This window comes from Capra hircus, chromosome 16 (genome assembly GCF_001704415.2).
Source record: "Capra hircus breed San Clemente chromosome 16, ASM170441v1, whole genome shotgun sequence".
Taxonomy (NCBI): domain Eukaryota; kingdom Metazoa; phylum Chordata; class Mammalia; order Artiodactyla; family Bovidae; genus Capra; species Capra hircus.
In genome coordinates, this window is record NC_030823.1 from 43076690 (window position 1) to 43137637 (window position 60948).

At 46.9% G+C, this 60948-nt stretch overlaps 1 protein-coding gene across 2 annotated transcripts; it reads left to right on the top strand.

Annotated features, from left to right (window-relative positions):
• ENO1 (enolase 1) lies at positions 33412-47325 on the top strand. 2 transcript variants are annotated; one of them, XM_018060394.1, is made up of 12 exons: positions 33412-33565; positions 35767-35860; positions 38542-38637; positions 39840-39898; positions 41488-41557; positions 42017-42150; positions 42536-42758; positions 43930-44127; positions 44713-44914; positions 45302-45410; positions 45639-45697; positions 46902-47325. In XM_018060394.1, the coding sequence occupies exons 2-12, from the start codon at positions 35776-35778 to the stop codon at positions 46969-46971; spliced, it is 1305 nt and encodes a 434-aa protein (XP_017915883.1). In that variant the 5' UTR covers positions 33412-33565; positions 35767-35775; the 3' UTR covers positions 46972-47325. The 2 variants fall into 2 exon arrangements, with proteins under 2 accessions (XP_017915883.1, XP_017915884.1); XM_018060395.1 differs by lacking the exon at positions 39840-39898 and adding an exon at positions 39477-39535 and having other exon boundaries at positions 33427-33565.

The window sequence follows — 60948 nt, forward strand, 5'->3', positions numbered from 1 at the left end:
GCCCCAGGTGGAAGGAGCCCCAATGAACAGAAGCACCGTTGTCACAGACTTTCCCACACATCCCCCCGATCCTGCCAAATGGCATGGGTGATGACCACAGCACAGAAGAGGGGATAGCAAGCTTCCTCATCCTCACGTCTCAGGCTCCCCGGCCCTGCGCTCAGGATTCTACCTCTCTAGGTACTGTATTTCTGGGTTGCACAAAGTAAAGTCATCTCACTCCACAACTGGCCAACAGTGCTTTCCGGAAAGCTAGAGACTTTTTAAAAGTCAAAGTATAGTTGGTTTACAATGTTGGGTTCATTTCTGCTGTACAACAAAGAGATTGGGTTATACGTATACATACACTCTTTTTCATATTCCTTTCCATTATGGAGTATCAAGGCATATTGAATATAGTTCCCCGGGTTATATAGTAGGACTTTGTTGTTTATTCACTGTGTGTATACTAGTTTGTACCTGCTAAACCCAAACTCCCACTGCAGCCCCCCCCCCCACCTATTCCCCCTCCCCCTTGGCAACCACAAGTCTGTTCTCCATAAAGACATATTTATTGATATCATTAATTCATTGACTTTTCAGGGACCTTTATTCTTTCTAGGCCATGCTTGGATTTAGGGAATGGAAAGTATCTTCACTGACATTCAGCTGGGAACCAGCTGCAGACCCCTCTGTCTGCATTAAGGTGACTTCACTCTTTCCCTGTCTTTGCCTTTGTGCTCTCCAGAGTCTTCTGTCGAGGAAAATGGTTTAATCATTACAAGGAATTGCTGAAACACCCATCAACTCTTCAGTGGAAAGTGCCAATGGACAGTTTGCCTCCTAAGATTCTTTGAATCCCTTGAAATCTTGGCTTATTTTAAAATCCTCGTCTTACTGCTCCCCCAATCCTGGAAAGTTGTGTCGTGATTCTTACCCAGTCCCAATCAAGTGTCCTCATTGAATGATTTGCCTGAAGCCACACTTCCAACTCGATAAATTCTGACCTTAACATGCCCTTTCAGAAGCCCTGGGGAAACTTTGCAAAGTGAGATTATTCCTTACCTGGTAAGCAATAAACTTAACTTGCTCTTCCCAGCAGACTGTGTTGGTGATATTTGGGGAGCCAGTTTTCAACAGTTGCTTTTTGTGACAACCATCTGAGTTAGAAGCTGGAGAAGGAAATGGCACCCCACTCCAGTATTCTTGCCTAGAGAATCCCATGGACGGAGGAGCCTGGTGGACTATAGTCCATGGTGTTGCAAAGAGTTGGACACGACTGAGAGACTTCACTTCACTTCTGAGTTAGAGGGGACTCCCAGGTGGTGCTAGTGGTAAAGAACCCACCTGCCAATGCAGGAGACATAAGAGATGCAGGTTTGATTCCTAGGTTAGATCCCCTGGAGGTGGGCCTGGTATTTATTTGGGGGCTTTTCTGGTGGCTCAGCTGGTAAACAATCAGCCTGCAATGTGGGAGACCTGGGTTTGATCCCTGTGTTGGGAAGATCCCCTGGAGAAGGGAATGGCTACCCACTCCAGCATTCTGGCCTGGACAATTCCATGAACTAGTCCATGGGGTCACAAAGAGTCGGACCACATGGACTGACTTTCACTTTCACTTTCTGAGTTAGACGGGACAAGTGTTTCTCTCCCCATTTAACAGATAGGGAAGCTGAGGTACTGAAAATCAGAAAGTGTGTCCCAAGTAGGGGCAGCTCCAGAGCCCCAGTCTCAGGAGTTCATCTCCTGACAACAAGCATCAGCTAGTTCTCAGAAGAACAGTCATCACCAAGCCAAGAATGGTTCAAAGGTGCCCGAACCCAGATGACCATGGGCTTCGGTTAGGAAAGGCTAGGGCAGAACTCTGTAGAAACCAGACATACAGTAAAGATGGGTAGAAAACTCATTCAGGGGGTTCCCCCAGCGTACAGGTGACCAGAACTAGGTGATAAGACTGAGAATAGGAGGGACTGCCACCGTGAGAAATCGAAGGACAAACACTTGGACCCAAGTACAAGAATGTTCAATGTTCATCCAAGCTCTGTTACTAACATCAAAAGGAGGCACCCCAGAATCCCCGGGGAGTCCAGTGGTTGAGGCTCTGTATTTTCACTGCCTAGGGTGCTGGTTCAAACCATGGTTGGGGAAGTAAGATCCCTTAAGCCTCTTGATGTGTTGTTCAATTGCTATGTCGTGTCCAACTCTTTGTGACACTTAGCGACTGCAGCATGCCAGGCTTCCCTGTTCTTCACTAACTCTTGGAGTTTGCTAAAACTCATGTCCATTGAGTCGGTGATGCCATCCAACCATCTTATTCTCTTCTCCTGCCCTCAATCTTTGCATCAGGTGCCCAAAGTATTGAAGCTTCAGCTTCAGCATCAGTCCTTCTTATGAATACTCAGAGTTGACTTCCTTTAGGATTGACTGGTTTGACTCCTTGCAGTATAAGGGACTCACGAGAGTCTTCTCCAGCATCACAGTTTGAAAGCATTAATTCTTCAGTGCTCAGCCTTCTTCATGGTCCAACTCTTACATCCGTACATGACTACTGGAAAATCTATAGCTTTGACTATATACACCTTTATCAGCAAAGTGATTTCTCTATTTTTTTAATACACTGTCTAGGTTTCTCATAGCTTTTCTTCCAAGGAGCAAGCATCTTTTAATTTCATGGCTGCAGTCACCATCCACAGTAAGTCACTCAGTGTGGCCAAAATAAAATAAAATGAGGAGACATCCAAATGATTCATCATCAGTAGACCGGAAACACAACGTTGGATTATTTCTACAATAGGGCCCTATTGTGTTGTAAAAATGAATGGGTTAGAACCATGCTCAATAATCTCAGGAGGCCAGAGGTGGGGGGCTGGAAGTGGGTGACAGAGTGAGAGGAAAACAGAGTGTGATTCCATTTCTGTGAAGTTCAAAGACATGTAAATGATACAATCTATTATGTAGGGATACAAGCAAGTGAGATAAAGCTTTTAAGAAGGGCAAAGCGTGTTAATCACTCAGTCATGTTTGACTCTTTGCAACCCCATGGACTGTAGCCTGCCAGGCTCCTCCTCTGTCCATGGAATTCTCCAGGCAAGAAGGGCAAGGGAACCACACACACAGCTCAGAACCATGGGGTTCTCCCCAGGAGGGTGAGGCATGGATGGAATCAGAGAACCAGGAGTCTTTAAAGAGAGCCCCTCATTCTTTTTCTCCAGCAAGTGGTCATCTCGGTGTTCAGTGGATCTCAGTCACCCATAACTGAACTTATTTATTTATTTTTTATTTTATATTGGAGTACAGTTGATTACAGAGAAGGCAATGACACCCCACTCCAGTACTCTTGCCTGGAAAATCCCATGGATGGAGGAGCTTGGAAGGCTGCAGTCCATGGGGTCGCTGAGGGTTGGACACGACTGAGCGACTTCACTTTCACTTTTCACTTTGATGCATCGGAGAAGGAAATGGCAACCCACTCCAGTGTTCTCGCCTGGAGAATCCCAGGGACAGGGTAGCTTGGTGGGCTGCTGTCTATGGGGTCGCACAGAGTCGGACACAACTGAAGTGACTTAGCAGCAGCATAGTTGATTAACAATGTTGTGTTAGTTTCAGGTGTACAGCGGAGTGATTCAGTTATGTATATACATGTGTTTATTCTTTTTCAAATCATTTTCTCATTTAGATTATTACAGAGTGTTGAGCAGAGTTTCCTGTGCTATATAGGAGGTCTTTTTTGGTTATCTATAAATATTTAAATACAGCAGTGAACGCATGTCAATCCCATTCTCCCAATCTATCTTTCTCCACCACCACTCCACCCCCGCCCCAACCCCCCACCCCGCCCCACCCCCACCCCCCCCCCCCCCCGCCCACACACACACTTCTCTCCTGGTAACCGTAAGTTCATTCTGTAAGTCTGTGAGTCTGTTTCTATATTATAAATAAGTTCATTTCTATCATCTTTTTAAGATTCTGCGTATAACTAATAGTGTATATTTGTCGCTGTCTGTCTGACTTACTTTATTCAGTATGGTAATCTCCAGGTCCATCCATGTTGCTGCAAATAGCATTATTTCACTCTTTTTAATGGCTGAATAGTATTTCATTGTTTATATGCACCACATTTTCTCTATCCATTTGTCTGTTGATGGACATGGAGGTTGTTTCCTTGTCTTGTCTATTGTAAACAAACCTGCAGTGAACATTGGGATGCATGTCTTTTCAAACCATGTTTGTCTCCAGATATATGCTCAAGAATAGGATTGCTGGGTCATACGATAGCTCTATTTTTAAGGACCTCCAGACAATTCTCCATAGTGGCTGCACCAATTTACATTCCCACAAACAGTTTAGGGAGAGTTCCTTTCTCTCCACACCCTCTCCAGCATTTATTGTTTGTAGCATTATTGACGTTTAAAACATCGTTTTGTGCCTAACCCCAAATTTACTCAAAATGAAGAAAAACAAGAGATGTGAGCTGTGCCTCTGTATCTGCCAACACCTTCCTCCTGCTCTTTCTTTTCAGGCCCCACCTCTGTCTACTTATCTGGGACATGATCAGACACAGTGGTTTTCAGGTATGGGCCTCCTGTGCCCTGGATCAACTCCCAATGGACTCTTTTAATTTTTAATCATTTCTTATCCAATAATTTCATTTTAAGTATATTTTCTCTAGGGGCTTCTCAGGCAGCACAGTGGTAAAGAATCTCCCTGCCAGTGCGGGAGATGCAGGAGCCTTGAGTTCAATGCCTGGATCAGGAAGATTCCCTTGGAGAAGGAAATGGCAACCCACTCCAGTATTTTTGCCTGGAAAATCTCATGGACAGAGGAACCTGGCAGGCTATAGTCCATGGGATCGTAAAGATTTGGACACAACTTTGCAACTATACCACAACATATTTTCTGTATTTGGTGTTAGTCTTTTTTATACCCACAGTGTTTGAAAACTGAATTAAAAAATCACTAAAATCTTCCTCAGGAAGTCTGCTGCTGCCCAGTTCAGAGCCCTCAAAACACTTGGAGGGTCAGCAGGTCACAGAGGAGCTGAGGACAGTGTGAAACCCCAGGAGTACTCCCGGTCCCTGTTGGCTGCACAATAGCTGCTCCCTGCAGGAGAAAAGCCCCCACCCTCCTCAGGGCCTTTGTTGGGGAAGGAATTCTGGGCTGAAGGCATCTAAGTGGAAATACGTGACCCAAACTTCCAACAAAAAGAAATTATTGCTTCCCTTGTGGCTCAGTTGGTAAAGAATCTATCTGCAATGCAGGAGACCTGGGTTTGATCCCTGGGTTGGGAAGATCCCCTGGAGAAGGGAAAGGCTATCCACTCCAGTATTCTGGCCTGGAGAATTCCATGGACTCTATAGTCCATGGGGTCGCAAAGAGTCAGACATGACTGAGCCAATTTCACTTTTCATGATTCCTTATTCAGTTCAGCTCAGTCACTCAGTCGTGTCCTACTCTTTGCAACCCCATGAATTGCAGCATGCCAGGCCTCCCTGCCCATCACCAACTCCCGGAGTTCACCCAAACCCACGTCCATCGAGTCGGTGATGCCATCCAGCCATCTCATCCTCTGTTGTCCCCTTTTCCCCCTGCCCCCAGTCCCTCCTAGCATCAGAATCTTTTCCAATGAGTCAACTCTTCGCATGAGGTGGCCAAAGTACTGGAGTTTCAGCTTTAGCATCATTCGTTCCAAAGAACACCCAGGACTGATCTCCTTTAGAATGGACCAGTTGGATCTCCTTACAATCCATGGATTCCTTATTAGAGCTTTATTAATATTTTAAGGACTTGCCTGGTGGTACAGTGGATAAGAATCCACCTGCCAGTGCAGGGGACACTGGTTCGATCCCTGCTCTAGGAAGATTCCATATGCTACAGAAAACTAAAGACCATGCACCACAGCTACTGAGCCCACGTGCCACAACTACTGAAGCCCATGAGCCTAGAGTCCATGCTCCGCAACGAGAGACGCCGCTGCAATGAGAAGTCCATGCACTGCAACGAGAGAGGGACCTCTCACAGCAACAAACACCTAGTGCAACCAAAAATCAATAAATAAGTTATAAAAAATATTTTAATATTATGCATCATTCCACAAAAACAGACAATGATGTTTTGTTTGGCTTTACTATCAAAATAACATCAGTAAAGTTATAATGGTCATCTGAGTTAAATTCACCCATTCCAGTCCATCTTAGTTCACTGATTCCTAGAATGTCGATGCTCACTCTTGTTTGACCTGTTTGACCACTTCCAATTTGCCTTGATTCATGGACCTGACATTCCAGGTTCCTATGCAATATTGCTCTTTACAGCATCAAATCTTGCTTATCACCAGTCCCATTCAAAACTGGGTGTTGTTTTTGCTTTGGCTCCATCCCTTCATTCTTTCTGGAGTTATTTCTCCACTGATCACCAGTAGCATATTGGGCACCTAATGACTTGGGGAGTTCATCTTTCAGTGTCCTATCTTTTTTGCCTTTTCATACTGTTCATGGGGTTCTCAAGGCAAGAATACTGAAGTGGTTTGCCATTCCCTTCTCCAGTGGACCACATTCTGTCAGACCTCTCTACCATGACCTGTCCGACTTGGGTGGCCCCATATGGCATGGCTTAGTCTCACTGAGTTAGACAAGGCTGTGGTCCATGTGATCAGATTGGCTAGTTGTCCATGACTTTAGTTTCTGTCTGTCTTCCCCCTGATCCCCTCTCTCAGTACCTACTGTCTTACCTGGGTTTCTCTTACCTTGGATGCCAGGTCTCTCTTCACAGCTGCTCAAGCAAAGCACAGCCACTGCTCCTTACCTTGAATGCTGGGGAGTTCCTTTTGGTCACCGCCCCGACCTCCGGCCCAGGGTAGCTCCTCTCTGCTGCACTCATGCATCATGGCAGCATCATCGCAAACACTAGTAAAGTAATGCTTAAAATTCTCCAAGCCAGGCTTCAGCAATATGTGAACCATGAACACTGGTTTTAGAAAAGGCAGAGGAACCAGAGATCAAATGGCCAACATCTTCTGGATTATTGAAAAAGCAAGAGAGTTCCAGAAAAACATCTATTTCTGCTCTACTGACTATGCAAAGCCTTTGACTGTGTGGATCACAATAAACTGTGGAAAATTCTGAAAGAGATGGGAATACTAGACCACCTGACCTGCCTCTTGAGAAATCTGTATGCAGGTCAGGAAGCAACAGTTAGAACTGGACATGGAACAACAGACTGGTTCCAAATAGGAAAAGGAGTACATCAAGGCTGTCTATTGTCACCCTGCTTATTTAACTTTTATGCAGAGTACATCATGAGAAACGCTGGGCTGGAGGAAGCACAAGCTGGAATCAAGATTGCCAGGAGAAATATCAATAACCTCAGATATACAGATGACACCACTCCTATGGCAGAAAGCGAAGAAGATCTAAAGAGCCTCTTGATGAAAGTGAAAGAGGAGAGTGAAAAAGTTGACTTAAAGATCAACATTCAGAAAACTAAGATCATGGCATCTGGTCCCATCACTTCATGGGAAATAGATGGGGAGACAATGGAAATGATGGTTGACTTTATTTTTCTGGGTTCCAAAATCACTGCAGATGGTGATTGCAGTGATGAAATTTAAAGACGCTTACTCTTTGGACGGAAAGTTATGACCAACCTAGACAGCATATTAAAAACCAGAGACGTTACTTTGCCAACAAAGGTCCATCTAGTCAAGGCTATGGTTTTTCCAGTGGTCATATATGGATGTGAGTTGAACTATAAAGAAAACTGAGTGCTGAAGAATTGATGCTTTTGAACTGTGGTGTTGGAGAAGACTCTTGAGAGTCCCTTGGACTGCAAGGAGATCCAAAAAGTCCATTCTAACGGGTGTTCATTGGAAGGACTGATGTTGAGGCTGAAACTCCAATACTTTGGCCACCTGATGCAAAGAGCTGACTCATTGGAAAAGACCATGATGCTGGGAAAGATTGAGGGCAGGAGGAGAAGGGAATGACAGAGGATGAGATGGTTGGATGGCATCATCGACTCGATGGACATGGGTTTGGGTGGACTCCGGGAGTTGGTGATAGACAGGGAGGCCTGGTGTGCTGCGGCTCATGGGGTTGCAAAGAGTCAGACATGACTGAGCGACTGAACTGAACTGAACTGAACTGAGACTTAGGTGATATTTTGCCCAAAATACTCATTTGTTTTTGAGATTATAGGTTAGGAATACTAAATGATATGAAAAGATCTTCAGAGTATGTTTTTAAGTGTAAAAAAAATGAAAGTAAGCTACTTAATGTAAACTCATCTAACATTGTTCAAAACAGGTTAATGCCTGTCAAAGGCCAGTATCAAGTCCCTCCCACACACCCAGGGACTGAAAATGATTGAAGACAAGAAATCTATTCTCAGAAGAACCACATCCTATAGAGCCACAGCCAGCCTGGGTACAACTGGGGACCAAAATAGACATGAACCCACCCCCTCTTCCCTTCCCCTTGCCCTTTAACACTCAGTAAAAAACTGAACCCCTCACCCTTCAGGGCCAATACCACTCTATGCATCTGGCCCCTTTCCTCCTTTGGAAAGAGAATAAAAAGCTCTTTTTTTCCATCCTTGTTAATACCTCTGCAAATTCTTTCACAATCTAAGATTTTTGGTGAGCTGTATGTAAAATCGTCACTATCCAAATTCCTTTCACCTCAACCTCCAGCTCAGTCTTCATCATCCAGCAAGGCTCCGCCCAATTGTAAGTTATTCCTTTGATGGGGTTTTCTTGGGAAAATAGTAGTAGAATCGAGGTGGCAAAAAGCCCAACGTTGGATCTATCACCACCTAGGTTGGAATTTGGCCTCGGGGGATGACTCCTGTTCATCTTCCTCTTGTCCTTGATTCATCTTCTCAGAATCAGGGCTACTCGACTCCAGGATGAACCCTTGTAGGAGATGCTCCTTCTGAACTCCAGGACTCCAATAATGGCCTCTGTCCTCAAAATTTTCTCTTTACTCTTCTTCCTAAGTTGTCATTATGGACAACTATCAAGCTGCTTTGGTGAAAGACTCCTCCTTGGGATGTTTCCTCAAACATTGGAAAGATCTCAAATTAGATGACCTCAGACCCAAACAAATGGTCTTCTTCTACAACTTGGCTTGGCCTCGATATAAATTGGGTGACCAAGAGGTCTGGAGCAAGGATGGCTCTCTCAACTATGATGCTATTCTCCAGCTGATCTTTGCTGTCCCTGCCTTGGCAAATGGTCTGAAATTCCTTATGTCCAGGCCTTCTTTCAGCTCCTCCAAGACCCCAAAGTGCGGTCCTCTTGATGCATGCTATTATTAATGCCTATCTCACTTCCCCCCAAATGGCAACCTGCTCCAGAGGTCTTGCCTGGGAAATCCCATGGATGGAGGAGCCAGGCAAACTACAGTCCACGGGGTCACAAAGAGCTGGACACGACTGAGCAACTCTACTTCAGTCACTTGTCCCTTTCTCAGATCCTGAGCATCTCCCTACTTCCACTCCTGCCCTCCTCAAGTCCCCGCTTAGCCACATCCTCCTCCTCCCCTTCACCCCACTGAATCTCCTTCTTCAGGCCAGGACTCCCCTCCTGGACCCCCAGCACCCCTTCCTTCCCTACCACAAGCCTCTCCTCTGCTGGCCCCTAGTTCTCCTTCTCACCTTCATCACACTCTGTCTGGATGTTCCCTTCAGCCTTCTCTGGAGCCAGCAGCCCCCCAGTGGCCCTTACATGAAGTGGCTGGTTCTGAGGGAATCATTTGCATTTCTGCTCAAATGCAAAAAAGGAAATTTTCTGTGTCTGAGCCCTCCCTCACTGACCTCAAACTAGGCCATTTTTCAGAAGACCCTACCAAATTTACTAAAGAATTTGAATATCTTACTTTAAGACCTTTCTTGACTTGACTTACATATCATTTTCTCCACTTGCACAAATACTGCAGAAAGACCTAGAATCTGGATTAAAGCTCAGGAATTTGGGGACTAACTTAACGGGCACCAACCCAGCGTTTATGCACCCAAACCCACAGTGCTCCCTAACAATGGCCCCAGCTGGAACTATCAGGCAGGATCCCAAGAAAGACATTGATAGGACCATATGCTTACTTGCTTCATTGAAGGCATGAAAAGGGCCACCAGCAAGGCTGTAAACAATGACAAAATTAAAGAAATTACTCAGGCCCAGAAGAAAACCCAGATCTCTTCCTGTCATACCTTTCAGAGGATTTATGCCTTTTCACCAATTTAGATTTAACCTCTGAAGAGGCAAGACAATCTTGGCAATGCATTTAATCTCCCAGTCAGCCCCTGATATCTGTCACAAACTCCAGAAATCAGAGACGGGCCCTCAGACTCCCCAGCCCGAACTCACCAACCTGGTCTTTAAGGGCTTTGATAACCAAGATGAGGATGGATGAGAGGAAAAGAGGGAGCAAGGCCCACAATGGTCTCAAGAGCAAATTGCCTCCACAATCAGAGGTGCCCTTTGAAGGGCATGGCAACCCACTCCAGTATTCTTGCCTGGAGAATCCCATGGACAGAAGAGGCTGGTGGGCTACAGTTCATGGGGTCACAGAGTCAGACACAACTGAGTGGCTGACTTTCAGAATCACACATACCCGAGTCCCCTCAACCAACAAGGAAAACACCAACTGGGCCCCAGTGCTGGCTCCTGCTTTAGCTGCAAACAAGTAGGCCTTGGAGTCAAGATTTTCCAGGAAAATGTACCTCGAGGACTGTGCCCCCTTTGTGAACTAACGGGGCACTGGAAGCAGGATTGCCCACTCCTTGATAAGAGGGAACAGAATTCCCTTCCAGAGCGAAGGAACCCTCCCGAAAGGATTCCTTCCATCCCCAGAAACCTTCAAGGACTTCTACAGGCTCCAGACTGACGGCCCTGACCTGGGACCTGGCTCCATGACATAAGATCGACGCGGCCGAGCCTCAGGTAACTCTATCCATAACAGGTAAGAAAATCAATTTCTTAATCGGTACTGGAGAAGAGACGTTAAGAGAACCTTCTCCTCGAATTTTTGGGCCCCTTGGTTCCCTCACCAATCACCACCATTGGCGTAGAAGGCAAACCTCATCCCATACTCCAAACCTCTGACTTACCATGCTCATTGGGAAATCAGATCTCTCATTCTTTCCTTGTCCTTCCCAATTGTCCCACCCCTCTCCTAGGCAGGGACCTTATTACCAAACCTGGGACTCAACTAATTCTCCAGCCACAAGCCTCCCTCCTCGGCATCTTAGGAGACTTTCCTGCTGATGCTCAGCTCTCCAATCTCCCACCAGAAATACAGATTCCCTCAGTGCTGTGGGACACTGATACCCTGGGAGGGTCTCTCACCTAATTCCGGTCACTATCACCATGAGGGACCCCTCTCTCACTTTCCCCACCACTCCCAATATCCTATAAAATTGGAAGTTCTTTATTTTTCTTTCCTTTTTTTTTGGCTGTGCTGGGTCTTCTTTTTTTTTTTTTGATATTTATTTATTGTTTCTTTTTGGTTGTGCTGGGTTTTCATTGCTGCATGCGGGCTTTTTCTAATTGCGGGGAGTGGGGGCTACTCTCTACTTGTAGTGCATGGGCATCTTATCGTGGTGGCTTCTCTTGTTGCAGAGCATGGGCTCTAGGGCACGTGGGCTTCAGTGGTTGTGACACATAGGCTTAGTTGCCCCTTGGCATGTGGGATCTTAGTTCCTGGACCAGGGATTTAAGTCGCGTCCTGTGCATTGGAAGGCAGATTCTTAACCACTGAACCACCAGGAAATTATCCCCCGATGGGAAGTTCATAAGGTACTCAAACCCCTCACTGCCATTAAAGCTTCTCTAAACCCCTCTTCTCTATTCCACTAACTTAGAATCAGCCCTAAAAGATCACCACGCTCTGTCTTATTTGCAAACAAGTAAACCCCCAAGGACCTCATCTAACCAACCCACCAATTAAGGGGACAGCTGCCAGGACTGGAGTGGCAGTTAGATTTCACCCATATGCCCATTCATTAAAAATGAAATACCTGTTAACACTCACAGACACTTTTTCTAGGTGGATTGACCTTCCCCACCACACCTGAAAGTGTTCTGAAGTAACTCGGGTTCTTCTTCAAGAAAATCCCTAGAGTCATTCTTCCCACCTCTGTTCAGAATGACAGTGGCCCAGTTTTCACCTCTCAAACTACCCAAGAAGTGTCTCAAGTTTAGATATTAAATACACATTACATTACATGCAGCCTGGCATCCTCAATCTTAAAAAAAAAGAAAAAGAAAAGGCTCATTCCTCCACGCTTGCCTTGAAGCTTAATCAGAGCTGACTAGAACTCCTCCCCTAGGCCCTTTTCTGACTCCAGATTATTCTGAGGCCCCCTTATACCTCCATCCCTTTTTACTCATGTAAGTATGTCCAACTCCCTTTTCTGCCACAAAGCCGCTTCCTCTGGACTCTTACCTTCCAGCCTTAAAACTAACTTGCAGTCTTTACAAATCCATGCTAATAAATACCTACCCCAACCTCAGGACTTGCCACTATCTACCTACAACCTGGGGACTGGATCCTGTTAAAGGACCTCCCCAGACACACCACACCCCTCCTACGCCCTTATTAGGGTCCATTTCAGGTACTGCCCACAACTCTGAGAGCAGACAAGCTCTCAGGACACCCATCCTGGATCCATCTGCCAAGACTCAAGCCTACTGATCCCGAGTGGGGCCCTCGACACAGGCCCTCTATTGCTGTCAGCAGTTATCTGACACAAGACTACAGACTTCCCAGAACCCAGGCCGCCAAAACTGTGAGCACAGCTCACAATTAATATGCTTGAATGGGCTCTCATACGCCTTACTTTCTTATTCCTCCTTCTGTACTTTATAATTTTTTGCCTGAACTCTCCCCTTCTTCATGGGGAGAGTACCATTCAACCCAAAACAACCCACATGGCCCCCCCACCAGGTAGGAACAGCTATATACCCCCATTCAGCAGGAAGAAGTTATAGAAAATATGACTGCCGCCACAATTCCTGATAAATGGGCCAACTGGGTTCCACATAAACTTAAGAGTACGTTAATATTCAGAGAGGGGAAATGGAAACCCATCTGACATTATTCAAAATAGAGTAATGTCTGTCAAAGGCCAGTATCAAGTCTCTTCCAGACATCCAAGGACTGGAAAATGACTGAAGACAACAAGTCTGTTCTCAGAAGAACCACATCCTCTAGAGGAACGGCCGCCTGGATACAACTGGGGCCCAAAATAGATGTGAACCCACCCCTTTGTTCCTGCTCCTTGCCCTTTAAAACTCAATAAAAGACTCAACCCCTCATCCTTCAGGGTCATGCAATGTCTCTGGCTCCTTTCTTCCCTTGGAAAGACACTAAAAAAACTCTCTTTTTCTCCCTTGTTAATATTTTTGTGAATTCTTTCACAACCTGCATCAGCTCACCTAACATTTTACAGTATATTCAAAGAGATGTCCATCTGTAGGAGGAGGGAACCCCTATATAAATATATAAGTGAGGGTCATATTCTTTGATGAATATGGCCTAAGAATTTCACTTCTAGGTTTACACCCAAGAGAAATGAAAAGATGTCCACACAAAAGCAAGAATGTGAATGATCATACAAGCATTAATCATAATACCCAAAAAGAATAAATAACCCAAATGTCTACCAACTGTTAAATGGATAAATAACAAATGTGGCATATCCACAGAGTAGATTATTATTTTACAATGAAAAAGAAATTAAGTATTGACATATACTAAAACATGGATGAACTCTGAAAAGATAATAACAAGTAAAAGAAGTAAGGCATAAAATGTCATATATTATATGATGTCATGTGTACGAAACATCCAGAATGAGCAAATTTTGTCAGAGACAGAAAATAGAAAATAGGTTGCTTAGGGCTGGGGAGAATGGGAATTATCTGCTACTGGGTTGGTTTCTTTTATTGAGGTTGCAGTTCAGTTGCCCAGTTTTGTCCAACTCTTTGTGACCCCATGAACTACAGCACGCCAGGCATCCCTGTCCGTCACCAACTCCCGGAGTCCAATCTATGTCCATTGAGTGGGTGATGCCATCCACCCATCTCATCCTCTGTCGTCTCTTTCTCCTCCTGCCCTCAATCTTTCCCAGCATCAGAGTCTTTTCCAGTGAGTCAGCTCTTTGCATCAGGTGGCCAAAGTATTGGAGTTTCAGCCTCAACATCAGTCCTTCCAATGAACACCCAGGACTGATCTCTTTTAGGATGGACTGGTTGGATCTCCTTGGAGTCCAAGGGACTCTCAAGAGTTTTCTTCAACACCACAGTTCAAAAGCATCAATTCTTCAGCACTCAGCTTTCTTTATAGTCCAATTCTCATATCCATACATGACCACTGGAAAAACCATAGCCTTGACTAGACGGACCTTTGTTGACAAAGTAATAAATATTCTAAAATTTAGATTATGGTAGTGACTGCAAATACTTTTGTTGTTCAGTCACTAAGTCATGTCTGACTCTTTGTGACCACACGGACTGCAGCATGCTAGGTTCCCCTGTCCTTTGCTGTCTCCCGGACCTTGCCTAAACTCATGTCCATTGAGTTGTTGATGCCATCCAGCCATCTCATACTGTGTCAACCCCCTCTCCTCCTGCCCTCAATCCTTCCCAGTGTCAGGGTCTTTTCCAATGTATCAGCTCAATGCATCAGGTGGCCAATGTATTGAAGCTTCAGCTTCAGCATCGGTCCTTCCAATGAATGTTCAAGGTTGATTTCCTTTAGGACTGACTAGTTTGACCTCCTTGCTCTCCAAGGGTCTTCTTCAGCACCACAAGTCAAAAACATCAGTTCTCTGGCACTCAGCCTTTTTTTACAGTACAACTCTCATATCTGTACGGGACTACTGGAAAAATCAAAGCTTTGACTATATGGGCCTTTGTTGGCAAAGTGATGTCTCTGCTTTTTAGTATGCTGTCTAAGTCTGTCATAGCTTTCCTTCCAAGGAGCAAGCATCTTTTAATTTTGTGTCTGCAGTTACCATCCACAGTGATTTGGGGCTATAAGTGGGTGAATTCTCTATTTTTATTTATTTATTTTTTAATTGGAGGACGACTGTTTTACAATTCTGTGCCCGCCTCTGCTGTACAATACAAATCAGCCGTAATTACACATATATCCCCTCCCTCCTGAGCCTCCCTCTCCTCTCCTACCCTACCCCTCTAGGTCATCACAGAGCACCAGACTGGGCTCCCTGCACTACACAGCAGCCTCCTATCAGCCATCTATTTCACACATGATAGTATATATATATATATCAATACTGCTTTCTGAATTCGACCTACCCTCTCCTTCCCGGGCTGTGTCCACTAGTCCATTCTCTATGTCTGTATGTTTTCTGCAAAGAGGTTCATCAGTACCATTTTTCCAGATCCCATATACATGTGCTAATTTGTCTTTCTCTTTCTGACTTACTTCACTCTGCATAACAGGCTCTAGGTTCATCCACATCTCTAGAACAGACTCAAAATCATTCTTTTTTATGGCTGAGTAATAGTCCGTTGCATGTATGGACCACAATTCATCTGTTGGTGGACATCTAGGTTGCTTCCTTGTCATGGCTATTGTAAATAGCGCTGCAGTGAACACTGGGGTACATGCATCTTGTTCAGTTATGGTTTTCTCAGGGTACATGCCCAGAAGTGGGATTGCTGGGCCATATGGTAGTTTTATCCCTAGTTTTTTAAAGAAACCTCCACACTGTTCTCCATAATGGCTGCATCGATTTGCATTCCCACCCGCAGTAGCGGAGGGTCTCCCTTTTCTCCATACCATCCTCTCCAGCATTTATTGTTTGTAGACTTTTAAAAATACATTTATTTAGTTAGCTGTGGCATGTGGGACCTGGTTTCCTGACCAGGGATTGAACCCAGGCTACCCGCACTGGGAGTGCAGGTCTTAACCACCAGACTACCAGCGAACTCCCTGTCTGTAGATTTTTTTCGATGATGGCCATTCTGGTTGGTGTGAGGTAATACCTCATTATAGTTTTCGTTTGCATTTCTCTAATCATGAGTGATGTTGAGCATCTTTTCATGTGTTTATTGGCCATCTGTATGTCTTCTTTGGAGAAATGGATGAATTCTCTTTTATGCAAATTCTACCTCAATAAAGTTGCTAAGGAAAAAAACCATCTCAAATTGTTAATAGGATGATGTGTGGGTGTAATTTGCTTCTTTCACTTGTCTATATTTTCTGAATTTTTGATTGCTTTTTAAAAGGAAAAGGGCTATAATTAGAGGGTTGTTTCACAGTGACTATGCACATTAATATTCTTGCTTTGTTTCTTTTGTCCTGATTATGGTTCACAAACTTCAGACTGCTTTCAGAAAACAAAAGGATTTTTTCCTTCACGTGATACCAGTCAATAAACATTTATTAAGGTCTTATTGGGTCTTACCATACACTCTGAAAGAAGTGAAAATGTTAGTCATTCATGCCCAACTCTTTGTAACACCATGGACTATAGCCTACCAGGCTCCTCTGTTGATGGAATTCTGCAGGCAAGAATAATGGAATGGATAGCCATTCCCTTTTCCAGGGGATTGTCCCAACCCAGGGATAGAACCCGTGTCTCCTGAGTCTCCTGCATTGCAGGCAGATTCTTCACCTGCTGAACTATCAGGGAAGACTTTTCATCTCACAGACTAGCAAAAAATAAAATACTGGCATTACCAAATGTTGGGAAATATGAACTCTCTTTTGATGACAGTGAAGTCATGGAAATTGATATGGTTGTTGCTGGACAAAATTTTGGCTTTCTCTGCCCATCAAAGCCAAATAAAAAATACCAAGAGTGTGATGAGGAACAAAGGTGTTAGGCTCTTTCTTTCTTTCTCTGGGCTTGTTTCAATGACAGTCATAGGCTGGCGTCAGTAACCCAATAATTAAGTCTGGCAGTTTGGTGGCCCTGCAGAACTTCCTTCTGATGTGTAACTACAAGGGGAAGGGTGTTGTAAGGGTAAACACCAGATACAGGATGTATTTAGCATAGAGTCAAAGGTTAACAGATTCGAAGTGTAGCTCCTGCAGAGTTATGGGGCAGAAAAGCAAACTTATTTACAGACATTCAGAGTTAGGAGCAGTTAAAGCAAAAAAACTAGGAATGTTCAGGCCTTCTCACTGTTCTCTTTATCTCCTTTATTCCCAGGAAAAGAAAAGGAAAAAAGAACTCATCTGTCTTCTTTTTCCTCTTCACTGCAACATGGTCACCTGAGCAATGTCTGTGAAAATGCTATATATTTGGACCAATTGACTCAGCAGTTCAAATTCTTGAAATCTGCTGTACAGAAACACTTGGGCATGCAGGAGGTTTGTTGCAGCCCTACCGTAAGAATGAAAATGTGGGAACAACATCACTGTCCATTGTCAGCACACTAATTAAATCCTGAGTGACATTTAAACTGTGATATTCAGGGCAGCCTTCAGAAGAGCAAGGACAGATGAACTGCAGAGGTATTCCTCTGAAGATAGGAATGATACATGGGGGGTGTGGGGAAGACAGCAAATTGCAGAACGTGTCTACCACTATTCTGTTTTCATTTTTTTTTAAGTAGGCAACCACCTCTGTATGAATATGAATATGTTTCTTGGAACACGCATAGAAAAAAATATCTGAAGGGTCACACACCAGACTTTTAACAGTGGGAAGAAAAATAGGAAGGAAAGGGAAGAAGTATGTTTCTGTTTTGAAATTTTTTATAACCAGCATAGAGTATTTCTGTTATTTTAAAAAGCAAGTGTCTGGGACTTCCCTGCTGATCCACTGGTTGAGAGTCTGCCCGCCAATGCAGGGGACACAGGTTTGAGTCCTGGTCTGGGAAGATTCCACTTGCTATGGGGCAACAAAAAACCCATGGTGCCGCAACTACTGAAGCCCACACACCCTAGAGGCCGTGCTCAGCAACAAGAGAAGCCAAAGCAGTGAGAAGCCCTCACATCACTGCTAGGGAGTAGCCCCTGCTCACAACAACTAGAGAAACCCTCACAGAAACAAAGACCCAGTGCAGCTAAACATAAATACATTTGAAATAATAATTTTTAAAAAAGTAGTAAGACACTCAATTGCTTCTTTTCTGCCCTTAAAAAAAAGGAAACTGGGAGCATCTTTAAAAATATAAACTGCTAGAATTTTGTATTGAGAATTGTCATATGGATCACACAGCATACTACTCATACACATGCTGCCCACCCCCAGCACTTCCTTTCCCCCTGAGAACTGTTCAGTGATCTCTGTAGCTTTTACCATCAACTGATCATCTATGTTTTTACAGGTGTATTTTCTATTTCTGCACCAGAGTATAAGCAACCTGAGGGCCAGAACTTTGCCTTCTGGCAGACAGTTTTGTTTTCTGTTCTAACTCCAATTCCTGGTTTATAGCAGGACCTCAGTAAATATTTGTTGAATGAACCTTGACCTGCAGAGGAAGGGCAAGGTAACTTCAGGGTATGCAGCTTGCATATTTCATCACAAATCAGAAATTAAAGGATTTGTTACCCCAGCAATGACATTGTCAGGAAAGAAAACTTTACTCTCGTGTTCCGTGATTGTGTGTGTGAAAGTTGCTCAGCTGTGTCCACTCTTTGCAACCCCATGGATTGTAGCCTGCCAGGTTCCTCTGTCCATGGAATTCTCCAGGCAAGAATACTGGAGTGGGTTGCCATTTCCTTCTCCAGGGGATCTTCCTGACCCAGGGATTGAAGTCAAGGCTCCTGCATCTCCTGCATTGGCAGGCAGATTCTTTCATGTCTGAGCCACTAGTTCTGTAATTGGTGGTGGTGGTGGTTTAGTCACTAAGTCATGTCTGATTCTTTCGACCCCATGGACAGAGGAGCCTGGCAGGCTACACAGTCCATGGGATTCTCCAGGAAGAATGCTGGAGTGGGTCCTGCAAACTAAAACTGACAAACAACAGATTAGCAAGAAAAAAAGGTTTTTATTCCCATATACAGGGGAATTTGCAAAAAAACGTAACTCAAAGTGATTAGCACTGGGGGCTTATATACCATCTTAATAGGGAAAGAGAAGGGAGGGAAGGGAGAGTAGATGGAATATATGACAGTTTTATGACAATGTCTGTTTATAGGAGTCGATCGTCCCTGGTTAACCCTAAGGAGAGAATTTATGAAAAACTGAGTTATTTGGGGGAGGTTCTGCTTTGGGACAGATAAGAGAGTTCAGAAGAAAAAAAATCCTGTTCTCAAATGCCTTCAGCTCAAAATAATTCTCATGCCGCAGTGGTTTATGGTGGACTCCTTCAACATTTAATTTTGCGTCTACTCAGCCAGCTCAGGGCCCTGAAGGGAGGAACCAAATCTGACTCATCTTAGAATCCCCAGCAGTGAGCTAGTAGGTGGAAGGTTATTTAATAAACATCACTGCATGAGAAGCTTTTCTGAATAACTCATCTGTAAGGCAAGCAAGAAAGGGGTGCTCTCTTCCCTACCTACATCTAAGAACAACCTAAAACTCTGAATATACACGTAAATGTACTTCTTCACTGGGCAAGAATCCCAAATTCAAAAGGGGTATAAAACCCTCCCTCAAAAGGTGAAAAATACCAGTTTGGCTGGTAGTGTCAACTAAAAAACTATGCGCAACACAAAAGTTGAGTTAGGTTTTATTCGGTGGGAATGTTAGGATTCCAGCCTAGAGGCAGTATCTCTGGTGACTCCGAAGAGGCAGGGGAGGTGCCAGTCCATATGCAAATTTGCAACAAGGAGCAGGTAATCTGAATGTTAAAAGATTACTGTTAATTAAGAGAAAACTAAATCTCTCATGTGAAGAGATTAAGCGATCTTTTATGAATGGGAAGATGCAAGCATCTGGGCTTGCTGAAATCATTTCTTTCATATGCATGTAGCTACTGGGGCCAATCCTATTTCCTTTATTGTTCACATATTAATTCCTTATTAACCTTAAGAGATGGCAAATGTAGCCTGTGGCCACCTCTCACAACCCCCTAGCTCTTCAGCTCTTTCCAGGGAGGAAGTAGCTGTTGCCTTCCAAATAGCTGGCTTTGTTTCACCTGGGCTCAGAAATTTGCACTTGGAAAAGCCTTTTCTGGTAGGGCAGAAAATATTTCATTTCACAGTAGAAATTGATGTCTTTTCTTTCCCCTTTTGGCTATATTCCTCCAGCATATTTATTATAGATTCTGACCCAAAGCATTGCTGCAAATCAAATAAGCAGGGGGGTAATTCTTCCTGCTAAGAAGGGGGACCCCTCCCTACCTCCTTCCATAAGATGCTGTGCTAAGCTCCTGACTGTTTTTCAAGGGAGTAAAATGCCAGAATCAAAGACTTTGATGTACACTTAGAGCTATACACACCCTACACCCAACATACATGCAGCACTTGCCTGGCACAGGCAAGGGCTGGGAGCCAGGACAACCCACGTGAGAGACCTCGCCTCCTCCTTCCAAGGACATCTCCTGAGAAGCTGAGAGAAGAGGAAAGAAAATGAATGGGTTCTTTCAGAGGGTGTGGAGAGCTTCGCGGCTCATGTAACAGAATTCCTGAGCTTAAAGTGGAACACTATGATGACCTGAGGTGAGAGAATAGTGACAGTTTACAGAACTCATAGAAAAGTTAATTCATTTGTTCCAGTGATACAGATATGCCAAGACAGAATTAATCAGGGTAACCTCGGGAGCAGATGGAGCCATGGACCTCTTTAGGAATTTAAAGCAGAAGCCTTAGCCACAGGAAATATGTACAGCTACCTCACATTTGTACACAGTTTGGGGCATTCCTTGGACCTCTGACAGCTCGTTCGTGGGACTCTTGCCCAGATTAAGAAACTGTGCTTTGCAGTAAATGGGACATAGTATATTGACTCTTCTGAGGAATAAGAATAAATTAAACTCATAGTACAAGAAGCACTGCCAAGACATAAGCCTCTGTCTGTGGAGCTGGTATCTATGGGTCTGGCAGGAGTAAAACTCTGTCCAGTGTAAACCCAAAGACACCATTAAGATGGAACCAAGAGACGCCCTTGGCATCGCATTAGCAAGACCCGGGACCAGGTCCAGCGGGGTGGACTTTAATTGAAAACAGAAGCATCTTTGTCTTTGCTGAATCATCTTTGTCTTTCCTGGATTCAAAAAGCTGTTTGCAATGAATGGAATAAGAGGCAGGAGACTGGAATGTTAATTCTCAGCCTTGGTTTTCTTGGTGTTTTTTTTTTAACTTTTTTTTAATGGTTTTTATGTTGTTGAGTTTTATATATATATAAAATGCATATATATATATAAAACACATACCTATATATATATATATAGAGAGAGAGAGAGAGAGAGAGAGAGAGATCAGCCTTGGGGTTTATGTTTATCTTTTCTTTTTGTCATGCGAGTGTATGTTGCTCAATTTTTTGTCTCGTCACAACAAAGATTTGGAGAGACGGACATTAAAGCCCCCTCAGCGAGTCACAGCTCTCAGGTCTTGGATAGACTGTGTTACAGCTCTCAGGTCTCGAATGGACCATGCTATAGCTCTTAGACAAATCCGTGTTACAGCTCAGTGTTACAGCTCTGTTTTATTTAGAAGATAGCAGGAAAATCCATCTTTGAGGCGTGAGGGCACGTCGACCTAAAAACATGAGGAGAAGAGCACCCCAGCACACGGGAGAGAATGAGAGCTAGCTTTGGCTCCTCTATTTATATGTTTCTCTCTCCCTGGGCCTGTCCTATGTAAATTAGGCCAGCCAGGAGTGTTGTTTGTTTTACCTGAGGTCCTCACCCCATCCTTGGACCTTCTTTTGTTTCATTTTCACGGGCTTTTCCCTTCCTTGTCTTGTAGCCACCACCATTTTGGACTCCTTTTCCCTGTTCTACCTACCTAACTTTTTTTTTTAAGCTCAAAGTAAGTTTCACAGATGATTTAAAGATATTCTAAAAATCTCAAAAGGAATGAAAGTAAATTAATTTTAATTCACCTTAAGCATATATATATATATATATATATATATATACATATATATTTGCATACTATGGAACAAGTGCAGACCCCAGACTCCCCAAACAGCTCCCAGTGGCAGGAACTGCATGTTGTTTAGGAATAAGATTCTATTTTGCTGTGATTCATGGGGTCGCAAAGAGTCAGACACGACTGAGCAACTGAACTGAACTGAACTGAAATGAAGCACTTGCCTTAGGCAAAAAATTTAAGAGTGCCAAGAACCTCGGAAATTAAGAGAGTTCATATTTTGAAACATCAACACCAAAAATCCACAATGAGCAAAATATCAAAATTTTAAATAAGAACTTGAGGCAAGAGGAAATATGTATAGCCCCCATTACATTTTAATGTATTCTTAATAGCTGATTTTTTTTCCAAATATCAAAATGGTTGAAAAAAATATACAAAAATTGGAAACTAGGTTTATTAAAACTCACATCACTTTAAGTTTACATATTTTACTCATACCAAAAAAATTTATTATACTTTCCTGGCTGTAATGGAAGCAACCTCATCAATAATCTTTTCCAAATCTTGTATTATATGCACACTATTGTTGGGAGAAGCACAGTCTGCAACTCCCCACCGTGGCCAGGCATCATAGTAACCATCTGTGTGAGCTGTTTTATGACAGTAGGTCCTGGTAAGGGACATGGAATGAATAAGCCACCACCAATTGGAACAGTTCAGGAAAGGTCAAAAGGTGATACCATGTGTCCAACCATCTCCCAGAATCCTTCTCGCTGACATCCATCCTGCCTGAGCAATGCATGCGCCACCAGGAAGGACCCTGAGTCAGAGTGATTGGTCAGAGACAACTCAGAAACTAATCCCTTCACCATAAAACCCGAGACTGTGAGCCACGTGGCAGAGCAGTCCTCCTGGGTCCCCTTCCCCTACTGCTTTCCGCCCAGGCATCCTTTCCCAATAAAATCTCTTGCTTTGTCAGCACATGTGTCTCCTCAAACAATTCATTTCAGAGTATTAGATAAGAGCCCACTCTCGGGCCTTGGAAGGAGTCCCCCTTACTGCAACAGTATTATGAAGACCAATCACACCCCCCACAAGGCTTACACTGAACTAAGTTTGAAAGCAGGGTCATCGCATGGATACCCTCACACTGCAACACACAAGGGTACTGCCTCTAAAGAGGCATCGTTTCCAGCACAGCCATCCTTCTTATTCTGACATTTTGATGTTTTTATTACAACTATAGAATCCTAAGATGGAAGCAAAAAGTCTCGAGGAAGAGGTGGCTTTTTGTGATCCCCACACAGGTGCCCTCTGGCCCAAGGGCAGCCCTGCTCCCGTGAGTTTTTGTCCCATTGATGCCTGCTTGCCCCTCTCCCTTGATACTTGGTCCTTATCTTCCCAGTCTTATTTAGTATTTATTGATTTTATCCACAAACTCTCTTCAAGGAATCTCAGACTCTTTTTGGAAGTAGGTGGGGTAGAAATAAATAATTCTATGCTTTGCCCACATTCAGATCATCTGCGAAAACCATCAGCTCAGCTTGCAAATACATCTGGAATCCAAACGCTTCTCAGGCCTCCACTGCTACCAGCCCAGGGACCAGTGGCGCCACCATCATCTCTCCCCTAGACATGCTTCCTGTTTCCAGCCCTGCCCCCATGGAAGGCTGTTTCCTTGGTGGCACCAATAAGCCAAACTCCTAGTATCCACTCTGGTAGGTAGCCCCTCCCACACTGATACTAGGCTTGACCATATGACCTGCTTCAGCCAATGGGATATCAGCAAGAGGTATCTCCATCAGCTCTTCACGCTGAGTCTTGTCCTTTTGATGGATGCTTCTTGGGCTACAGCTACCATCAAAGAAGTAGGGACAGACAAGGGGTGGGCTAAATTTCTCTATGAAGTTTAGATTAGGAATTGCAAGTCTGTTGCAACTACTCAGCTTTGCCACTGTAGCTTGAAAGCAGCCACAGACAATATGTAAAAAAAGGTGCATGGCTGTGTTTCGATAAAACTTTACTTACAAAAACAGATTTGGCCCACGGGCCATAGTTTGTCAACTCCTGAGCTAGACTACTGAATGAGGAGGGGCTGCAGGGAGATACTCTGCAAGGTAGGAGGTTGTACCAGGTTGCATAGTGTCCCCCAAACTTCATGTCTGCATAGAACCTGCGAATGTGACCTTCTTTGGAAATACAATCTTTGCAGATGTAATCAAATTATGATAAGGTCATATTGGGTTAAGGGAGGCTTTAAGTACAATGTGAATTACTTATAAAAAGAGAGAAGAGGAATGGTGCTAATCCTTGGTCCACTCAGTTGTACTGAGGTGGCCAAAGCCTGACCAGTCTGTGAAGCCCTTTCAAAGGCTCTGTGAGAGTGGCAGGCACACATAAACCCCTCTAAAGGGGGCACTTTATTGGTCTGGCAGCCAGCTTGGCTGTCTGCTGCAAATCCTGAGTCAGCCCTTCACTAGGGCAGCTGTCTGGCCCAGCTCTGCTGATCTGTGAATTTACGGCTGCCTGTTCTTGCCACCCTCGTCCAGGGGCAAGCCTTCAGTCTTAGATCAGCCCCTTAGGAGACCCATGCAGCCGGGTCTCAATCCCCCAAGTCTGCATTGCTCTTCTGGCCACAAGAATATCCCAACAGACTCTGACAAATGCTGTCCTGAAATCTACTCGCTCCTCCCCACTTGCCTGGCTACCAGGAAACAAACAAACAAAAAAATGTATCAGTCAGGGAATTCCAAAACAGAAGCTCTGCAGACTTCGCTTCACGGGAACTGTCAAGGGTCGGAGAAAATCAGAGTTTCTATCCTTTTGTTTAGGATGGCAGCAATGCCACCACAAGTGTGGGATTGGGGACATTTTGTAACTGGAACTCAAACTGCGATACAGTGTAACCGCCACTCCCACTCTGCAGGCTGCTCTCTTCTTCCGACTGCAAACCTTTAGAGAGAACACCACAGATATGAGGTCTTCCTGAGTCCTATTTCTCAAAACCTGATGCTGCTGTGGTTTAATTCTGTGCATGGTCGTAGTTTGAAGAAGAAAATAGCAACCCACTCTGTTATTCTTGCCTGGGAAATCCCATGGACAGAGGAGCCTGGCAGGCTATAGTCCATGGGGTCACAAGAGTCGAACACGACTGAGCGAATAAACCACCACCACCACATGCTTATAGTCGTGGGGTGGATGTGCAAATGAAGGGAAGGATTTTTGGACTGAATGTTGTGGCATCTCATTCAGATCCAAGGGCAAGTGGAACTTCATCTTGGGAAAGCAGGATGCTGAGTGGTTGGGGGCGAGGGTTGGGAGCCAGGTTCGTCCACCGCGGCTATTCACTAGTTTTGGGTTTAGTCAGTTCAGCTCACCTCTCTGAACTTTGAAAAGCAGAAATGACCGCATGGTACAGGATAATATGGGCTACAGAGTTACACCTGGCAGATAACAAGGCCTCCCCTAATGTTATCAACCACAGATAGGAGGAGGAAGCATTTTCTCATTATCAGGCCATCCACACAAAGCCTCCACGGAAACCTACTGTCAGTGAATCACAAAGGGTCACTTCCTTTTTTTTAAAATTGGCTGCACCAGGTCTTAGCTGCAGTATGTACAATATAATTCCCCAATCAAGGATCGAACCTGGGCCTCCTGCCTTGGGAGTGTGGAATGTTAGTCACTGGACCACCACGGAATTCCCTCCACTTGCTTCTGGAGGAAAAACCTGGCTCTTGTTTGCTGTCTAGAGCTCACATACTGCACCACTTGACTGTTACCAAGGGAAAGTTTAGGTGCTTGACACACAGTGAGGCCAAACAATACATGTTGGAGTTTGTAACAGAGGGAGGTTAGTGCAGGGCCGCGCAAGGAGACAGGTGGCTCATGCCCCTCAAAAGCTGGAATTCCGGGGTTTCAGAAAACATTTTTAAAAACAAGGTGAGGAAGGGGCGTGGTTAGTTGATACACTCTTCTTGGTGTAGAAATCCTTTGTTCTAGTAGTTGTCCACATAGGTCAGGCCATGATGTTCTTCTAAATGTCCAATAAGACAAATGTTTGTCTCTATTCTGCAACTTTTAATCTCTGTATAAGTGAGAAAGTGTTATATCCTTAAGGTCAGAGCCTTGAGAATGGATTAGCCTGTATATTTCAGACTACAGACAGCATTGTTTTCTATTTTGGCCATGCCACGTGGCTTGCAGAATCTTACATCCCCAACCAGGGAGCAAACCTAGGCCTTGGAAGTGAAAATGCCAACCACCAAGTCCTAACCATTGGACTGCCAGGGAATCCCCTATAGGCAACAAGCTTAAAGCAAAGCATAAGCAATAGAATATAGACGTCAAAGAAACAGATCTAATATGGAGTCAGAGTTATTCTTCCCTATTACACGACTTCTCTTTCTTTCACAGTGACTGGCATTTTGGAGTCTGCCGTCCGAGGGTCCCGTACCCCGGTTGAGATGGGCCTGGGACCTGGGACCCTTGGCAGCAGTGCTGCAATGCTGGTACCTGGACAAAACTCTCCTCCTCAAGCTACAAAATACAAAGAAACTATATGGTACTGAAAATAACTGTGTGCATGGGCAATTGGGGCAAATTTAGGACCACAAGATACAAAAAGACAAAAAACCCAACAGCCATTTCTGAGGAGCCAGGAGCAAAAATTGGGTGTGGGAGCAAAAGCAGGGCACTGCACACGGCTCCTGCACACACCACCACCTAATGGGTGGGCAGAACGACTAAGCCACTACTGTGGTCAGACCCCGGGGCACACCCCTACCCTCATCCCATAGAAGAAACGAGCTTGCCCCTGCGGCTGCTTTTTGCTCCCTCTTGCAGCCAGTGTAACAAAGCCCAATAAAGCCTTGCAAGAATTTCCTGTCTGGCCTCTAGTCCATTTCTATTGCTTGGGGAAGGCCAAGGACTCTGGTTGGTATCACAGCCTCTAGGAGAGCCACCAGCCTGGCTGACAGATCAAGGTTTCTTCGCCCCTGGGCTGCAGCTACTCTGGGCCTCCCTTCAAGAGAAAACCTTAAAAACTGTGAGGAAAAGGGGATGGGAAAGGATAGAGATGAAAAGGGAAAACTGCTGGGGCAGGGGGCCAAATGCAGCTGCTATTTAGAGCTATCAGGGCCTTGCAGGCCTCCATCCTAGCTGTAAGCAATGATTCCCAAACGGATGATAAGAGCCACCTGGGGCAGTGACAGCTCAAAACTGCCTCCAGAGGGTGGTCTTTTCACACCCATTTCAAAGATAAAGGAGCTGAGGAATTGTTTTGACACAAGACAGCAATCCTCCACTGAGATTTTCTCTGGCTGGTGCACAGCTCCTCTTAGTTCCCATTTGCCTCCCCACCTTCATTAGCTGCTCTCAGTCCTCAGACCTGGGGTTTCTTTATTTAACCCCTCTGCTCCTTACTCCCCTCATTTGGGAACCACTGATAAGTGCCTCCCCAAACATCTGCCTTATCCACACCCTACCTCCATAGCTGACTTTGGAAGGCAAAGGAGGGGCTGTGGACAGACAGCAGGGAGCCCTAAGAGGTGCCTTCAAAACCATGATGGGGTAGAATGCTGACTGTAATTTACAGAGTTTACATAGGTTTCCTTAAACAAAAGACTTGGACAGGGGGTTATTGAAAATTGATCAAATTTCTAGAAAAATATTGCAAAGGAAGAGCTGAATTTTATTTTTTCCATCCAGGTCAAAACTCATGTACACTTCTGGTTGTGCACTTAAAACACGTTCACAACCTGAATGTTGAGAGTTATGCTTTCTTTAGTGGGAATTTTTAGGACTTCAAGCCCAGGAGAAGCATTTCAAATGACCCTGAGAGAACTGCTCTGAGGAGGTGAGGAGGGGAGCCAAGTTATATAGAAGTTTTGTAACAAAGGGCAAGTGATCTGAACATCAAAAGGTTATTGCTAATTAAAGAAAACCAGATATCTTAAGTTAAGGAATTTAGTCCTTTACTATGTGTGGGAAGATGGAAGAGTCTGGTCTCACAGAAATGATTTCTTTGATGTGCACCTCAGCTCTCTGGGGCCAGTATCCTGCTTTCACATCCTGGGCTAGCTCAGGGCTCTCCAGGCAGCCTCTGGAGTCTGAAGGCTGCTCAATTGCAGGTGCTCTTTCCTTCCTGAGTTCCCTCAAGGCTCACCATCCGTGGTGGCTGCAACTGTCGGTGACTGTGACATCCTTGTTTGCTGATACGGCCGGAAATATTCCATCTCTCATGAAAACACAAATACTTTGTTGGGTTTTGAAAAATATTTATTTACTTGGCTGCACCAGGTCTCAGCTGCAGCATGGGTGAACTTTAGCTGTGGCATGGCTTGAACGTGGGCCTGCTGCATTTGGAGCGTGGAGTCTTAGCCATTGGACTGAGGCAGGAAGTACATGGGTCACCCCATGGTAAAGCGATTGGAGATTCATTCCCTGAGGGCCAAAACTCCAAGACAAGAATAGCAGGATAATTAAGGGAGAAGGCTGGGCCCACCTCAGACCACATATTTCTCATTCCTGAAGTCAGGAGACCTCCTTGACCACATGTGAGCAGAAAATCTCCTTGGAGGTCAAAAGGGGAGCAACCTCTAAGGATGCTCTGAGAAGAAAGTGTTAGTCGTTTAGTTATGTCCGACTCTTTGCAACCCCATGGTCTGTCCATGGGATTCTTGAGGCAAGAATACTGGAGTGGGTAGTCATGCCCTCCTCCAGGGATCTTCCCAACCCAGGGATTGAATCCAGGTCTCCTGCATTGCAGGCAGATTCTTTACCATCTGAACTACCAGGGAAGCACAAAGGATGCCCTACCCCAAGGCTTTTCTGGTAGAATCTGCCTTAGCTAAGAGGTGCATGCACACACATGGAAGGATCCTGAGATATACCAAATATGGAATGTGAACCAGGCAAGTCAAAGCGGCCAACCAAAGAAAACTGGAGGAGATGCCCCACATAAGTGATTAAACAGCCAGGATGGTGCAGCTCAGTGACTCTCTCTCTAAGTCTGCCCGTGTGTCTGTCTACATGCGCTGTACTCTTTTATTCTCCTAATAGATACTTTACTTGCTTAACTACTGTCTTTGTGGAATTTCTCTTCTGCAAAACTGAAGGGCCAGAGCCCTTGTCACTGATCACTGGCTAGGATTTGGTGCTCACACCATTACGACCTGGCCTAAGTCTCTCCCTGGGAACCCAAGCTCTGCTCCAAGCCATTACAGGCCGAGGCCACTGGAGATCAGGACCACTAGGGAAGTCTCGGAGAAGGCAATGGCACCCCACTCCAGTACTCTTGCCTGGAAAATCCCATGGATGGAGGAGCCGGGTAGGCTGCAGTCCATGGGGTCGCTAAGAGTCAGACACGACTGAGTGGCTTCCCTTTCACTTTTCACTTTCATGCACTGGAGAAGAAAATGGGCAACCCACTCCAATGTTCTTGCCTGGAGAATCCCGGGGAAGGGGGAGCCTGGTGGGCTGCAGTCTATGGGGTCGCACAGAGTCAGACACGACTGAAGCGACTTAGCAGCAGCAGGGAAGTCTCAAAAGAATACTTTGGAAAACAAAGTCCTAAGTATTTGTCCTAGAGAAACTCTTGCACCTGTACGCAAGAGATATTTGAAACCAAGTTTGTAGCAGCAATGTTGTTATTAGCAAGACAGAAAGAATCAGGAAACTCAAATGTATATTGATAGGAAAATGTGGATAGTCACAAAGGAATACTATTCAGCACTGAAACAATCTATCTCCAGCACACAAATGTTAAATGGAGCAAAAAAAATATTGTAGCAAAGGCCACAAACAGTACAATGCCATTTATATAAAGTTCAATACATATTTAAATACTGCAGAGAAAAGCCAGGTGAAAGTAAACACAAAATTTAGGATCGTGGCTACCTCTGGGGCCAGGGAAGAATATACAGGGGACACGAATGGCATTGCCAGTACCCCATTTTTTAAGCTGGTAAGTTAGGTACACAGACATTTATTATTTTTTTACATCAGATATATTTTATGCAGTCTTTGGTATATGTGAAATACTTAGTGTGTAGGATGGGAAAAATGCACTACCGAAAAGTTGAGGATTATGTTTTATTCAGTGGATTTACTGAGGACTAAAGCCCAGGATACAGCCTCTCAGATAGCTCTGAGGGACTATTCCAAAGGGGTATGGGAGATGCCAGGATATATAAGAGTTTTTGAAAAATCAAAAACAACTCAGGTAACCAAACATCAAGATTACTGCTAATTAAAGAAAAATGGGACATCTCAAAGTAATGAATTCAGCACTTTTCTATGTATAAGAAGATACAGGAGTCCAGGCTGAATGAAATTTTTCCTTTGAGATGCACCATAACTCTCTAGGGCAGGTATCCTATTCTTCTCCGTCCTGAATCCCCTCTTGAGTGCTGAGGTGGCTGCAGTGTCTGATGGCTCGATGGCTGTAACATCCTTTGTCATTCAGTCGATCAGTTGTGTCCAACTCTTTATGACCCCATAAACTGCAGCACGCCAGGCTTCCCTGTCCTAGACTATTTCCCAGAGCTTGCTCAAACTCATGTCCATTGAGTTGGTGATATCACCCAACCATCTCATCCTCTGTCGTTCCCTTCTCCTCCTGCCTTCAATCTTTCCCAGCATCAGGGACTTTTCCAGTGAGTCAGCTATTCACATCAGATGACCAAAGTGTTGGAGCTTCAGCTTCAGCATCAACCCTTCCAACGAATATTCAGGGTTGATTTCCTTTAGGATTGATTGGTTTGATCTCCTTGCTGTCCAAGGGACTCTCAAGAGTCTTCTCCAGCACTGCAGTATGAAGGCATCAATTCTTCGGTGCTTAGCCTTCTTTATTTTTCAGCTCTCATATCCGTATATGACTATTGGAAAAAATCATAGCTTTGACTATATGGATATTTGTTGCAAAGTAACATCCTTTGGTTACTGATAAGGCAGGTGACATTCCTTGTCCACAGAGGTAAACACAGAAAGTTTCTAGACTGTTAGGAGGGGCGATCCGCCTAGATACCCTGAGGTCCTTCTACACTACTCTGAACTCTTATCTCCCTAGGCCTTCTTCTCTAACCCTGGAGTTTCCTATCTGGCTAAAGACCTGCGCAGTTTTCAACCAGGGGTGCACAGACCACAGACAGAATCACTATGACCCAGGTGGATCACATGCTGCTGAAGATTCACCTTCCCTCAATCCTGGCATTGCCTCTGCAAATGTCATGCAGTCCCTACCTGGAGGGTAGGTATCTTCTGATAAGAGCCTTGTATACACATTTTTTCTCCTTGCCCACCAGCAAGGAGGAAAGTGGCCTTTGGTCTGCCACTGCACTGAAACTGCTCACCCAGCATACTGTCAGTGATAAATAATAACTAAACGCCTGTAACAAAGTAGATGGCCTGCAATGGACTGAAGGCACCATGAGTCCCACAGCCTGCTAACAAATCCTCAGGAGCCGTGGAGATTGGCAGGGCATTTGGCAGCCTGTGAGTTTTGGAAAGGATAGGAGGACATCTCTACTAATCATTAACATTTGAGCTCCTATTTGAGGTTGAAGTGCTGGCTCAAAAACACTGGGGAGTGGCCTCCAAGAATCTTGCAATAGCAGTGGTCTGAGATCATGTTCTACATTTGATTTCCTGAGAAGAATCACTGGTTGTGGCCAGAGAGCTGTTATAAGAGTCATGTTTTTCTATCTTTATCTCTCTAACCATTTTAACAGAAAATGAGATTGTTCTGGAGCCCTTTCAGGGCCACACCTTAGAATTGCTCTGAAAATAAGAGCTGTAAGTGTCTGATTTCTGTAGAACTCTTAAGGTTTAGGACATGGTGGCTGTTGATTTAGCTGCTGAGTCATGGGGCTGGGATCTTGGTTTTAAGCAGTCTGAAACATCAGTGTATTGTTGAGGAAATCACAAACTCTGCTTGCAAAATTCATATTGCAAATATTTTACAATTTCCTTGTTGCTTTTTTGCTGAATTTAATCCTAAAGTTCTTTCTTCTTAGTCAGTAGGCCTTCAGCTTTATCCAAAGCTTAGGGATTAAGGAAGAAAAGCAGGTTTTGCAGCTGACAAGAAGAAATAATAATTTGAATATACACTGTGATCTCTCTATGCAATGTGTTAAACCTGAAGATGTATGACACTGTTTTAGCTCTCTGAATTACACACCAAGAGGATGGCTAAGAAAGTACAAATAATTCTTACTGGAAAACAAAGCCCTCCCTTGAGTGTGTTTGGGGTGGGGTGGGGATGTACTGAAGAACTGATTTAAAACGGGAATCCGTTCTTTCTTCAGCAGAGGGTAAAACAACTACATCTACTATTGTCTATTTTTTATTTGTCAGACCACTGAGGAATATTGCCTGTTTTGAATTTTGAGAAATCCCCCAGGATCTGTGTGAAATTCCACTGCCAAACCAACGCTCCCCTAGCAGGTCAGATGGTAAAGGATCCGCAAGCAATTCAGGAGATCCCGGTTCCATTCCTGGGTCGGGAAGATCCCCTAGATAAGGAAATGGCAACCCATTCCAGTATCCATGGACAGAGGAGCCTGGTGGGCTACAGTTCATGGTGGTCGCAGAGTCGGACACAATTGAGAGACTAACACACACACACACACAAGCAAACCAGGACAAGTATGGTTCACAGGGATGAGAAAGGGAGGGATGGGGCCTCCTTTTAAGATGCAACATTAACAAGAGGCTAAGAATGAACTAACCCTGGGCACGCACATGGAGGAGTGCTTGGGCCATAGGAAGCGCTCAAAAAGAATGAGCTCCAATTAAGACAAAGTGAACATCCTTTCCGCTATCTTGGCCTGATAACTTATGAGTGACCGACGCACAAAGACAAAGGGACCATGTCACCTTGGCGGGCGGCCGGGAACGCAGGGCGCAGGCGCGAGTGAGCGCACGTGGCTAGGCTCCCGGCTCCGCGGCCCGGGAGCCGGGTAGGGGCACGTGGCCGCCAACGTCTCCCTGGGGTCTCCAGCACCGCGCAGCCAGGCGAGGGGTGGGGCGGCCAGGAAGGACGGGCCGCGAAGGTCGTCACCAAGGTCGTGGGCCGGACGTGCGGCGCCGGAGCGACGCTGCATGCGTGCGGGACTCGGAGTACGTGACGGAACCCCGAGTCCTCATGCCGGCCGCGCCGCCCCGCCCCTCCTCTCCCCCGGGGCCCCAGAGCCACAGATTCCGCTCCGCCGGGACGGGGGGGGGGACCTCAGCCCGACACTGGAGCAGGGGGGATTGGGGCTTGTCCATACCCCCACCCATTTGCTGGGGCAGTGGGGACGCCCCAGCCCGGTCCCGCCCCATCTCCCTGGTATGTCGCCCCATCTCCCTGGTATGTCGCCCCATCTATCCATCCGCAGCGACCGCAGCCCCTCCCTTCCCTCGGACGAGAGACCGAGTGACGGCGCGCTCGGCCAATGGCAAGGCGTCGCAGAGGGGGCGGGAAGTGGGCGGGGTCCCCTCCGGGCTGGGCAGGAAGTCCTGTCCCGCGGCGCGGAGAAGAGCTCGGGGTAGTCGGAGCGCTCGGCCTTTGCGACTTAATCGCTCATCCTCGGTGTCCTCAGCACCCTCTGTCTCTCTCTCGGGCAGCGACCTCCGGCGGCCGGGTGAGAACTCGAGGAAGGGCTGCCGAGCGAGCACCCGGGCGGGCGGCGCGTGGGTCCCCCGGGCTCGCGGGCGCTCCTGCCAGTCAGACTGCGGGTGGGGGGTTCGGCTGGGATGGGGAAGGGGTGGGTCCGCGCTCGCGACTGGCCTCCCTGGCCGGAGTCGCGGCTCGACGCTGGGGCACGGCGCCCGGTTTCTCCGGAGGGGGAAGTGCACCTCAGCCTGAGATTACGGGTTACGGGGCCGCGTAACTGTCCCGGGAGATCAGGGATACAACACGCAGTCACCAAGACAGCAAGTGGCGAGGGTGGAAGGTTTGGGAAGGTCCAACCTGCGTGCTCATTAAAGCCAGGCGCTTAAGAAAATGGACAAAAAGGCCGGGAAAGGAGAGATTCCCGCGAAGCTGCAACTCCCCCCTCCGGGTCCCGCGCCCCTGCCTCCCGCTGGTGGCCCCCGGCCTGGCGCCTGGGTGTCCAGCCCGTCGCTGCTCCGGAATGAGCAGAAACTAATGCGGGTTTCGAAGGCACTTGTCCTAGAACAGACTGCAGCGGAGCCGGGGAGTCATTGGGAGGCCCTCCTGGCGACCTCACCCATGTCGGGCACGAGCCGCTTTCGGCTCCCCGGGCTGGCCACCAACAGTCAAACCCTGATCTGACATAAAAAGGATGTATTTTACGAAATCTTGTTCGCTGCTTCCTCTGCAATGTGGTCTTCCCCTTGAGCGGGGAGGGCAGCCGACTGACCTGCTTCCGGGGCACGTGTAGGCCCCGGCTGCCGGGTCTGCCCGTGCTGCCCCTGGTCCAGGGTTCGGTCTAGACCGATAAAAAGCCGCGCAGGCTCCCAGTCAGACACGCCTTCCTCTCTCTCTGTGCTCATAGCGTTTTAATAACTTCGGAGAAAAGTTTTTCTGTACAATTTAAAGATAAGTTGAATTTTCTTTTTACATCATGAAATAAGTTAATTACTTTGTCTTATATCACTAAAAGGAAACCAAAAATGAAATCTTAAAACTGTGTGATGAGGTAGTGAAATGAAGATGTGTTTAAAAGTGTATCTAAAATCTGTAAAGTAAATCAGTGGTGGCCTGAGGATGAGGGGACGGTGACTGGAAATGGCCTAAGGGAACTTTGGCACTGATAAATGTTACACAGGTATGATTTCCCAAACCCCAGAGTTAACTAGAATTTTAAAACGAAGCAAATTTACCTTTTTGTAAGATAGGAGATTAAAACCTAGATGTCTTTTTATTGGCTAATGAATAAAAACTCCATTGTTAGAAAGACAAAGCCACACACGTGACTTCTTGTCTAATTTTGAAACTTAAAAAGATGCCATTTGCTGCTTCAGAACATTCCAGAGAAGATACTGGATGAGGGCCCAGTTAGATAATGGCTTTTGAACAGTGATTAGATGTCTACCTCTGTCTTAGACGTTGTTCAATTAGTTTATTCCTTGGAGATCCCCTGGGAGGGAAAGCAAGAAAAGGACTTTTTTTTTTTAGCTCTTGATATTTACTCTTTGTAGCTGCAACCCCCACCTTTTTTAAAGGTGTTTTCAAAGGAAACTTCTTCACTTGGCATATCCTAGTTCTCAAAAAATCATTTCTCTAGGTACAATTAAGATTTCATAATTAAGATTTTTAGATGGGGTGACATGCCCATTGAAAGAGACGCTAATTAGATAACGTTATTTTTGTGCCCTGTCTTGCTAAAAACCCAAGCACGGTGAGGTTTGAATGGCTCAGAAATTGGCAAAGCTCACAGCACACCGACCAAGAAGCTCACTCCTCTCTTCCAAACTCATAATTTCTGATTATCCTATATCAACCCATTAAAGATCCTCCTGCTGCCTCAAGTTACCTGATGAATTGTGTTTTCAGCTTTTAATTCACTGTTCTGCTAAAAACCAAATTTTCCTCCTGTAGTTTTTTTTTTTTAATCCCACCAGCACACATGTGGTCAGGCTTTCTTTGCTTGCAGGACCAGCCCTGAACTAGTAGGGCCTTTCAGAGCTGCCCGCCACCTACTTTTTAGGAACAATTCCCACTGCTTTCCAGCAGGCATTTTCTAGTCACCTTTCCTACATTAATTTTTAGTTATATGCAGACTCTTCCTAGTATAGAAATCCGCAGACGTGACCTCATGAATAATGAGCTGAGGCTTCGTTATGGTTCATGGAAAACGTGAACTGTGTTTCCCTGCAGAAATTCACCATGTCCATCCTGAAGGTCCATGCCAGAGAGATCTTTGACTCTCGTGGCAATCCCACCGTCGAGGTTGATCTCTTCACCGCAAAAGGTATGTGCCACCTTTGTTTCTATAGTCTGTTGCGCCACATTCCATTTTTTAAAGCTTCAAATGACAGAGCCTTAGGCAAGAAACAGCTTGTGGTCTTGAAAGCCTTTCTTTCTGATCTGCACGTGCTGGTAGGCTGTGCTCCGAGGTTGGGAGGCAAGAGGCCCTTGTGCTTCTTGGTATTTAGAGCAGGACGCAGGTCAGCTCCCAGGTCACTGAGATAGGGAGGTAAGGTGATACCTTGTCCCTAAAAGGGCCCGTCACTCACAGCTTGTTGTGACCAAATAAGTATGTACGGTGTGATAGGATGGATCTTCCTTGAAAAGGAAAGAGATTAAGGCAATGGCAACCAACTCCAGTACTCTTGTCTGGAAAATCCCATGGAGGGAGAGCCTGGTAGGCTACAGTCCATGGGGTCGCTAAGAATCGGACACAACTGAGCAACTTCACTTTCACTTTTCACTTTATGCATTGGAGAAGGACATGGCAACCCACTCCAATATTCTTACCTGGAGAATCCCAGGGACAGAGGAGCCTATTGGGCTGCCGTCTATGGGGTCGCACAGAGTTGGACATGACTGAAGCGACTTAGCAGCAAGGGTATATGTAGCGCTCTATGTTGGGACATTCCAGAGGCTGGTATTTTTACCTGGCTATAAGTCCACATAGGAAGAATTTTCCCACATTTGAAAAGGATAGAATGGGACCCCCTTAAAATATCCCCTCCTTAATCTTTTTTACTTTAAGAAAATCTGGTGCTTCCCTACCCCCTGTGTTACCTCTAGCAACATCTCAGCCATTTTCTGAATGGCCCAAGTGCGTGAAGTTGGAAAGGGAGCTTCAGGCAGAGAGGCACCGAGTGGTGCCGAGCACAGACCTGCCAGTCAGAGCTGAGTCATGGTCTGAATCACAGGCCTGGCAGAGGAACCTCCAGCCCATCCCTTCCTGTCCTGCCTTCCCCCTTGCCCAGAAAGTGAAGGCCCCTCAAGTCTAGATTCATCCAGCAGAAGTCTACCTGTGGTTACTGTGGGGGTTGCCATGAGAACACCATTGCTTCTGGGCATGTGCCTTGTGGATTCTCCAAAGATTGCAAGAATTTCCTTTCAGTTTATGAGAATGGCTCACTTAGAGAGTGGAACTTTCCACTTGGAAATTAATGGACTTTGAACAATGAAAAAAGACCCAGGATGCTAGAAGATTGTTGAAAAGGAGGCATTTTCTTTGAAATTCTTTAAAATGACTAAAATTAATGTCTTTTAACACTTAAATGAATGGAACTTTCTCTTATGTGTCTTAATCCTTTTCAGAAAGAAAAAAAAGCCAGGAAATCATAAATTTGTTAAGAACCTTTCATCACATCTTTCTTTCTTAGAATTTATTTTTTAGGCCGGTTTTAGGTTCACAGCAAAATCAAGTGGAAAGTAGAGTGTTCTCATCTATCCCCCATCCCCACCATCAACACTCTCAGCTGAGCAGTAGTTAGAGTCAAACCTGCATTGATACGTTAACACCCAAAATCCATAGTTGACCTTCTTCACCTAGACTAACCTTTGTTAGAGTCAAGCCTGTATTGACTTGTTATCAGCCAAAGTCCATAGCTGACCTTAGAGTCACTCTTACTTCCATCGCGTGTTCGCCTCGTCCAGAGCTGATGGATACAGAGAAAGCCAGGGGCTGGATACAAAGAAGAACATGTGGCCTGCTGCTCACATAGTCGTGTGGTGACACAAGCATGTAACCAAGTGTGACTGAGAAACTTGGTTGGTTTTTTCCTCTTGAGTTGCCCTCACATCCCTGCACTCGCCAGTTCTCAGAGGGGAAATCCCTGATAGTTTCAAGAAGGCTGCCTGCACTTCCTGCTCCCCTAACCCTGTCTGCCCCATGTAACCGGATCTCTGCAGTACCTTTCCTGACCCCGTCTGTCCTCCAAGGACAGCTGCTACTTTCTGCTCCATAGTCTAGGCTTAGCCAGGCGGCCGGTTTCTGTATCTGCGGGACTGTGATTGGGTTCTAGTGTCATTTATTAACTCTGCGCCTTTGTTGTCCTTATTCCTTTTCTCTTCCAGCCTGTCCTGTTAGGCAGAGAACCTCCAAATAGCATTCACTGCTGCCTGAGCAGAGGCACATGAGCTGTAGAGATTCCTCTTGAGCCATCGCCTTCCAAACTTGAAAGCTAGCAACGTGATCTCAGTTGTCTAAGGGAAGCTTAGCAACAGTGCTCTCTAGCAGGACTGTCTAAAATAGCTTGGTGTTTCCATGGGTTACTAGCTCCTAGAACATGACAAATCCCGCAAGTGGATTCATGGTGCTTCTGTTGGACTGTGTGGCTGGGTGTGGTCCATGGGCCAGCGGCAGGGCACCACCTGGGAGGTTTCAGAGATGCAGACTCAAATGTCCTGTCATGCCTCAGGAGCTGCATTTTAACCCACAGATGCTGTGTGCGCATGTTAAAACTGGAGAAGCTCTGCTCCGGACCTTTCTCTTTAAACTAGAGAGATACATCAGCTCTTTGGTATAAAGTCATAAAAGCACGGGAGGCAGGAGGAACAGCCATTTGAGTCTCCCCGATGTTGGGAGGAAGTGACCATTTCCGGAGGGCCAATGCCCTCTGTGCCGGGAGGGATCTGGGAGCTATTGCCTAATCATTAGTAAACATTTTCCCCCCTTCCTTTCTCAACATCCAGGTCTCTTCAGAGCTGCTGTGCCCAGTGGTGCCTCAACTGGAATCTATGAGGCCCTGGAGCTCCGAGACAATGATAAGACCCGCTACATGGGGAAAGGTGAGCGCAGACCCAGGGCAGGCAAAAAGTTTCACTCTTCTTTCTCCTGCGATTTGTCTCCAGTCTGTGAAGAACTCCTGGTTGGGCCAGGGAACGAGGGAGAAGAAGACACATTAGCTAGGGCTCAGGAGAAGCCTCTCATCCTCCAGGAGGGCTCTGAGGGCCTTCCCGGCCGGCGGGCCTCTTCCCGGGGTGTGGTCTCAGGGGTTGGAGGCTGCCGACTCGTGATGGATAGAGCAGTCATTGTCTCTCTGGTAGAGCCGGCCTCTGGTGGTCCTGTGCCCATGTTCACCTTTCTGCAGATAGAACCCCAAACCCCAGAGGCCAGGTCGCAGAAAGGCAGATGGGGCTGGACTGCATTCTCCACGGAGTGGTGTCACCCCAGGGATGGGAATTGGTTCTGGAGAGAAGACAGGAGCACAGGCTGTGTCACGGGTCGTGGCCCTCCCAAGGGCCACCCTGTAAGGAGGTGGAGGGTACGAGTGGGCTGCCAACTTTCCAGGGGAGGGAGTGGAGGAAAATAGTCTAGGGACACTGCATTGGAAGGGCAACAGCGAGCGAGGTCAGGTTGAGGGGGACACAGGGCCAGGGTCAGAGCGGCTCCCCTGCAGGCGGCGTCTGTAAAGAGCTCTCCTGAGGGGTCTCGCTGGCAGCCCAGGTAGACGCCTGCCCACGGCAGGAGGACCGCGCCCCACCCCGGTTATGATGAGGACGAATGCATGGTCCCCCCGCCTTCTCCACACCTTCCTGTTTCCTCTTTCTCTCACTCAGCGTCCTTCACAAACCTGTTCTCTTCTGAGTCTTTCTTTTTTCCTTCTCTGTCAATCTCTGCTGGTCAGGTGTCTCCAGACCCGTTAAGTATATTAACGAGTTCCTGGCACCAGCCTTGTGCACACAGGTAATACACGGGGCGTCCTGTAGCCTCTGCGGCTGGCCTGTCCCGTGCATGCTCTTGCCAACTAACCTCCCTTCAGACACTGTTTGGCGGCTCTGTGTGTGGCTCTAACTCCTGGGGGTCCTAGGTAAGAGCACTCAGACTGGGCCAGAAAGCCCTCCGATTCCAGGGGGAGAGAGCCAGGGGTCCCGTTGAAGGTCTCTGGTGGGCTCTGAATATCTGGGTGAATATGGTGAGCGGTTCTCCAGCAGTGCTGCTCAAGCCTCTCTCATCAGCGTCGGTAATTTGATTTGATTATTCCTTCTAGGTGTCTCAAAGGCTGTTGAGCACATCAATAAAACTATTGCGCCTGCCCTGGTTAGCAAGGTAGGACCTGCCTCCTGATGACTAATGTATATTAATGCTATCAGAGCGCCGCCCAGTCCAGGCCGGGGGGCTTCCCTGTTTACAGAAGAGCTTATTCTGAGAGCTAAAGAAGCCGGTGGGCTTCCCTGCATGCGAATTTTGGCCTTTGCTGACCCGCCCTCTGCCTGCGTGGCCATGTCTAACAGAGCATGGAACTGGATCCGAGGGACAGGAGGCTCCAAGAGCCTTGATGTTCCCCAGCAGTGGTCTTGACCTCTTGAGAGTTAAGATCCAGATTTTAAGGGTGGCTCCCAGGGGTGTTGAATGTAGTACCTGTGGCAACTGACTCATTTTTCATGAGCTGTGGAATTACTTACTATATGTTTAAACAGCAGAACTCTTGTTAAATCAAATCCTATTTGGAGCCTCAATATGGCAAACAGATACAAGTAGAGTTGCTGTAGAGGAAGTGAGGCTGAGGATCTCACAGCCCAACCTGCTCAGCTATTTTTTGTCGCTTGTATCCTCTCTCCAGCCCCTCCCTCCCAGATTCCTATGGCCTAGCCTGGCCTCATGTGTCCTCCTTGGCGTGATCCCTCTCCCAGCTCCACTCTGTGTGCCCATAGCAAGTGGCACCTCTGCTGGCTCTATTCCCAGCTTGCCTGCTGTGGCCGGCCCATGTGGCCCGCTGTGATTGGTCCCCAGGCAGTTTCCATCACTGCTGTGCCATTCCAGCCTCCCGGCCCCCTCCACGCACCTCTGTTCTTCATTGTGCCTCGGTGCCCTCAGCTGGCACGGCTGACTTTCTTGGACATTTTCTTTTATTGGTTACTCCTGGTGGGTGTTGTCCTTGAGCCAACTGCTGGGGTGACGTCTAACTTTACCTAAAGTTGCCTTGATACAAAAGTTAAAAGATGCCAAAGTGTTAACAGGGTTTGATGGACTTAAGAGATTTTTGTTTTCTTTTTGTATTTTAGTTTTTTAATAAGAAAGATGATAAATAATTTGCTGTTGTGAAGTTTTTAAAGTAATGTTGACTTTTATTTCATTACTTTGAGCCAGTTTTTAAGATGCCAATTTGGTTACTTTATACTCTCACCAAAAGTATTCATTTTGGTCAGTTATCAGACATTTTGGGGACTTCCCTGGCAGTCCACACTCCCAATGCAGGGGGCCTAGGTTTGATCCCTGGTCAGAGAACTAAGGTCCCACATGCCACACACAACCTGGCCTAAAACATTAAATAAATAAAGTTTTTTTTTTTTTTGGCTTTGTGGACTACCTACAAAACTTGTATCTCCCATCAGATACTCAGACATCCTCACTGAGGACCGCTGAGTGACGGGCAGAAACTGACTTTGATGAGCACAGCTCTTCAAATAAAGAATGAGTTCTGTTGTTCTACGGCCCCCAAAGTCACAGTGCTGGGAGAAGCACCTGATGCTCTTAAAGCCTGTGACGGGCAGTATTGTGTCTCCCTGTTTGCTCCTGACATGGATAAGCACAGAACCGACCTGGGCTTTGCTGGTGGCTCTGTGACAGGAGGGCCCAGGGCGTGCGGGTAGAAGCACCATTCCGTCCAAGCAGCTCACCCTCCTTTCTCCCTGCAGAAGCTGAACGTCGTGGAGCAGGAGAAGATCGACAAGCTGATGATAGAGATGGACGGCACAGAAAATAAGTGTGAGTGGCCCAAGGGGAACCTTTGCAGGACGGCCGTAGCTTCTCCTAAAGACTCTTGAAGTCCCTTGGGGAGAGGTCATGTCGTCCCTAATGATGAGTTATGTGACCAGATAGCTGTGGTCCTTGCCTCATGTTCATAAATTACATCTTTAAATATCAGAAGTACAGCCAGCTGACAGCAGCAGGTGTGGAGGGTTACTCAGAAGAGGCCTGTGCTTTAGATAGTCTAGCAATTTGCAGAACTTTCTAGAGTTCCATAGACCAAAGAACGGGCTTTCTCTTTCGGTGAAGAGCAGATGAGTGTATGTGGGAAGGAGGCTGTTGCATTTCTGGTGTGATAGAGATGAAGAGGTTCAGAATACAATCCAGGGCGCACACAGTGGTGGTCCAGGCAGGAATGCCAGCTAGAGGAAGGCTGGTGGGTAAGACATACCTTCATTTAACTCTGTTCTGTTCCAGCCAAGTTTGGTGCAAACGCCATCCTGGGCGTGTCCCTGGCTGTCTGCAAGGCTGGTGCTGTGGAGAAGGGGGTGCCCCTCTACCGCCACATCGCCGACTTGGCTGGCAATGCCGAGGTCATCCTGCCAGTTCCAGTGAGTAATTGCTTTGAGCCTCCCGTGTGCGGAGGAGGGAGTGTTTGCTTTCTCATGGGGACCCAAGAGCTCCCGCCTCTCCAGTTCATCCATATGTGACCCTCCAGCACAAGGGTACAAGCGGGCTCTGGGGGTCTCGGCTGCAGACAACTCTGCCAGCACCTGCTGACAGCGACCTTGAGCGGTGGCCCAGCTGCCCTGCACCCATCCCCTTAGTTGTCGATGGGAGAGAGACTCTGCACTTGCCTTGTTGGATTGTGTGCACCTGTGGAGGTGACTGCAGTGCAGTGATGGCATGGGCTCCATGCGGGAGCTGGGCATTGGGGGCTGCTGGGGGCAGGGAGACCCTCCGGGCCGGGAGCTATACTCCTCTCTCTCCCCATAGGCTTTCAATGTCATCAACGGTGGCTCTCATGCTGGCAACAAGCTGGCCATGCAGGAGTTTATGATCCTTCCTGTTGGGGCCGAAAACTTCCGGGAGGCCATGCGCATCGGAGCAGAGGTTTACCACAACCTGAAGAACGTCATCAAGGAGAAATACGGGAAGGACGCCACCAATGTGGGAGATGAGGGCGGCTTTGCCCCCAACATCCTGGAGAACAAAGAAGGTAGCAGCTCCAGGGGAGCCCCAACCCTGGGCACCGCAGCACCCCTCCCACCCTCACCCCCGGGCTGCTGCTTTTCCACCTGCCATTCATCAAGTAGCAAATTGAAAAACCCTTTGTGATTTAAGAAACTAGCACTTCCTTTAAAAAAGAGAGAGAAGTTTTCTTATTAATTTGACTTCTAAATGGCTGGATGATTTGCTTATACCATCCTTGCTCCTCAGCGATGGCAAAAGTGTGCGGCCTGCTCCCTGTTTAAGGATACTGGCATGCTGAGGTTTCAGGTCATTCAGCCACAGTAATGCCGTACATGCTTTGTTTCACTTTGAATCCTTAGATTGAGAGTTGAAGAGAGGATACAGAAGTCTTAGGAGAAGAATTCATGGCTGAATTTTTTGTTTTAGAAGAAAAAGTTAGGGTTGCAAGCATATTTCATGGGCTTCAGGGATGGTTAGTGAAAGGAAATGTCCATCCTGACCTTTGGGTCCATCATATACAGTAGCTGACATTCGACTGTTTTAACTTATGAAAACTCAGCCGTCTCATGTGGTTTGAATTTGGGCGCCTTTGCTGTGCAACAGTAGCCAGTGTCTTGGTCCGTATCCCTACAGGCAGTGCTTCTGAGTGAGGCCGACCCTGAGCCTGGACCCGGACAGCAGAGCCTCAGCATGGGGCTCCCTGTCAGTCCACTGGGCTCCCTTTTGGATCGCAGCCTTGTCGTTCAGTCACTTAAATCGTGTCTTGACTCTTTCTGATCCCATGGACTACAGCATGCCAGGGTTCCGAACGTCCTTCACCCTCTCCTGGAGTTTGCTCAGATTCATGTCCATTTAGTCGGTGATGCTGTCTAACCATCTTATTCTCTGTCTTGGCTCTATTTAAAGCCCATTCTTCGGGACAGCTGATCTCAGCTGGTCACTGTAACTGTATCTTGGCCAGCACAGCTGTTCTTTGGTGCTAAATTTGGGAGCATTTGTCAGTGAAAAAGCCTCTGAGAGTCAATTTCCAACTTGGCCATGCACTCGTGGCCTTAAGCAAAGGTTTCTTGCCCCAGAACATAAAAAAGTTCCTGGAATCTTGAGACTGGTGGTTGGGGCCAGAGCACCTTATCCTCCCTATGTTACGGTTCCCACTGGGCAGAGCTGGCCTGGTCTCCAAAGCCATCTCTTTCCAGCCCTGGAGCTGCTGAAGAACGCCATTGGCAAGGCTGGCTACAGCGACAAGGTCGTCATCGGCATGGACGTAGCTGCCTCTGAGTTCTACAGGTCGGGCAAGTATGACCTGGACTTCAAGTCGCCCGATGACCCCAACAGGTACATCACACCCGACGAGCTGGCCGACCTGTACAAGTCCTTCATCAGGGACTACCCAGGTGAGTGTTCCCAGGGCGGCTGCAGGTGTGAGCGGCAGGTAGCGCCCCCGCGTGGTGCGCACGCCTGTGTCACTCCCACAACAGACTCCTGAATGAGCAGATGTGAGGCCAAGACTGCCGGCCACTCCTGCACGCGGGAGAGGGGACCCTGAGGCAGCGAGTGGGTTAGAGCTTGCCGGGGGCGCTCAGCCAACAGCGGCATAGGTGTTCACACCAGGCAGTGCCTCTGAGTGCCTGTGTTTAACACTGAGCACCTTGGTGGAAACGGGACTGGAACGCACACCCCAGTATCGCCCCTCTGGGTCCACAGCCCTGTTCTTACTCAGTGGCACTAAACTGAGAACCCGCTGGGCAGTGGGTTTTCTGCCTCCACGACCATGGGGTTGCAGGATTGCAGTTACCGTGCTTCCTGTCATAGGAGGGCTGGGTAGGGCAGACTCGTTCCAGAACTTTAGGGACGGGCTGTCTGCAGGTGAGAAGGGTGAGGCCAGGTGAGCCTCAGTTCCAGGGAAGGGGGGCTCCAGTGGTGTTGCCAGTCAGCAGCCTGGGAGGCCACCCTGATGAAACACACTCTCCTCTCCTCAGTGGTGTCTATCGAGGACCCCTTCGACCAGGATGACTGGGAAGCTTGGCAGAAGTTCACTGCCAGCGCGGGGATCCAGGTGGTGGGGGACGACCTCACGGTGACCAACCCCAAGCGGATCGCCAAGGCTGTGAGCGAGAAATCCTGCAACTGCCTCCTGCTTAAAGTGAACCAGATTGGCTCCGTGACCGAGTCCCTGCAGGCGTGAGTGCCCTCCCTCTGGGGGCAGCTCTGGTGAAGAGAGGGGCCTGAACCTGGTGGTGGGGAGGGGGCTCCTGATTGGAACTCCAGGTGGCGTTTAAAGTTAGCGATGGCCCCCAGGGGACCGGGACACTCGGCAGTTGTGGCCTGATCCTGACGGCTGGATGGCCGTGCGCTCTCACACGGAGAAAGTCAGGGTACACACACACACACCTCTCTCTCGAGGGGGCTAAACCCACTAGGTTTCCAAACGTGACTACAGGGCAGAGAACATCCTTGTGCCTTTGGGGGAGGTGGAAGGTTATCCTGGCCCCAGCAGTTGAGGGCTCGGGAGGGGCTGCGGTGCCTGAGCCGCGAAGCCGTGCCAGCCTGGGTTTCTCTGGCTCCTAGGTGCAAGCTGGCCCAGTCCAACGGGTGGGGCGTCATGGTGTCACATCGCTCCGGGGAGACTGAGGACACCTTCATTGCTGACCTGGTGGTGGGGCTGTGCACGGGGCAGGTAAGGAGCTCCCTGATCGAAGGACAGGCCTTGCTTCTCTCCTGCACACAGATCTGAGGTGGGGTGGAGAGGATGGAGTCCTGGGTGCCTCTTTTCCCCGCTTCCTAGGTCAGAGAGCCTCCGTAAGGCCTTGCTGTCTCTCTGCCTGGCACCCTCCCCTTGCCCAAAGTGTCCGAGAGGCTTCATTGTCCACTGTAAGCAGCTGTGGCCTTTGTTTTCTCCTTCCAGATCAAGACTGGCGCCCCGTGCCGATCTGAGCGCTTGGCCAAGTACAACCAGATACTCAGGTAAGAGGCTGCCCGCGCTGAGTATGGGCTTGGTCCCCAGGAGGAGCCCCAGGCTGTGCTCGGCGGTACGAGGTGGGGCAGGCGCCCTGGCCCTAGCGGTGTTAGGTTGGGGCCAGTCAGGCACCCGACAGCCCTGCCCTGGAGCGGGCCTGCTCCGCACGACGCTGCCGGGTGGCTCCTGGCGGGAGAGGGAACCACTCCCCTCTAGACAATCGCATCCTAGAATTTGAGGGGGCTACAAGGAGGCCTTAGTGATTCTCTCACTTCACAGCCTTGTTTTGTGAACAGGATAACAGAGCTCAGAGAGAGAAAGAAAAGTTGCCAAAGGGCGAACAGAGGGGTTTCCAGTGTTCAGCTCCTTCGGACACTCGTCTCTCCCCTTCTTATCCTTGGGAAGCTTTGCCTCTAAACACAGGGAGACCTGCCCTTCTGTTCTTTTCTTCCATTCTTGAAGGGAAAAGGAACATCTGTTTCATAAGGCCTCCCACATTACCCCATCTTTAAAACTTTCTCCTGGAAAATGCCAAACATAAAATATGTGAAGAGTAGAATGGACTCCCTCCCCATCACAGGCACGCACCCGCTGTCCGTATTCCTCCGTGTTTTGTCGCCATACCCTTTTCTGACGAATCTTAAAGCAACCCCAGGCGTTTTATGGTTTCACTTGGCCACATTTCAGATAAAGTCTCCCTTTGGTTTAGCGTGGCCGCTCTGCTCTGGCGGTTCCCACAGTTAGTGCTGACCTCTCAGTGTCAACATCAGGTCTGTCTTCTATTCTGTCTCCTCTCTCGTCGCAAAGTGGCTGTTGTTTTTGACATCAGGATCCAAACAAAGTTCACACTGATGAGTGCCCCCACCTTTTTGCCCTGTACCACTTATTAGTTCAAGAAACTGGGTTATCCTTTATTTAAAAAAATTTTTTTTTCTCTTTTTTAAGTATTCTAAGAAGTCACAGTCCTACCAATTCTTTATATTAGGAAGGCAGGGCAGGAAGAACAGGTGCATGAGGTGAGCTCAGATGTTCTATTCCTGGCATCTCCAAGAAGCTCAAGTTTAGGGATTAGTCGGGCAGACTGAGCGAGGGTTGAGTCCCCAAGTTCCTAGCAAGAAGTGTGTCCTTGACCACCTCTCTGGGTGGGAAGATTTGCTGCATTGAAGTTTGATGTCTTTCTTTGTCTCCCTGTCTCTCTTTCTGTTTCCTAAGAATTGAAGAGGAGCTGGGCAGCAAGGCCAAGTTTGCCGGCAGGAGCTTCAGAAACCCGCTCGCCAAGTAAGCTGTGGGCGGGCGAGCCCCTGCAGTCACTCGCTGGCTCCTTAGACCTGCGTCTGATGTCGCTGGGCAGTGTGAGGCCCCCACTGATGCCCACAGGGGCCCCTGGTAGTTAGCTGCCCTCTCCTCGTCCTGTGACGTCCCCACTGCTTCCTTAGACCTCCTGCAGAGCCACGCCTGACCATCTGGAGCCCTGCTGGAAACCCTAGCTCTGTAATCACATACTTGGCCCAAATCATTGTTCTTCTCACCTCGCTTCCACCAAGTATCCAGAGCCATGTGTATCTAGGTTGTCATCTCTGAGGTGTCCGGTGGGTTCGTGTGCAAAATAAAAACACCTGAGTGACCCGTATATATATGCCCTGTGTATATGAAGTAGTGTCTGAGTCTGTTCTCACATCTTGGGTATTCAGGAAGCACCTCTACAAGAACCAGAGGCTTTGTGTCTGATAGAAGGAACAGGAGTTTGTGGAGGACATTGTATAAGTCTTTGGTGAGAGAGGGGTCAACCCATGCCCTACAGCAGAAGCTGGGTCGGAGCCAGGAGGCAGGGCCCAACTTCAGGACCAAACTTGTTCGGGAGAGAAAAATGCAGAGCTCTCACAGGGTACCTCAAGGGCAGCTAAATAAGTTAAAATTTGATTCATTCCTTATTTTCATCTGCCTGATCTCAAGTGTTCAGAGGCTTCATGTTGCTGATACCCACTGCCTTGGGTACTGTCTGGAGTAATGGATGAGCACCAGTAAGAGGTGAAAATACTGTGGCTTCTCTGCCCTCTGCCCCTTGATTTCTGGTGTTCTACTAACGTTTTATTTACTTCCCCTGACTTGATACAAATCCCTTGAATTGTGTTTTAAAACCCGCTGAGAGCCTCTTGCGTTGCAAGGAGAGCCAACCAGTCCATCCTAAAGGAAATCAGTCCTGAATATTCATTGGAAGGACTGATCTTGAAGCTGAAACTCCAATACTTTGGCCACCTGATACAAAGAACTGACTCATTGAAGACCCTGATGCTGGGGAAGATTGAAGGCTGGAGGAGAAGGGGATCATCGGAGTGAACTGGGAGTTGGTGATGGACAGGGAGGCCTGGCGAGCTGCAGTCCATGGGGTGGCAGAGTTGAATGACCGAGTGACTGAACTGAACCCAGCGAGGCCCCCTTGTGGACATTCTTGTTCATTGCTCATCTCTGTAACCCAAGAAGTAGAACTAGAAGACAGTGTTAGTCAATCGTGTCTGACTCTGTGACCCCTGGACTGTAGCCGCACCCGGCTCTTCTGTCCATGGAATTCTCCAGGCAAAAATGCTGGAGTGGGTTGTCGTTTCCTTCTCCAAATAGAAGATACATACACAATATTGAGATTGATCGCAAGGAATTGGCTCCTATGATTGAGGGGCATACTGAGAGTCCATAGTCTGGCCAATCAGAAGGGAGTGTGATTGGGAAAGAACTCCACGGGTTCAGGTGAAACTCCTCTCTAGTGTAATCCCTGCTTTAAGAACTTTCACCTGATTCAGGCCCACCCAGATCATCCAAGAAAACTTGTTCAGCGTCAACAGAGAGTGGTTTGAATTACATCTGCAGAATAGCTTCACAGTAATACCTAGATTAATATTTGAATAGCAAGACTCCTATCTTATCAAAGCCATCACCCCTGTGAACTTGGCAACCACACACAAATGTCTGAAGCCATCCTTCATCTCCAAATAACAAGACCCTACTTCACCTAATGTGGTTCAGCCTTCCTGTGCACAGCCAAAACCGCTAACCTATCCCAGCTTTGTATGACTGGTTCCCATCTGAAAACTGATTCTACAAGGAAGTGATTGAACTGGGCCTGACAGTCTGACTGGACTTTGTTCATCCAAACAGATTGCTAAATTTGGTTGCATGTCAACATTTCCTATGCTTAGTCGCTCAGTTGTGCCTAACTCTGTCTTTAAGGTGAAGCCTGCCAGGCTCCTCTGTCCATGGAATTTCCCAGGCAAGAATACTGAAGTGGGTTGCCATTTCCTCCTCCAGGGGCTCTTCCTGACCCACCAATCGAACCTGAATCGCCTGTGTCTCCTGCATTTCAGGAGCCGTCAGGAAAGCCCACTATTTCCTGATCAGCAATTAAAGGTTAAAGAATAGATAGGAGCCCTTTCAGATCTGTTCCACCCAGAAGGAAGGCTGCTGGGGTCTCACTGGCCCTGGGGATGCTGAGCCCCTGGGGACGGTTGACAGCTTTTCACCCAGCAGAAACAGCACATGGCTGACACTGATGGGCAGGAGTAAGCCAGGAAGAAATACAAACCATCAGCCTTTTCCTGGGCATTCTGACTGAAGCAGGACGAGCAGCGCTGATTCTAAGTTTCCAAGTGTTTTTGAAGTAAACATCTCTGGTAGCTCTTGTTAGTAGTCTCTGGACTTGGGTTATGTGTTTTCTTTTTTAAGGTTAACCTCATAATACAAACATTGGTTTTTCACCTGTGATTGTCTTCCAACTTCGGATTCCTGTGACAAAACTCAACTGAAAATTTGAAGCAGTGTAGTTTGCAAACTTTAGTTGGCCATACCTTAGAGTCTCCCTGGGTTTTCCTGGTAGCTCAGCTGGTAAAGAATCTGCCTGCAATGCAGGAGACCCCAGTTCAATTCCCTGGTGGCTTCCTGGTGGCTTCCCTGGTGCACTCAACTGAGTGTAATGTAGGAGACCCAGGTTCCTCCTGGGTTGGGAAGATCCCCTGGAGAAGGGAAAGGCTACCCACTCCAGTACTCTGGCCTGGAGAATTCCATGGACTATAACCCTAACCCTAACCTCTTCCAACAACATAAGAGAAGACTCTACACATGAACATCACCAGATGGTCAATACCAAAATCAGGTTGATTATATTCTTTGCAGCCAGAGATAGAGAAGCTCTATACAGTCAGCAAAAACAAGACCGGGAGCTGACTGTGGCTCAGATCATGAACTCAACAGATATGAGTTTGAGTAAACTCCGGGAGTTGGTAATGGACAGGGAGGCCTGGCGTGCTGCAGTCCATGGGGTCACAAAAAGTCGGACACAACTGAGTGACTGAACTGAACTGAATTGATACAGCAAAAAGTCAGACACGACTGAGCAACTTTTCACTCACTAGAGTCTCCTCATAAGTTTTTATAGTTTTGGCCATACCCTGCATCATGTGGGAATCTTAGTTTGCAGACCAGGGATCGAGCCCGCACCCCCTGCACCTGAAGGCAGAATCTTAACCACTGGGAGGGAAATACCCGCTCTGCCTCCCAGGCCAAGTAAATCAGAACCTCAGAGTGGAAACCAGAGGCTCAGTGTTAAAAAAATTTTCCCAGCTGACTCCAGTATGCAGCTCTGAGCCTGGTAATACTCTGTGCCTCTGGCCCTGGTAATTTTATTTTAATGAATTCAGCTGAGACTGGAAGATGGCAGCTGAAGGCAGTCAACACAGGTCACAGAACTGCAAGCGGAGCCATTTGCAGGAAGGAAGCCTGGACAGGAGCCTTCTTCTTGACTTAAGAACTCCGTGTCGAGTCAGCTCTCTACATGGTTTGGAACCAGGGACTGGTTTCATGGAAGACAGTTTTTCCATGGACTGGCACTGGGACTGGGGGAATGATGGTTCAGGCGATAATACGAGCGATGGGGAACAGCAGATGAAGCTTCACCAGCTCAACTCTTGCTGTGAAGCCTGGTTCCTAACAGGTTCATGGACCAGTATTGATCTGTCTTGAGGGTTGGAGACCCCTGCCATAAATGGTCACATGGTGGGAGGGGATGAATCGGGAGATTGGGATGGCCATATCCACTACTGATACTGTACATAAAAGAGATAATTAGTTAGAAACAACGGTGTAGCTCAGGGAACTCTTCTCAGCGCTCTGGTGACCTAAATGGGAAGGAAATCCAAGAAAGAGGGAACATATGTATACATATAGCTGATGCCTTTTGCTGTACTGTAGAAATGAACGCAAGTTTATAAAGCAGCTTTCTTGATGGCTCAGCTGGTTAAGAACCCACCTACCAGGGGCGGAGACCTGAGAGACTCATGTTCCATCTCTGGGTCGGAAAGATCCCCTGGAGGAGGGCATGGCAACCCACTCCAGTATTCTTGCCTGGAGAATCCCCACAGAGAGAGGTGCCTGGCAGGCTATAGTCCATGGGGTCGCAGAGTCAGACAAGACTGAAGTGACTTGGCATGCATGCACACATACTCCAATAAAAATTAATTTAAAAAAAGAAATGGTCACATCACCTTAGCCTTCCACCCAGAATAGAATGAATTAGACCATCAAGTGCTGATACACTTACCTAGGAAGAGGCACATGGGGAAAGCCCGGCATGTTCATGTCCACGAACAACAAAGGAAGAGATCCAGGGCATAGGGAAAGGGGAAGGCACCCTTGAGCGCTTAGAAAGCCCCTGTGGCCGTGACCGAAGAAAAAAGGGGCAGAGTTTAGAGCGGAAAGTTCATAGCAACCCTAGAGAAGTATGGGGACCCACTGAGCCAAATTCACTGAGGTATGATTTACCTTCAGTCACAGGTACCTGTTGTTTTACTGTGTTGTCTTTTAAATATTTATTTGCTGCTCTGGGTCTTTGTTATGGCGTGTAGGATCTAGTTCCCTAATCAGGAATGAAACCAGGGCCCCCTGCATTGGGAGTGTGGAGTCTTAGCCACTGGACACCAGGGAAGTCCGCACGTACATGTTTTAAGTGTACAGTCTGATGTGTTTTAAAAAATGCACCTGGTAACCAGCATTACTACCATGACAGACCATTTCCAACACCCCAGGAGTTTCTTGAGCCCCTTCCCAATTAACTCCCACCCCGAAAAGCAAACAACCTAGTGGTTTTTAAATTCAAATTAGTTGTCAAGAATCTAAAACACAGATTTCTTGTAAAAATTCCAATTTCTGGGTTCTAATGGATTGACATTAGACATTAAAACTTGACAACACTGGGCCCACATTCCTAGAAGGCAGCAGTTGGCCATCTTCCTTTTTTTGACTTCACTGTGCAGCATGCGGGATCTTAGTTTCTTGACCAGGGATCAAACCTGTGTCCGCTGCAGTGAAAGGCTGGAGTCTTAATTATCGGACCACCAGGGAAGTCCACGGCCATTGTCTCCTGAAGGCAGCTGCTTTTGAATCTGCCACTCTGCGTCCACGGTCTCTTCTGCAGGCTGACATCTTCCCAATGCCGTTCCTTTCCTGTAAGAATCCTCTGTCCCCAGGAGCCCCGGGGGTTTAGGCCCTCCAGAGCTCCTCTGCTGTTGACAAGCAACCTCCCGGTGCCTTCAGGTAGCAACAACTCCCCAGACACAACCTTGAACACATCAGCCCACAAAGACCCATAAATGGGGCAGGCAGGGTACCACTTTATCCGATTCTGCTCATCAGCTCTAAGGGGGAGGCCAGCCTGGCCAGTGGCATCCCCCTCTTCTTCCTGCCCATCTTGCTGCAAAGTGTGAGGGCTGGTAATCAGGCTGCCATCCATGGGGACCAGGAATGATAGCAGACTTATCTGCATATGTGACCTAAGACAGTAATTAAACCCAGGCGCCCCAGGGGTGAGAAATAGCACATTAATTCAGGAGCAATTAAAAGCTTCCAACATCACTGTCACACAGATGCCACTTCTGAGACTGGCTCCGACTGGTGACAGTCACCTTTCAGCTCCCTTGTTTGGCCACCAGACTGCCACCCTGACTGCACATTCTTGAGGGGAGCAGGCTCCCCAGACTCTCCGTCCTTTTATAGGATCCATGATGCTCTTATGGACAAGTTACTGTGAAAGACAATGCCTCGTCTTTGGTGTGTGTGTGTGGCAAAATATACATAGCAAAATTTAGCATTTTAAAACTGTCAAGTGTACAATTCAGGGGCATTAATTACATCCAAAGCTTGCATTGCTTAAGTCACTTCAGTTGTGTCCAACTCTTTGGGACCCCATGGACCTAGTCTGCCAGGGTATTCTGTCCATGGGATTCTCCAGGCAATAATACTGGAGTGGGTTGTCATTTTCTACTCCGGGGGATTATCCCCAGAGATTGAACCTGGGTCTCCTTCAATGCAGGCAGATTCTTTACCATTTTAGCCTCCAGGGAAGGGACTTATATATTAAGAGTAATCTTTTTTTTTTTAAGATAATGGTCTTTTAAAATAATTTTTTAGATTTTTACTTATTTTTGGCTGAGTTGGGTCTTTGTTGCCACACACGGGCTTTTTCTAGCTGTGGTGACTGGGGGTTACTCTCTAGTTGTGGTGCGTGGGCTTTTCATTGTGGTGGCTCCTCTTGTTAAGGAGCACAGGCTCAGTAGTTGTCACACATGGGCTTAGTTGCCCTGAGCCTTGTAGGATCTTTCCAGACCAGGGATCGAACTAGTGTCCCCTGCATTGGAAGCCGGGTTCTTAATGACTAGAACATCAGGGAAGTCCGTGGTGTAACGTTTTAAAGGTTTATACACGTTGAAGCCTGTGTCAATACTTCCTTCCTTTTTATGGCTGAATAATGTTACATTTTATAGATATACCACATGTATCCATTACTTCATTAATAGACACTTGGGTGGTTTCTACATTTTGGCTTTGTGAGTAATGCTTCCATGGGCATATTCTTTGGTGCACGGGTGGATAACAAGAAGTGGAATTGCTGGGTTGTATGGATATTTTATGTATAACTTTTTGGGGAACTACTAAACCATTTTCCACAGCAGTTGTGCCATTTTACATTCCTACCAGTAATGTATGAAGGTTCCAGTTTCTCCACATTGTTATCAACACTTACTTCCCTTTTTAAAAAATTTTTTTAAAAATTATGGCCATTCTAGTAGGTGAGAAGTGGTATCTAATTGAGGTTTTGATTTGCATTTCCCTAGTGTCTAATGACGGAGAAGGCAATGGCACCCCACTCCAGTACTCTTGCCTGGAAAATCCCATGGATGGAGAAGCCTGGTGGGCTGCAGTCCATGGTGTCACTGAGAGTTGGACACGACTCAGCGACTTCACTTTCACTTTTCACTTTCATACATTGGAGAAGGAAATGGCAACCCACTCCAGTGTTCTTGCCTGGAGAATCCCAGGGATGGGGGAGCCTGGTGGGCTGCTGTCTATGGGGTCACACAGAGTCGGACACGACTGAAGCGACTTAGCAGCAGCAGCAGCAGTGTCTAATGATGTTGAACATCTTTTCACATGCCTTTTGGCCATTTGTTTATCCTCTTTCCAAGTCACTTGGCCATTTTTCAATCAGGTTGCCTTGTTGCTGAGCCCTAGATTTTCTTTATATTTTCTGGATTCTATCAGATATATGATTTGCAAATATTTTCTCCCATCCTGTAGGGTTTTTTTTTTTTCCACTTTCTTGTAGTGTCCTTTGATGTACAAAAGTTTCCAAGTTTGATGAATTACAATTTATTTTTGTCTTTTGTTGCTTGTGTTTTGGTGTCATCTTTAAGAAACCATTGTCAAATTCAAGATTATGAAGATTTGTCCTCACTTTTTCTCCTAAGAGTTTTATGGTCTTCACTCTTATTTAGGTTTCTAATTGATTTTCAGTTAATTTTTATATATGGCATAAGCTAAGCATCCAGTTTCATTTTTGTGCATGTGGATATCCAGTTTTCCCAATGCCATTTGTTGAAGAGACTGTCTTTTCTGCATTGAATAGTCTTGGCACTCTTATTGAAAATCAACTCATTATGCATACAAGTTTACTTCTGGGTGCTCTATTCTGTAGGTCTATATGTCTATCCTTATGCCACTGCCACTGTTTCAATTATTTTAGCTTTAGAAGACATGACCTAGCCTTTTTTGTTTTTGTTTTTGGCTTCCTCATGTGATTATTTGGGATCCTAGTTCCCTGACCAGGGATCAAAACTGAGCTCCATGAGTTGAAGTGCAGTCTTAATCACTGAACCACCAGGGAAGTCCCATGACCCAGCCCTTTACATTCATCATCTTATTAACTCCCCACCAAACACTATGAAGTAGGTACTATAATCATTCTTAGGGGCCTAAAATGTTAGGTGTCTTACCCTAAGTCACAAAGTTGGTGGGTTGCAAGTTGCCTTTTGCAAGGTGACATTGCAAGTGCTCCCAGGTTGACAGAGACACAAAAGGTGTGAATTCTCGTATCTTTACCTTAAAAACAACCTCCGTAGCTAAGTGATGTCTTGCCAGGCCTTTGGCCACTAGGATCCCAAACCAGGATCTTCCAGGAGGAAGAAAGTGATCCTGAGCAGCTTTCATCAAGGTGAGGACAAGGAGGTACTTCCTCCCAAAGGCCACAGACTCCTCCTAGAGATGGCTGCTTACAAATTCCCTTTGCTCAAAGAGCTGAAGCTGCTCTCTTTGCACCCCAGCTAAACTTGACCTTAAAAGAAGGAGACCTAGGACTTCTCCAGTGATCCAGTGGTTATGACTCTCCATTCCCAGTTCAGGGAGTGCAGGTTCAAACCCTGGTCAGGAAACTAAGATCCTGCATGCTATTTAACCAAAACCAGAAAAACAAAAATTAAAAAAATGAAAGAGACCCTGGAGCTGTTTGGGTTTGCCTGTCTCTGGCCATACTGCTGGGCAGGTCTTGCAAGGAAGTTTACCTCTGGCCTGCTCAACAGTCTGAGTATGTCTGCTTGTTTGTGAGTTCCCTGTCTGTCAGGACACTGGGGCTATGACTCTTTGAGAAACACTTCAAGCTGAGAGGGGTTCTGCCGTCTCCCCTTAAATGCACAAGCACACACACACCTCTGCCCCCCATGACCCTCTATCCCCCTACTGTGCTGAATTTTTCTTCAAAACCAAAAACATCACTCAGAATGTTCAGCATCTGCTTTTCATTCTTCCTTCAATAGGATGTAAATTTCACGAGGATTTACTTTGTAGGAACTTGCTCACTGCAGTGTCTGGAGCCAAGAATGGAGCCTGACAGAGCAGGGTCTCAGGCATAAGCAAGTGTGTGGACCAGACACTCGGTCCATGGTAGCCACTTTCCAGGCCATGTGTGATATATGCAGCCACCTCTGCAGGGAGGACTCAAGCTCAGAAGTTTGGGTGCATGCTGAAAATGAAAAGAAAGGTGGACTTTTTTTTTTTTTTGGCCACAATGTACAGCAGATGGGATCACAGTCCCCTGACCAGGGATCAAACCTGCACCCCCTGCAGTGGAAGTGCAGAGTCTTAACCACTGGACCACCAGGGAAGTCCCAATATATATTTTTTTAATTGCAGAGATTAAAAAAAAAATAGTGGTTGATGTCCAAAAGCATGACCTCAGAAGGAATCAGCTAAAGGAGAGGGCAAACCTGGAGAATGGAGTCCATCAGATCTTCAGACGTTTTCAAAAGGCGGGATCATGAAGAAGGTAGCCCTTTGGACCTGAGTGTTCCCGAGTTTCCAGATCGCGGAGGCTTGGGCCTCCCTGAATTATAAGACAAGAAATGTCAGCCTGGGCTGCTGGACCCCTCAGGGAACAATGTTTTCCAGGTTCATCCATGTGTTGGCTTGTAAATATTTCACTTGTTTTTACATTTCATTGTATGGATATGCCACCACTAACTGATCAAAGGTTTCAAAGGTTTACACCTATGTTTCTTTCTAAGAGTTTAATAGTTTTAACACTTGTATTTAGGTCTTTGACCCATCTGAATTAATTTTTGTGTAAGGTATTGTATGTAGATTTTGGGGGCTCCCTGGTGGCTCAGATGGTAAACAATCTGCTTGCACTGTGGAGACCCGGATTCGATCCCTGGGTTGGGAAGATCCCTGGTGATTCTCAATGGATGGACATTTGAGTGTCCAAGAAATGGAAACACACTTTTTGCCTGTTGTAAATAATACTGCTGTGTACATATGTGCACAGGTTTTTGTGTGGACATAATTTTTTTTTATATATTTATTGAAAGTGAAAGTAAAGTTGCTCAGTCATGTCTGACTCTTTGCTACCCCATGGACTGTAGCCTACCAGGCTCCTCCCTCCATGGGATTCTCCAGGCAAGAGTGGACATAATTTTTTAAGCAGAGTTCAGGAATTCTTTTTTTTTTGGCTGTGCTGGGTCTTCATTGCTGCACAAGGGCTTTCTCTAGTTACAGCAAGTGGAGGCTCCTCTCTAGTTGCAGTGCACAGGTTTCTCATTGTGGTGGCTTCTCTTGCTGCAGAGCACGGGCTCTAGGGCACGCAGGCTTCAGTGGCTGTGATACATGGGCTCAGTTCCTTCGAGGCATGTGGAATCATCCTGGACCAGCGGTGGAAACCATCTCCCCTGCAGTGGCAGGTGGATTCTTAACCACTGGACCACCAGGAAAGTCCTGGACATGCTTTCCTTCTCTTGGTTATATACCTAGGAATGAAACTGCTGGTTCATATTTTTACTCTGTGTTTAACTTTTTGAGGAACCACTGAAGTATTTTCAACAGTGGCTGCACCATTTTACATTCCCACCAACAGTGGGAACATAACACTGGAAATTTTCCACATCCTCACCAAAATTTATTTTCTGGTTTTTTGAACAGTGTTATCCTACTGAAGTTCTGATTTCATTTCCTTAATGGTTAATGATGTTGAACATCTTTTCAGTGTGCTAATTAACAGTTTGTATATCTTCTTGGAGAAATGTCTATTCAAATCAGCCCATTTTAAAATATTTTATTTATTTATTTGTTTGTGTGGGATCTTTAGTTAAAGCATGCAAACTCCTAGTTGCAGCATGTGGGGTCTAGTTCCCTGACCAGGGATTGAACCCGAGCCCTCTGCATTGAGACCTTGGAGTCTTAGCCACTGCACCACCAGGGAAGTCCTGGCTCATTTCTAAATTGGTTTACATCTTTTTGTTACTGAGTTGTGAAAATTCTTTATGTATTCTGGATACTGTCAGATCTATGATTTGCAAATATTTTCCCCATTCTGTAGCTTGCTTTTTACTTTCTTGATAGTGTCTTTTGATACACAAAGGTTTTAACTTGGATGAAGTCAAATGTATTTATTTTTTCTTTTCATGCTTGTGCTTTTGGTGTCCTATTTAAGAGACAGTTGTCTAATCCCAGGTCTTGAAGATTTACGCCCATGTTTCCTTCTAAGAGTTTAACAGTTTTGGCTCTTACATTTCTGTCTTGGATCCATTTGAGTTGATTTTTGTGTAAGCTGTGGCATGTGGATATTCACTTGTCCTAACACCTTTGGTTGAAAAGATGTCATTTTCACCTAAGTCATAACAACTGTCAACAGATCACTTCAAAACTGTCAGAAATGTGGTGTTTTTAGAGAATGTTTTCCAGTGTCATGGCCACCCAGCACACTGCCTCACCCTTGGCTGTGCTTCTTGTTATCTTAAAAATATATATATAAACCCTTAGGGTATGGTCAGGGCTGTCAAAACTGCTGCTTTAGCTGAGCTCAAACCTAGCTAGGACTGGGAAAACAAAATTCGCATGTCAGCGTGAAAACTTCAGTCTGTCTGCTGCTGTGGAACTAGGACTCCAGACATGGAATACCTGGGGCCACAGGGGTGGAAAGGACCCCAAGCCCTCACCCAGCTTTCAGCACCCACGGCCCGAGAGCAAGGTGACCCTCCATCCACCATCCTAGGGTGAAAGTCAGGGCTAGGATAGGGTGAGGCAAGAGAGGACTGCGGGGCAAAAATTGTAATGAGATTCTCGATCCTGCTTTCTCATCCGGTCTGCGCCATGGGCAGAAGGTAAGCTAGTAGTTCCAGTAGTCAGGTACCGATGTGAGAGTTGGCTCACAAAGAAGGCTGAGCACCAAAAATTTGATGCTTTCGAACTGTGGTGCTGGAGAAGATTCTTGAGAGTCCCTAGGACGGCAAGGAGATCAAACCAGCCAATCCTAAAGGAAATCAACCCTGAATATTTATTGGAAGGACTGACACTAAAGCTGAAGCTCCAATACTTTGGCCACCTGATGTAAAGAGCTGACTCATTGGAAAAGACCCTGATGCCTGGAACGATTGAGGGAAGAAGTGGGCAACAGAGGATGAGCTGGTTGGATGGCATCACTGACTGAACAGACACGAATTTGAGCAAACTCCAGGAGACAGTGGAGGACAGAGGAGCCTGGCGTGCTGCAGTCCATGGGGTCACGAAGAGTTGGACAGGACTTAGCGGCTGAACAACAGTCTGGGCTCTTAGGGGTGGGCTAGGGCTCCTTTTAGCCACCAGGGGGCACTGCAGGAGCTGCCCTGAGCCCCTTAGCCTCTCTGCTTGATCCTGCTTGCTGGGCCCATCCTGCTGGCTCTAGCGCTGGCCAGCCTCCCAGCTTTCCCCTCCAGCCCCAGTTGACTCTACTCTGTGGCTGACTCAGGAGCCCATGGTCAGGGCCAAGGTGGTCCAGAGCTCTGGGCAAAGCTTGGTGAGTGGAGCTGTCACTGGGTGAAGGGAAATTCCCAGAGAGGAGGTCCCTTCTGCTCTTCCCTTGAGGCACAGATGCTGTGTTGAGGCCACTCCAGAGGTCACCGCAGAGGCTGCAGCAGCACCAAGGGGACACGGCCCCAGGGACTTTGTCCTGGCTTGTTTTGCTCTCTGAACTTTTTAGGACGCATGTCCCTCCCTTCAATTTCGTTAATGTTGAGGACATTTTTTCAGTCTTTCCAGGGATGAAGGAAACAAGAAGGAAACAGGCAGAGAGACACGCCTCCTGTTTTGCTGTGCTTCCCCTAAAACCAAACTCTGGGGTCAAGCCGTGGGTCTCAGCTCTCCTGCCCCAGCCTCCCGGGGCCTCAGTCCAGCATGACCGTGTTGGGCATCACTGGAAAAACAGCACAGGAGCGCTGGGGTGGCTCTTTCTGGGCCATGCTGGCAGGCAGGCTGGAAAGGAGCAGGGCCCAGGTGGCTGCACAGGGAGGACGAGTCCAGGAGCACCTGCCCCCGAGGAAACCACCTGCCCCTGGACGCCTCTGTGCTCAGACGGCAGTTCGAGCTGGGAATTTCCCACACCCTGAGTGACAGCACTTGTTTCCAGGGATGCTCTGGGGTTGGGTTTCTGGCCTTGAAGTTTGCTCTGCCCTGCTCTCTGTTCCCCTCTGATTTCATTCAGGGAGAATCAGCAGTGACTTGAGAGGCAGAGAGGCCTGGTCTGCAGAGGGACAGTCTGGGGTCAGGTGGGGTGTGGGGGGCAGTGATCATATCCTTCAGTCTCCCCTTCTGACATCAGGCTCACACCTTGCCCCAGCTTTTCCAGAATGTTGGTCCCACCTTATCTGCCAGCATCAGATGCAACCAGCCTCCAGACAAAAGGTGCTGAAGTACTTGGCAGAAAGAGCCCATGACATCAAAAGGTTTTTGTAGCACTCACTTCGGCAGCAAATACTAAAATTGGAACGACACAAAGATTAGCATGGCCCCTGCGTGAGGATGACACCCAAACGGTGGGTGAAGTGCTCCGTATTTGGGGGGTTGTTTGTAAAGATGTAGATGCGCCTAGAATCAGTCATACAGAGTGAAGTAAGTCAGAAAAAGTAGTATCGGGTATTTAAGCATGGATATGCAATCCAGAAAACTGGTACAGATAAACCTATTCCCAGGGCAGGAATAGAGATGCGGATGTACAGAGCGGACATGTAGACACAGCAGGTGAAGGAGAGGGTGGGATGAACTGGGACGTTAGGATTGACATATGTACACCACCATGTGTAAACTAAATAGCTAGTGTGAACCTGCTACAAAGCACAGGAAGCTCAACTCGATGCTCTGTGATGACCTAGAGGGGTGGGATGGAGGTCATAGAGGGTTAGATGTATATATATATATATATATTTGTATATATACATATAGCTGGGCTTCCCAGGTGGCACAGTGGTAAAGAATCCACCTACCAATGCAGGAGACTCAAGAGACTCGAGTTCCATTCCCTGGGTCAGGAAGATCCCCTGGAGAAGGAAATGGCAACCCACTCCAGTATTCTTGCCTAGAAAATCCCATGGATGGAAGAGCCTGGCAGGCTACAGTCCATGGGGTCTAAAAGAGTCGGACATGA

What these genes read in the sequence shown, in the direction of transcription:
- ENO1 (XM_018060394.1), top strand. Translation starts at nt 35,776, where the DNA reads ATGTCCATCCTGAAGGTCCATGCCAGAGAGATCTTTGACTCTCGTGGC. An exon ending in GTGACCGAGTCCCTGCAGGC is followed by an intron (nt 44,915 to 45,301) that starts GTGAGTGCCCTC and finishes TCTGGCTCCTAG; the next exon opens with GTGCAAGCTGGCCCAGTCCA. An exon ending in AAGTACAACCAGATACTCAG is followed by an intron (nt 45,698 to 46,901) that starts GTAAGAGGCTGC and finishes CTGTTTCCTAAG; the next exon opens with AATTGAAGAGGAGCTGGGCA.